Consider the following 59,441-nt stretch of genomic DNA (forward strand, 5'->3'; position numbering starts at 1 on the left):
AACCACAATCAAGTGTATTATGTTTTAGCCGTTGTATTATGTTTCTTTATCAATATTTTTCTGTACGCAAATAAATTGCTCATTTCATTATAAAATTGGTTAGATTTGTGCATGTATTCGCAAAAAAAAAAAAAAGCATAGAAAGAAAAAGAAAATACATGAAACAGGAAAATCATTTTAGTACAATACAATGGTATTAGTGCGAATTACATTGCTCCACACATGATAAAATCAATAAATTCGTAACTCTTAATTAAATCTAATGAGTTTAATATATATATATATATATAATATATATATATATATATATAAACTGCCTAGATGTATTTTAAGAAATTATGTGATGGAATTATATCCTTATTGAAAAAAAAAATATTGCTCCTAATGGTTGTTTGTATTTAAATTAATGTTGATTAAACGTGTTTATAGCACAATTTTAGATCGAATAACCCCATCAAGGGACAAGGCTCGTAGGACAAAGCTGCCTAAAGATAGCTCAAGCCTCTAGTCGACTCCGTTTTTAAGGGCACAGTCGTGAGACAGAGTTGAAATCACCCGAGGACTAAGTCTTCGAGACGCATTTCCAAGAGCTTAACAGCAGAGAAACAAAATTTATTTGGTAGACTTGGCTCTCGAAAATGACCGTCGGCTTAACCATAGACAATAAATCTTTAAGTACTAATTAGGGTCACCAGAGCTCATATTGTTCAAATAAAGTTGCTCATTCTTTTGTTGTCACTTTTCGACTACAAGAAGATGATTTATATGGTGATATATGTACTTTATTTAACTATTTATAATACTTATTTGTATGATATTGGAATTTTTGTAAGTAAATATATACATTCATGTCACAAGTGTCTAAAAATTGCAATTACTTTATTTAACAAAATAATTTTGAAAATGTCATGTAAGAATATGAGCTAAAAAAACAAGCATGCATTCAAAAAATTCAATTGAACTCTATTTGAATGTTATTTAATGGATACAAAATATCCACAAAACTGAGGGTTAATATTGCCAAACAGCCAATTAATATTTATCATTTAGTGGTACCCCAAAGAGCTTAGCTTAGCACCACATTCTTCCCATCAGATCTTCCTCTTTCTCTAATTGTGTGGAGACAAAAGTTCAGTTCCCACCAATTCAGAAAATCTCTTCAATATCGAGCTTAGATATCTATATAACTGATTACAAGGTATATATGTGAGGTAAGAATGGCATAAGTAAAATATAATCATCATAATAGACAAGAAACGAACCCCCTAATACGAGGAGAAATAATTTTATATAACATATATGCATAATTTCATTACGATCCAACCAAAACTAACTTGGATCTCATTATTAGAGCTGATACAAGTTTTTTAGTTAAAGATTAATTTTTTTTTCGGGAAAAATATATGCACCATTGACTATATATATATCTGCTTTTAAATAAAATGTTGATTGAACTCCACATAAATACACAGATGATCATTCATAGTATTTGTAAGAAGAAAATTACAACTCAATATATATAACATAGTCTATATACGTAATTTTTTTTCTTACAAATGATTTAAAATACAAACAGAAAAAAAGAAAAGGAGAGAGAGAGAGAGAGAGAGAGTACGTACAGAATCATATAATATATATACCTGGAAAATCCTTAGTAGTGATGAGATCACACTTAATATAACAGCAAATAAACCTCAGATCTTGTTTGTAACAATCATACAAATACAGAAAAAAAAAACACCATTCGGACCGAAACGCTTCATTCCCGGAGAGAGAGAGAGAGAGAGAGAGAGAGAGAACCCTAAATCAGAATATTCAAATCACACTAACCACCCTCATAGGGTTTCTTCCTCGATCTTGAGCATAATAAGTAAATCCATGCTCTAATTATATGCCTTCTCTTCTTCTTCATATCCTTCTCTTTCTATCTCCTCCAGATCCGTGGTGATAATTAAGTCTTTTGTTTTGGGGGTTATAGAGAATAAGGGACGTTTGTGATGATGAAAGGGCTTAATTATGATAAGATCGGGAATATGTAGCACAAGACATTATCATTGCTGAGAGAGAGATATAGAGAGAGAGAGAGAGATGGCTAGGGTATGTATGTATAACTTTTTGTTTCACATGGAGATGTAGTTATGATGAAGCAACAATGATATTGTCTCTCTCTCTCTCTCTCTCTCTATATATATATATATATCTATCTATCTCTCTCTCTAATATCTCTATTTCTATGCGAAAACCCAAAAATCTCCTAGCCCTTTCTTAGTATGTAGTTTCATGGGATGTGTTTTGACTCTCGAAAAAGATATTGGCATGAAACAATATTTAAGCAAAAGTCTTGATTAAGAATAAATAGCGTGCCATCAAAATATATATGCTTTTATTCTTCTTTTTTGAACTCATCTTTTTTCTTTCAAAATATATAAAAGTTTTCGGATCAATCTATTAACTCTTACGGGTGTAACTTTCTGTTTATAATAATACTCGCTACAAGAAAAAGGGCTTCCGACGATCGCATAAAGCGTCGCTGGAAGTCATAAAAGTCATTACTGAAGACCTACACCGACGATTTGGGTGACGACTTTTGGCATTGCTAACTGTCCGAATTTGCTGTTGTTAACAGTTACAGTTATTTTATAACAATTTACCAAATATTTATCCGCTTTTGAAAACAACCGCATTTACTTAAAGCATAATTTAAAAACACCTTTTTATAAAGTACAACAATGTCAAACGGAACCAATACCAGCGTAAAATAAAAATAACATTAAGTTTACCAAATAGGAAACAGCATTCAAAGAATGATAGAACGATATATACAACCAAAATAGAATGATATACAACCAAGATTAAGATTAAAAAAAAAAAAAAAAAAAAAAAAAAAAAAAAAAGGGTCACCACACAGCTTGCCCAAATCATTCAAATTAATTATGATCACTCATAGAATGATAGAATATTCTAACCAAAATATATTCCAAACAAAAGGTACTCATATTCACATGAAACAATAATCAGCCAAAAAGAAACAAGTAGATTAAAGGTAATGGCAGAGAATCAGAGCATGATAATGGCTGAGATTCAATTAGAAAAATAACAGAATTTATTAAAAAATAACGAGAATAATTCATCACCAGAATAATTAAATCTTGCTCAGTGATCTTCAATTCCTTTACCCTTATGAGTAGTGACCTGAAAAAAAAAATTGAATCAGTGAGAGAAATGAACAAAAGTAACATAAATCAATCGCACATAAGAAGAAAATGAGAGAGAGAAAGAGACAATAAGCTTAACTTTATATAAAAACAATTTCATTCACTGGTATATGAACAAACATTGCATACTACCAATATGCGACAACAAGAAACTTCTTTATAAGGCCATTAACAATAATAACAATGTAAACTGCATATAAAAAAGAATTAACAAAATCAATTTTTTTTTAAATAGAAAAACGAGTAATTAACTCACTTGTTATCCATACCATCACAAACCGCCACAAGCAATCCAGCCTCTAATTAAGAACACAAAAAGAGAAGATATTAGAGATCAAATATGTTTGTAGTGTCGTTTATGTCTATTAAACGATAAGTACGACAAGTTGTATTTTCCATATTTGTTTCATTGTATTTTCCTTTATTTCTTTTATGTTTCATGGCTATATAAAGCCCTTTACTTGTACATTTCTTATTAGATCGAATACAATTTCTTCTCTGGTTCGTTGATGAACAGAGCTTGTTATCTCAAGTTTCGATTCTCATATGTAATAGAAGAAGAAATGTATCAAAATTGTGTATGACTCAGAAGAAGAAACGTATTAAAATTGTATCAGATTTACAATGGCATCAAAGTAATTTCATTGGGAACGAATTTAAAGAGACACCGAGAGAGAGATACTAGTGTGATGGCAAAAGGAAATTTGTGGTTGACCAGATTTCATACACGCTTCGTTGAATTTAGTAATCTTTTGATCTACAACAAAATTTCAAATTGCAAATGAATATACACAACGGTCATATCCCGGACTTGACCGAGCACACATCTCTTTTATAAGACGAGATGGCAAGAATGAAGGATCGTCGTTCACCTATAAATAAAGCATATTTTTAAGAAAATTGCGCATTAGCGAATCTTATTATTAGCTTGAGTTTAACCGAGCACAACATTTCTAGCATTCGATTAATAAAGCTAATATATTATTGCCCATCTCTTTTATATTTGCGCGTTATTATTATTTATTTTGGTTCATTTCATTTCTAAATAAAAGCGTTGATTCAATTCTTATACGGCGAAACTCCGAAATTCGCATTGAATACAAATAAAAACGACATCCCATCTTCTAAATTGTTTGAGATTGTTGAACAGCCAAACTCGGCATTAACATTATGTATATATTTATGCCTAGTGGTTTTCTAATTTATAAAGTTTATAAGGTTTTTTGGTTACTATTTAAAATATATATATATATATATGCATAAAAATAAATAAACAATAAAATAATAGAATTATATATATTGTATACCTGATTAATTTATGAATAATTTACTCAAGTATTTGTTGAAAAAAGAAAGTTACCATCCACTCCAATTATTTTATCCATTATTCATCATTTGTGTTTGACCCTAATAAAAGCACCAACTTTAACGTACGGCGCTAAAAATTTCCCCAATATATAATGTACAAGTACAACAAGAACAATTGAACATACATAATAAGTCTATCCTCTCAAATCGTAGAAAGTGTTTTTTTTTCAACGTTTAGAAAGCCGTCTAGGATTTTCTGAACCTCAATGATGAACTCAGTCAGAGAAGAGTCTCTCGTCTTGAGAGTACAGTTCAGTATATATGTCTGTGCTTAAAATAGAGTTTTGCAAGTTATAAGAGTTCATACATTTTAGTAAACTCATAAACATACTCTAGTCTGTCAAAGCTGATTATGCATTGTTGCCTTCCATTTACTTACAAGAAACTCAACACAATTAATTTTCATTCAATCGTAGTGATAAACACACAAGAATCTTGTATAAAGTTCATGAATTATTCTTCACATTGTCAATTGATTTTGAGAAGAAAATCTATAATATTTTCACAAATACACGCTTCTCTTCATAATGTTATGGATTTATTCGAATCCTATCACAATGTTATCTCCGATTTGCCTATCTTTGACTAAGGCGTTTAATGGTAAACCTATCTAAATCTTGATAGTTGAAACTTGAAACTTGATAAAGAGACACGGGCTAATTAATATTAGGCTTGGAACTTGGGCCATCAGGACACCACTTCAAAAGCATCTCATTAAAATCCTCTTTAACAATACATTAAACAGTATTTATTTTGATAATGAAAAAGGAAGAATAGGCCTTCATTCCATCATCACGTCACTCACATAAAAGTTACAACTAAACCCTCTCTTTTTTTATATATTTTATAAAGAGAACAAACCTTCTTTGTAAGTATTTAAAACTGTCTTGATTTTTAATTCAAATTTATAAGTAACTAAATCATCAAAATTTAAAGAGTTGATAAATAATTAATCTTTTATAAATTTTAAGTATATGATCATTATAGTGATGTGATATTGTTTGAACGTTTTTAGTATTTCATTTATGTCGTTGGAGCCTGATAGTTAATTTATAATTATTCACGATTATTTACAATTATTAATATCCTTTTACTTTTGTTAATAAAATTTTTGTCGTTATTTACTTAAAATTTACTCGGTAAAACTTGAGTTTTCATATGATTATACATATATAAAGTTCTTTTTAATTTGGCGGTCTAATGATAATTTCATGTTAGTTCAAAGTCATCCTCAGATATCCCTAGAAAAAAGTTACAAGATTTTCACTTAATTAAAATCAAATACTTTTTATAACACCAAAGCTTCCAAATATGCTTACATCACTACGTGCGTTACATTGATTTTGAAAGTTAGGACACTAGCTAGGCAAGTAATTTAACTCAAACGTCATTACATATTTGGGCATCATAAATCGACGTCAAATATTTCAAATTCTCATAATAATAATTAAGTTATTAAATTATAACTTCATATATAACATACTAATGTAATAAAATAAAATAACATACGAGATTGGAAAAATTCATATTTAATAATTTGTTAGATGACAGAAAAATACAAATAATCATTAAGAACTGATAATTAAAGATAGAAACTTTTTAATTATTCTTATTGTAAAAAAAAAAAAAGCTAATTTTTGTAGGTAAAATTATTGGCATTTCAATAAATCTGTAAATAAGTTGATTTGAAGGGGGGCATGAATTTATATTTGATTTATTTTTATTTGCGGTATTAAATTTGCTAATTTTACTCAAACCTTTACTATTTAGCAAACTTATTCATCATAATTGACTATTTAGGAAACCCTTATTTTAAATTTAAAATAATTAAATAAGATTAATAAAATTTAAAAATCATTAAAATTAGTGAGTTTGCTTAAACAAATATTAAATATGTTTATTAATTTAACGTTAATAAACAAAAGAGACATAAAAAAAATAAACTCCAAAATAAAAGTATACTTTTCTAACAGTTTTATTCAAAAAAGTGTACGTTACTTTCTCCATTAGAAAACTTTCGCAATTTGTTAATGCTCGTTTTCGGATCAACACTTAGAATCTAAATGGTTCGATCCAGGGCAAAACTGTATGACCGCGGTGTGGCAAAAAAGAGATCAAAACTCAAATCCTACATTTTGTGCTTAGGATATATGCTCTACCTCTCCGTGCGTTAGAAGAATAAATGAGATATTGGGGCGCAGATGCATTGTTTCTACACGCTCTACGATGCTCAACATTGATCTTATTGTGTTGAATGTTCGTGAATTCTCAAGAGAAAGAGATCTCAGCTAGTAAACGATTTTGAAAAGTTTTTTGTTCTGAAAATTTACTTAGATGTAAGAGAGGCTCAAAGAGCTTTCTGGTAGAACTAGCACGCACGGCCGGCGCGCCAGCATATCTTAATGTGGACCCAATTATATTTAACGTTTGTAGGCTCACTATTTTTGGGCCAAACGTTGCATTTGAGTCCCGTTTTTCTCTCGATAAGAAAACGACGCATAACACAATCATCTTACTATCAATATTTGTCTCACAACTACTTGATTGTTGGGTCGAGGTACATAAATATACTAAGGTCCCCATTATTGACTATTTAACATATTTTTCTCAGCCCCACTTACAATTAAGAGAGAAATCCATCAAAACAAATGTGTGTTTACCTTTTGTTTAAATGACATTGTTCAGCTTTTCCCGCCTGTTTTTCGATAAATTAGCCAGTGTTTATTTATTATCAATTATATTTACCTTAATACCATTCTTGATACATTTCATTGTTTTTTCTTTTACTTCTTTCTTTTCATCTTACAAGTATTATTCAACCAAGTAATTTTCCCCTTGTATAATATGCGTACACATGTATATAGAACACTGCGATTGAAATTAATACATTACTCATTTAAAAATTTGTTTGTTATTTTTCAATACCTTCCATGCATTGCTTAATATTCAAATCATGGTAACTTTATTTTGGATATGCGCAGAGAATATTAGTAAGCCAAGTATTTTGCGACTATTTCTACTATAATACTTTTAATTAGAATATGAGGAAACCCAAATATGTCGGACAAGACGTAACAATATGGTTCATGCATGCCAAGTTTTTTTTTTTTTTTTTTTTAATAAATGCATGCAAAGCGTTACTAACTGTATTCCCTTGTCATAAAATATCTACTCCTTGATCTTAAACATATCCGATAAAGCTGGGAAAACCGAGTAATGATTAAATATGAGAAAAGAAGCACTAAAACAGATCATAATGCGTTGCGCTTTATGAAAAATATCTTGCGTTAAAGTATTCCTCTTTCAAAACGACGAGCAAATACAGCTCATATACAATCATATATATAATAGCTTTTTTTTTTTTATCATAATCATTCCAAACTCTTCAAATTTATCCAAATAAAGAATCCGATGAATGTGTACCGTATATTACCAAAAGAGGACAAAACTAAAAATTAAAATTAAAATAAACGAGTCAGAACTCTATATTTGATTATGTGTATCATATATCCCATCCCATACATGATACATATATATTTAATTCGACCAATATATCTATGTATAATGTATGTATATCAAAACTCAAAACAAAAGAAATAATCAATACTACAACAACTAGGAATTTTCAACCCATAGCTTCCAAACCCTAATCTCACAATCCAAACCCCCGCTATAAACCAAGTAATTGTTATAACTATTATCATTATTAGAGTCATTAGAAGGATCAAGCAACAAAGTCAAACTTTTGACCGGTCTCTTATGGCCTTCCAAAACCGCTAAACAAGCATAGCTCTCATTGCCAAACCCACTTCTCTTCCAAACCCTAATGCTACAATCCGCGGAGCCACTACAAACCAAATCTCCGACCACTCCGAGGCAGAGAATCGCTCCGCTGTGTCCCCGAAGCGCTCCAACCACCACCATTTTCTCTCCTCCGTCGTCTCTTCGACGCTCCCACACCAAAACCGACCTATCACAAGCACCCGAATATATAAATTTTGTCACAAATAAAGATATAGAGAATAATAATTTTTAAATCTTTTTAAGTTCGATTCTTTGTCTCTCCGAAATTTGTATTCGATTCTTCTCTCCCTAAAAATTTATTTTTGACACTAAGTCCCTCTAAATTGAGCTTCCAACTCCTCATGCAATACTAGCCAAATTATAATTTTTTTTTAATTCTTTTTATGTTAATTTTTTAGTGTCTACTAAATTTCATATTTGATTTTTATCTTCCAAAATTTTATTTATGAAACATGGCCTTTGTCAATATTTAAAAAAAAAATGTTAACTCTACTTTACTTTTATATTTTTTTGTTTTTGTGAAACCTATATTTGACTTCAATTTGTATGTATCTTTATAAAACAATAAAAAAGTAAATTAGTTGAATAGTCAATTGAAATTAACGGATTTAGAAAGTACGTAGTCAAAATTTGTCTAAAATGAATTATATAATCAAATTGTGCAAATACAAAATTCCAAAAAGAAAATTAAAAGTGATAAATTATTTATATAAATCTCCAAAAATTTAAATTAAGTGTCAAAAAAACTGTTTGTCAAAGTAATTTGACTATTTTACTATAAACGCTGCTACAAAATTGGGATTTTACAACGGGACAATTGAACCGTTGTAAAAATGTCCAAATTCTGTACATTAGTACAACGGGACAATTATACCGTTGTAAAATGTCTGAGCTTCTACAACGATACAGTGTATTGTTGTAGAAGCTCCATTGTATAATCCATAATTTGTAATTTGTAGTAGTGAAACTAGAAACTTCGACTATTTTACTAAATTCAGGCTCCGCCTCTATATACCTGTCACAAGCGCCGGAGTACAAGACCTCGCCGTCGGGGCTGACGGCGAGGGCGTTGACCGCGGAGCGGTGCTCCTCGAGAGTCTCGTCGAGGGCGTAGAGCCCGGAGCTCCGGCGGGACCAGAGCCGGATCCGGCGGTCGGCGGAGCCGGTGTAGACGCGGCCGTCGGAGGCGGCGGCGATGGCGTTGACCGCGTCGGAGTGGGCGTCGGAGACGGACTGGAGGCACCGGAAGTCGCCGTCGGAGCTCCAGATCTTGAACGTCCGGTCCCACGAGGCCGAGAATATGGCGGCGCCGTCGGGGGACACGGCCAGAGCCGATACGGCGTCGTTGTGGTGGACCCACGTGCGCTTCTTGTTCTTCCGTACGGTCACGTAGTTCTTTGACGAGAATATTCTCGATACCCTGTCGGTTAGAGTTGGCAAAGTCGCTTCGCATCTGTAAATTACATATTATGTATATATAAATATGGATTAGGTTTTTATGATAATGTTGAGAGCAAATGAACGTGTGTGTTTTATTGATTAAAAGTCTTTTTTTTTTTTTTTACTTATGATGAGGCTGAGAGAACTAGTATTTATGTATGAAATTATCTTTTAGCTAGGGTATAATAATCCATTTTTCATACATACATTTAAAAAAAAATGCATAATGTATGGTATGAAATTCAACATTCGAATTAATTAACAACTTATACATATTTATAAATTTAAACAACTTTCTAATATCATTTAAATCTTTCATATTCAAACAAAATCTTACCCTGAGATGAGAAATACGTTAATTTAATCTATATGATGTACCTAATATTTTTTTTTCTTAAGTTACTAAAAATCTGCAACGATGTTTCTAAATATGGCTAAGGTTATGAATTTCATAAAAATATATATATATATATATATATATATATATATATATATATATATATATTCCTGATTTTGCTCCCAAAAAATTAGTTTAAGGACCAATATGCACATCATTCGCCAACTAATAGTTCAATAAATATAGTGATATACACACGACTAACTAGCCGTGTCTTTGACGCAAAAAAAATAAAATCAAACTATTATTATTAAATGTTTGACTAAAGCTATATTTATATACCTGTACGAACCGTCTTTACCATGACCGTCCCGTTGCGTGATCTGCCAAACGCGGATCTTGTGATCGTGGTGGGCGGTGTAGAGTCGGTCGCCGGAGACGACGACGGACTTCACGGCGGAGCGCGAAGTGACGACGAGGCTGGCCTCTCCGCCGCCGCCGTCGCGGGACCAGACTCGCACGGTTCCGTCGGAGGAGGAGCTGAAGAGGAGCTTCCCGGCTTGGAGGAGCGACGAGACGTACGAGGTGTGGCCGGAGAGCACGGCCACGGCGGCGAACTGTGGAGCGGCGACGGAGATTTGGAGGGACGGGACTGAGGGGAGGCTCTGCTGCGAGTCCAGAGAGGACGATGACTGTGGCGGCGATGACGATGGATATGGAAGATCGATAGCCATTTTTTTTTTTTTTTTTTTTTTGTGTTTTGGGTTTGGTTTGAGAGGGAATTGTTGAAGAGGATTGTGATTTGGTGCTCTCTCTTTATATAGATATGTATATACTATATACTATATACATAGTGTGTGTATATAATATATATAATTCTATCTACATTTCGTGTGGGGTAGGAATGATAGTAAAAAGAAGAGTGCTTTTTTAGGAATTTTATTTTTGAAGCCAAGAGTCAAACACGCTGACCTGTCTATGTGTAGGATTATAATAATAATAATAATAATAATAATAATAAATAAATGTTATTTTTAGGAATTCTATCTATGATTCTAGTATATTTCATACTAATAACAATAACAATAACAATAATAGAAATATTAAAAAGAAGTTTTTTTTTTTTTTTTTTTGGAATTTTATGATTGAAGTCAAGAGCCAAACACACTTGTCCGCGATTTGAGTTTTAAGTGTTTGTCAAGGGTATATTTATTTTTCAACTTATTATTTTTAATGTTTGTTTGAAATTATATGGCTGAACTTAGATATTTTTTTTGGGTGTTAAGAGTTCTTAATGACTAATTGTTATAGGTGATGTGACATGAAATGTAAAAGCATTAATTGCACACATTTTAGACTATTGTGAATTGATGAAGTAATTCTTCTATCATATGTATAATAGCTATATGATATCCACATAAGAAATGGCTATCAAAGGAGCTATATCTAAGTTAAAATCATGCGACTCACTCTTTCGTTTTATCACCTTCCTCCTAGAGTGTGCTCGGATGGTGACTCTAGTTCAGCTGTAGGCAAAATTTAAGAATTATCTCTCTTTTACAAAAAATAATATTATAAAGAAATAGACTTTAATTATATTATGGGCCTTTCATGTTTTGAGTTGTGGCATTTTTTTAACCTTTATTGTTTTTTAAAATTTTAGGGTTTTAGGCGCGGGCCTAGCTCGCCTAAGGCAAGGGCCGGCCCTGCTCTAGTTTAGCCAGTAGCGTGCTTCGAGCCGGAGGGAAAGTCCTTACAACCTCTGATGCAGGGCAAATTGGGCTACAGTTTCAAGAATGTTGAGATCACCGAAACGGACAAAAAAGTAGTGTTTTCTGAGTGGAATCGACCTAGTAAACAAGACCCACAATGTGGGGTCTCGGGATTTAAGCCGAATTCTGACGTTTAGGCTTTCAAAATGACGTTTTGTGTTCTTCTCGATTAATTTAATTATAGCTTTTATTATTGTATTAAGTAGATTTAATTTATGCATTAATATTCAGTTTTGGATTATGAAAAGTCTCTTGATGCATTTATAAATCATGAGCACCTATTTTGTAATGGATAGATTTTTGATGAAATGAAAAATTGAAACTTGAGTGTTTCTCCCAAATCCGAGCGTCGTGAGCGAGCTCCGAGTTGATGCCCGAAAACCGGTATTCGTGCGCGAATCAACAGTGATTGGATGGCCAAAGTCTAGCATTCACGAGCGAATCAATAGGCGAAGGAAGGTTCTTCGATCGGTTATTCGTGCGCGAATCAACGATCAAGTTCGACTATCCGGTTACGTTACTTTTTATTTTGGTTTTTATAAATCAATCTCCTATCTTTGAAATCTCCGCTGCATCAACCTCTTTATTGTTTTGGTTCGATGGGTAATTCTTCATTGTTGGTTTGGCAGGTGCGTGGGTGCAGGACTATGGGTGGGTGATTTAGGTTAAATTCATGCTTATGTAGCTTCATCTCTGTCTCTACGGGTGTGAGCCAAGGGCCGCTTAGTTATCGGTTTTGGGTGATTTAGCGAAAAAAGAGATGTGTGGGTCCGAAATGGTGCGTCGCATTCAATTAAATTGGTTGTGGTGCTTCTTAGATGAGGGAGTTTTTTGGAGGGCATTATAATATATGTTTGATTTATAATGCACTTATGGGTGATATTCTACCTGGCTTGTTGGAGAAGGAAATGCGGAAGCCGTCCTTCCTTCCGCGCGTGGCTCGGCTTAACGGCTTAGCGGCTTCCGTCTATACGGAAAGAAGGCTTCCGCGGAACCGTTTACACGGAAATTCGGCTTCCGCGGTTTCCATTATTTTACTGTTTATACACGGATTTATCAATTTTTTTACACTTTCATCATTTTCTCTATAAATATAACTCATTTCAATCCAATTTTTCACAACATCATCCATCAAATTCTCTCTACAATCTCATCAAGCTCTATGTAATTTATATAATATAGTTTCTAAATTAAATTTTCTATATAGTTTAATATAAATAGTTTCTAAAATATAGTTTATGTACCACGGTTTATTTTTGTAATCCTTTCGTTTTATGATATTTATTGTAACCACGGTTTTCCTCCGCCACAAGTGAGGGTTCATTAATAAAATTTTCGTGGTTCCGTCCACGTTTCTTACTTAAAATAAAAACGTCTCGAAAATATTTTCATTATATAGTTTGTATGTAAAGATAAAATTGAGTTTGCATATTAACCCTTTTTATTAAAAACGTAACATTTTAGTCCTTTTGATTTTACATTTTAATTGAAATCAAAACGGCTTATTGGCTTAACGGAATAATGGCTTCCAATAAGAAACGGAAACGGCTTAATGGCTTAACGGAAGGAAAATTTCCATTAAGCCATTAAGCCGTCCTTATCGGCTTATTGGAAGGCCGAAATTTCCAATAAGCCAGGTTGAGGTGATATACATGTTATCTAATAGAAAACATGAGCTATTGTTATATATATATATATATATATATATATATATATAGATTAAATCTATAGGGTTTAAACAAGCTCAATTGGAGTGTACATGTATAAAAAAAAAATATGTATGTATGAAATCGATACAGATGGAATCCGTGTGTTCAAGATTCCGAAATAGAGCCGATCCATATGCTCCATTCATTCTATTTTTTTAGTCTTGGTTTCTAGATCATCTAATTTTTTAGATCCAATGAGTAAAAAAAAAAAGTTATGAACTTTTTATTTTAATTATGGTTGTTTCTTACATTTAATTATTTTTTTTAACGAAATTTGTATCCGTAAAATCTAGATGAGAGAATTCCGCATTCCGCTCCAAATGGAATGGAATAGTCCATCACGTCCAAATGAGATTGATTGATAGGGTGATATCAATGAAGTAGATCACAATGTATTTAATATTATGTAGACGTCTAAACCACCATTCATTATTTATTCAAAATTGAATGATATTGATTTGTGACAATGCATTCAAGATTGTCACACTAACAATGTATATATGATGCCACGAAATAGAAACATGACACGTGGTGCAAATATAATATGATGTTATTGAAGCTTTATGGTAAAACTGAATTTACAAATTAATCTTGACCTAAATCATATCGCTCTATATTTGTTAATATAATATACATATCATATATGTGGATATTTTATAAACATTTCAATTTGCTTGCAAAGAAAGAGCGTGGAAAGAAAGGGCAAATTAGGATAGAGAGAAGGACCACGCGGTTGAGTTGAATGGAAAAAAGGACACCGATCACATTCAAGTTGGAGATTGGACACATCAAATACTAGACATGTTTAGTCCAACATAATGACATATTACAATTCAACGACAGCTTCAAAACACACATTTAATTCACATACAAAAAAAAAAATACACTAACAAGTTGCTTGTGCCACTACTAAAAAAATTACAAAAAAATAAAAATAAAAATAATCGGTGCTGGAATTCGTCACTAGAAACCATTTTGATCGTCATGTATTCTTTCATGCAAGATATTTTATTTATTATTTAAATTTATTTCATTTAATTATGAAAAAAAAAAGCAATTTACAAGCTTGAAATGTATTCGTCAAACTAATGAGTACAAAAATTAGAAAAGAAAAAGTGACATAATCAAATGCAAAATTCGGGAACCTATTAACCTGAGTCCTCGAACCCACAACTCTGGCCATGAAAATAAAAATTAGTCGCACCACAAGGTTCTCTAAACTCGACAAAACTCAATATAAAGCGATCGAGCTCTTTACTTGAAGCACAAAAAAAAGATTGTGTAGCGATTTTTTTTTTGTCACTGACAAAATAGGCCTGGTACATTTGTCACTCCGTGAATAAGAAATATGTTGGTTTTTAATAAAAATGCATGATTTCCTATAGAAGAAAAACTAGCGCAATGTTTTTTAAGTTTCAAGATCGAAATAAGATTTGTTGAATCTTGCGGTGATTTTTGCGACCAATGCGAGAATAAACATTGTCCTCCATAATCAAACCAATTTCGGTCAACAAAAGCGTTCAATTCCTCTAAAATTTCAAACAAAAACTTAGTGATATCACATTGGAGTACTATTGGTAACTAATTGTAGCTGTTTATATGAAGTTATGGTGACTTTTCAAGTAGGGGAATGATAGAATATATGATCTATAAAAGTTTCCTTGTCCTTGAATTTTGCTAGTGGGTCGATGATGATAATTTTTATCCTTCCCACTTGCCATATTTCTTCTTCTTTTAATTAGCTTTCGTTGGTCATTTTCACAGCTGTTTCGTCGTAAATCGAAATTGGACAAAAAAACTTTTCCTCAAATTGGTTGCTTCTTATCTTGTGTTCACTCTTTGTCTTCACATTCTCAACAAGTAAAAACTAATATTGTTGGCCCACAGATCCACCACCTATCGAAACACATCCTCTTTTCGAAAAAAAAAATTAAAAAAAATTTATTTTTCTGAGTGAAATCCCACCTAATTAATCGACATGAAATACATCAATGGTTGAATCAAATTGGTATATATAAATTGTTTTAAACTTGTGAAAAAAAAAATTATAATTGTAGAAGTGATTTGTTTCAAAATAAAACAATATAGATCTTATTACGTTTATAAGGTGAAAATTTTATTTTTGACATATAGTTTGAGGAGATGATAAATATATAATTTGTCTTTAGATAATTTTTGGACATGTACTTGAACAATTGACGGAAATGTATTCGTAGAAATAAATTGACTTTTGGCACTGTTTTTTTGTCTGCTTGCATGCTCTTCAAGAGTAGCTTCTTTCTATGAAAGTGAGATTGACTGACTATAGATACATAATGTGACATCATTTCCAGCTTCATATGAAAATATTAGTTGTTATTTGAGCTTCTTTTTTATCTCGACTTATTACATCTATAATCTTCATTATCATGCCAATACTCATTAATGATTTCGGAAAAGAATTTTCTCATGATTTTGTGGAAAATTCCCATTCCGTGGGGACCTCTACTCCTTGGAATTAAGTATATGGTCCTCTAGTGAAGTTAGAAGATGCTCACGCATACATTGAGATTAGGTCAAATTGGGAGGGGAAATATTATACATATATATATATATATATATATATATATATATATATGATAGAATCTATTATGGATTATACATATATATATATATATATATAAAAAATTATATATCATATATTTAGGGCAAATATCAATTATATCCCCTGAGTTTTAGTCTAATGTTGTATCTATATACATAGAGTTTTCAAATCTATTACAATCAGCCTATCAGTTTAAATTAACCACTCAAATTTATAAATCACTTAAATGTATCTCTTACTATAATTTTTTGTTGATTTTTCCGGTGAAAGGGAAATTATCAACAGTATCCCTCTGTTTAATCGAAATGCGCAATTTATGCATTTAGTTTTCATAAATATGACATATATATATGTCTTATCAGTTTAATATAAATGACATATATCTCACATAAAAATATTTTATATTGCAAATACTACCATTTTCGTTTATTTTTAACAAAAAATTAATTTGAATTTTCCAAAATACCCTTAATAAAATAAATATTTTTTTTACTATTTATATAAAAAAATACTATGTTTTACGATAAGTGCGCAGATATACTATCTTCTATCAAACAACGTGGTTTTTTATTTTTTCTATTTTTGTAGTGTTTTCTGACACATGCAAATGCAAAGAGTTGTCCCAGTTTTTATAAAATTAGCTTTTTGCCCTTTATATATGCCTCTTAAATCGTTTTTAAATTTTTAATATGATTTTGTTCATTCCACTTGAGCATAAAACGTTCAAATTTTTATTCTCTAGCTTTTGGATTTTTTTTCATAATTTTTTCATAAAATGTTTTTTTTATATACTCTAAGGCTAAGGGTATGTCCAATTTTTGTTTCTATAATTTTTTCAGCAACCTTTTATGGTTCTAAAAGTATCAGAGGTAGTTAGTGATAAGCTTTTATTTAAATTTTCCGTTTAGATTCCGAATCGGTTGGAGCTTATGATACTTCTCACAGTCAACGATCATATTACTCGACTCTAAAAGGTGAGAATAATCTCACTATAACATAGATTTGTTCGAAAATAAAATATGATGAGTGTGTAATTTGAATTGACGGTTATATGAATTAGATGTTCTTCTTATGTGTCTAATTATGTGGTATGTTGATTGTGATTGGAAATGTCATGTGAGATTTGTGGTGAATATGTGCCACGTTATGTTGAGTTAAGTTAATTTTATTATAACATGTTTTATGCTTCTTAGTCATGTTATCGTGTTTAGTTATGTTATAGGTCATCTATGTATGCAACGCAATTAATCAAGTGATAATATAAGAGCTAAAGAGGTCTTAAGATAAATTTATCGAGCCGACCTACGGGCTCAATCAGAGAATTTATCATATGATATGTTTATAAGATGGTGCGAACTATAGGAGGTCGCAGTCCCGTAATTCGTTTTCAAAGTGTACAATGAAATCGGTACGACTATTCTAAAGGCACCCCGATCTAAAGTATGATAAAAATAAATTAGGAAATTATATGCCACCGTTTAGTTATAAAGACCAATAACTGATTCATGCATTCCATTACTCATTTTTTTTTAACTTTATGCTATTCTCCCTAATCATTGGCTCACTGCTATGAAAATATTCATATGTGTTGTAGGTTAACAACCTATGACCAAATGAGGAGTGTGGGACAGCGACGTCGATAGTTAAGGAATTGGGTTGTGATTTTTGCTCGTTTATTTTAAAAGACTTTCGTTAAGCTATTTTCTAAATACTCGGTTTGAGATTTTCTTGGTTAAGATATTTTTACGCTTATATAATTTTGCTTAATTAAAGTTAAACTTCATCATTTTATTTTCTGTTAAGTCTTTTTAACTATCACGCTTTGACTTTAAATTCATATATAAGAATTTTCCATGTATCAAAATTTAGTTTATGTTTGAAAGCTATTTTGTTTTTATAAAAATCTCCACATTTTTTCTTCTTCTAAAGTTATAGAATTAAGTTAAGAATGGCGGTTTGGGAAATTGGATCGTCGTACGTCCGACCCACCTTTTTTGGTAAAATAGTGTACCATTTTTAAAAGTAGTGTTTTATCAAACTGTAAATAGTTATTTAGAATTATTTTTTTTCTAAATAAAACGTTAAAATAAACATAATTAATTATACTTTTAAATAATAATTAAACTTAAATTAATGTATAAATATATAAAAATAATTATTTACAACTTGAAAAATATTTTTTTTCATGATACAATTTAAAAACAAGTGCAATTTTCACTCTTTTGAATATGTGTTAAAGATGTAAAACGAGGCCCATTGGAAACTTAAACCGAGCCCATGTTAATGTCTGGATATGTAACTCACGCAGGCTAATTGTGCAACTGGCTTTAATGCCTGTATGTATAACACGTATTTTTGTTGAAAAAATAACATCACTAACTTGAAAAATATGCGTCACTTTTCATGTCTAACTTGTATTTTCAAAATATTTCAGCAATAATTTTTTTTTTTTCGGAAAAAACACTCCCATGTTTCAGAAATCTAGTCAACAATTATTAAAATATGATCAATAAATATTGAAATCTGGTTTAACAATTATTGATATTTGGACAACAATTATTGAAATCTTGTTCAAAGTATCAGTATATTAAAATTTGGTTAACAGTTATTGAAATCTTGTTCAAAGTATTAGTATATTAAAATTTGGTTAACAGTTATTGAAATCCGATTAAAGATTATTGAAAATCAGGTTAACATTTATTAATGGTAAAATAGACACTTCAAAAATTAAAACAATTGTTTATGAAAATTAAAAAGTTCAACGACTAATGTTAATTTTTTTTTTACGAAAAGCAACTACTTTCGGCTATTTTCACTTAATAGTTGCATTCACAATTTATTATACTAATCAAAATCTAAGTAACTTAATATCTTTGAAATCAAGTTATCTAAGGAATACCTTTACCCGACTCTTCAAATTTGATTATCCAGTTCTCCATTTTTTTTAAAGGAGTATTAGTTTTTTTTTTTTTAATATATATATATATATATATATATATATATATATATATATATATATGATGAAATTTAGTAAGTAGTTGAAATATTATGTGGTAGTTATAATGTTGTTTACAACTAATGTGTTTCTTTCGATATATTTTATATTTGAACTTCTATGCTAAAATTATAGCATAATCATCCAGTAACCAAGAAAATAACCTAAGATTTAAAAGAGAGATTTGCATCAAAGTCACAAACTCGGCTCCAAATTGCAAATGAGTCACGACGAAAAAAGGTGTTGCATAGATGTCACTTTGATAAAAAAAATATGACAAAAATACCCTTACGCAGATTTCAAAGTAGACTCGCAGTCAAATATTTCGAAAAAAAAAATAGACTCACAGAAGAAATTACAAAGAGTACACTCGCGGTCAAATATTTCGAAAAAAATAGACTCACAGAACAAATTACAAAAAGTAGACTCGCAGTCAAATATTTTAAAAAAAAAGTAGACTCCTTCACAAATACAAATACATCAACACAGATTCCTTCGTCCTCTTCTTCCCCGATTCCTTCACGATCTGGCTCCCGAGCCTCGCCGTCGACCACAGCCTTGACGGCCTCGCGTTCTCGTCGCCATCGCCGATGGTCTCCGCCGAAACCAGGCTCTTCCACGCCGACGACGCCGATCGGAGAATCCTCTTCTCTAAACTCTCGATTCATTCTCGATCTGCCTCCCGAGCCTCGCCGTCGACCACAGTCCCGACGGCCTCGCGTTCTCGTCGCCGTCACTGGTGGTCTCCGCCGGAACCAACCTCTTCCTCGCCGACGACGACGATCGGAGAATCCTCTTCTCCAAACTCCTGATTCCTTCTCGATCTGCCTCCCGAACCTCGCCGTCGATCACAGCCCCGACAGCCTCGCGTTCTCGTCGCTGTTGCCGGTGGGCGGCCGCGTTCTCGTCGCTGTCGCCGGTGGTCTCCGCCGGAACCAACCTCTTCTTTGCGGCGGCGGAGGAAGATGAGGAAGGGGAGAGAGAGTTGGCGAGCTTCTTCTTATGTAGGCCGGCAATGCTTATTTTTATTTTTTATTTTTTTAAAAAAGGTAATTACATATGAAATGATGATTCCATTTGTCACACGCACCAACATTTAAAAATCTCTTTTCTTTTTACCCTTTTTTGAAAACAAAGATGATTTATTATCTTTCTTTTTTCTTTTTTCTTTATTTAGTGTTGCTTTTGTTTTTTCAGGGTAATAAAAAGACGATATGGAGTGGAAGACTTAATTTGAGGGGTCTAAAGTTTGCATGATTCTCTTTTGGAACTTCAATTGCATATAAATCTTTGATCGGATCTGATCCATTGAGAGTTAGTTCAGTTGGTCGGCCATAAGTGACCAACAAATACTATGCATACATGTTGTGATCGGATTTTAACATAACATCGAATAAAATATATAGCACCGAACAAAAATAATTCGAAGTGTGAATGTGAAAAACGATCAGTAACATAAGTTACATTTCGAATATGCGTCATATGATGAGAGAGCTAGACTTTAGCTGTGCTACATTTTTTTATACGTAAATAGTTAGATTTTATTTTCAAGTATGGATGCCATTAAAAAATTTCAAATATTTCTTCTATAACTAATCACGTTAATTTTTTTTTTTTTTTTCATGATCACTAGTAATTGGTTTTCTATTACGTATGTTTCATGATTTTTACTATTATTACACACACTCTCTTAATGACCATTTATGTCAGTACAATAGAAATTTCACTTTATGCGTGTGATAAGAGCTCAAATTTCATGTCAATATCATTAGTGGCCTTTTTTCAAAAAACTATATGTGCAGTTTGATAAATTAATAAATAAAAAAATGTCATAAAAACTTGTAAGCCATTAAAAAAAATCTTGCTCCAAAAACACCAGACTTTGTCTAATCTTTGTTTCTCATCATACAAGAACATCTAAGTAAATTTAAATCTAACTTTTTTTCAAATTCTTCGACAAAAGGTCTCTTAGAAGATTATTGTGGATTCAGATTTCGACTCTCCTCAATAAAATGTTATTAGACCGTTAATATACAAAGTCCATTAAGCATAAAAGACTTAAAAAGCAACCAAACGAAAAAAATTTCTTTATTATTTGCTATTTGTTGTCGTAAATGTTTAAAGAATCGTTTGGGCTTGATGTCCATATCTTGTCACGAATTAAGTCTATCTTCTTCGAGGATCATGATGAAGCCGAAATCAGCGTGAAGATACGATGTCACCCCAAAATCCGGAGAGTTGATGACTTCTACCGAGTCAAGCGACGTGGCAAAGCGAAAGGGAATGAAGGACGAAATCGTCATCACGTGTCTCCAGAGATATCACAACTCGTCGTATTAATTCATTTATTTCGTGGATAAATACACGTTCTTTTCCCTATTATCGCTTATTTCTTTTCTCTCTCTCAATTGTATCTCTGAGTTCGTCATTCGTATTCGAATCGTTGAGCTCGACATTTGTAGCTGTGAACAAATTATTACTACAATTATTCTAATTCTTATTTAATTTCAATTTATTTTATTATTTATATATAAATGTTTGTTTTTATACGGCGATTTTCTGAGATACAAATCGATATAAATATCTTTACTCTATTATTTTTTTTGTGATTGTTGATGCTCGGAAACGACATCAACAATGTGAATTTTTTCTAATGGGTACCTATAATGAAATTAATTTATGTCACTATTGACATAAAAACTTAATTTGAGCTCTAATGAAATTGAGTGTTTATTTGCCTCTCTTTTTTCCACAACGTCTTTTTGGGTTTATTGCATTGTTTGAGAACGTTTCAATTTAATGTAACTCTCAAAAGTCAAAATACCTTAATTTGGAGAGAGAAAAAAAAAAGAGCCCCACCAACTTGAAAAAATGACGTATACATATTGAATAATAAACAAAGTTACGAAGAATCTGTTTAATAATAAGAAAATAAACAAAGTTCAACTCAACGTAATGGCACAATAAATCAAAGTGTCCCTCTATTAAATGCAACAAAAAAATAAAACGACAATAATGGTGTATCATCTACGTTACTACTTAGTACTTACTACGTATCTCTCTATCTATTTTTTTATAATTATTTATTATTCCGGTAAATCCATATTACAAAAAATAATCGTGTCATCCATGTTGCCCCAACATCCACCAACTCCGACGAACAAAGACGTAAAAAAAAAAAAAAAAAACTAAATGATAATAAATGATAAATCATATTTAAAATAAAGAAAGTGATATGTACATCAATTAAAATCTATTAGAAGAGTAGCCCGAATCCAACGGCCAGGATCGTCCACCACCGCAAAAGCGTCACTCGGTGGTCCCCACCGTCTGACATGTCACTCTGGTGATTACTCTGCGTCGGAACATTAGTGGCGGTCGTGGACGAAGGGGTATTTACGTAATTCGGATTCGCTCCGTACAGTGTCTGAATCCCCAAAACGTCGTCAACGGCGAGATCGACCTTCCTCGTCCGAGAAGTGATCGTCGGAAACATGATCGCATCTTCGACGGAGCTGTGGCCGAGACCGAGGAGGTGACCGATCTCGTGGACCGCGACGGACTCGAGGTCAACCGCCGTCGAGATCGTCGTCGTCCTTATATCGCCTCCGACCACCCAATTCTCCGATCCGTCGAGGTGAAAATGACCGCTCGTCGGAGAAAAGGCGTGAGCGAGAGTTCCGAGGACTCCGTCGAACGGCTCTCCGTCGCCGTGATCGCCGACGAAGAATCCGATCTGGAGATCCGCCGCGCCGAAGCTCGCCGTCTCCGTGAAAGTTAACGGCGTCGCGTTGGACCACCGCCTGAAAGCGCGCGCGAACACGGCTCTGACCTCCGCCGAGAGTCCGTTCTCCGGATGGAACGCGTAGGTCAGATCTCGCCGCGACGGAGGCCAGACCGGCGTTCCGGGGAAGAACGAGTAGTGTCCGACGGTGTGGAGCTTCTTCGTCGCGTTGTACGGCTTATTACCGGAGTTCATCGTCGTCGTGCCGTTGACGATGTCGGCGTTTCCGCAGCGCGGGAGAGTCAGGCGCTCGAGCGTCGGCGCGTCGAGATCGCCGGTGACCGGAAGGTTGAAGTTCTTCTGGAACGTTTTAATGGCGGATTCGAGCTCGTCGTCGAAGTCGTCGGTGAAATTCAACGGCGAGGACGGAATGTAACCGAACTTGTTGAAGTAGGTCTTGAGCTTCGCGAGGCCTTTGGTTCGCTCGCCGAATCGGCAACCGCCGAGTTGCCGGAACGCGTCCCACGCGCCACGCACCGTCGTCTCGTTCGGAACCAGCCACGGCGGAATCGAAGAAATGTTCGGGAAGATTCTTGCGGAGCACGGCATCGGAGACCAAAACGACGACGTAACGATCAGAGCCAACGCGAGGACTCGGAATCTGAGTCCAAATCCGAGCCCGATTCCGAGTTTCATCTTTGTTCGTTTACAGGTAGTTTTAGTTTCGAAGCTGTGTTTGGATAAAACTCAAAAACGAAACAAAAATCTTGTTTATAACAACAGAAACCAGATAGGCAATCAGAGAGACTGAGTTCGGTAAACCAAAAATTGAATTAAATTGAATTATTCTCATATTTTTTTAATATAAAGTTTGGGTTTAGCATTATTATTGATAAGTCAGTCCACGAAATGTTCATTGTTTTTCAAAGTACGCGTTGAAATCTTCGTCTCGTTTTGAATGGTTCTTCGTCTGCTGGTAACTGTTAAACGACGGCGTTTTTTAAATTCTTCAGAAATTTCAGAAATAAGCTCAAGTGTTTTGACTTTTTTACGAGCAATTTAAAGCCTCCGTCAAACAAGAAAGTTGAACTACCTTTTCATCCCTCCACGTGGAGGGACACCATTGGTTAATGACCTCGTCATCATCAAGTTTGTTGAATCAATAAACGAACTAAGTTGATTAAAAAAATAAATAAAGAAGATTGAAGCTTCAACAAGAAACCAGACTTCCACACGTATTTCGCAACTAAAACATTCTATATAGCAAACAACAGTTTTTTTTCTTTTCTTATTTGTATGAATATTTTACGCACTATATTATATTTCTTATATTGCAAGCAATTACATCACGTATTACGTTATGACTCAGTTAGGCACGGCATTGTTGGCCTACAAAATGTCTCAGATTTCAATAAAGTAAAAAATAATAATAATAATAATAAGAAGCTTCGTTTGACAGTTTTGTTAGTTTCGTTGTATTTGTCATAAAGCACCAATAAATCACTAAGCGCGTATTTGATTATTACGGAATTAATTACACACACGACGACATGTCACCAAATCCGCGGCGTTGAGAGAGTTCTATATATGACCCCAAATCCTCTTAGAAGAACATCACAAATATCTTTTTAGGATACAATTCGCTTTCAAAAGCTCTCAATCATCAAATTTTTGTTATTACATTTTTCTTCCTCTCCTTCTTCTTCTTTGGTTTCGTGGATCGAAATGGCTTCTTCTTCTTCGACGTGGGCCGATCAATGGGACAACAACAACAACACCGGTGAGGCAAATCAGGTGAATGTAGGCGAGAAAAAGACGGCGAGGCTTGGTGGCGGAGATCGTAAATACTCGGAAAAGATGGGACACGGAATAGACAAGACCAAAGCCGTGGCTTCGCGGGGATTCACGAAGGTCAAGGTCGGAGCTTCGGTCAGCGTTCAATGGATCAAGGAAAAGTACCACAAGACCACAAGAAAGCATTGATAATTCTTTCTTGTTTATTTTTTTGAATTACAATAATGATGGAGCTTCTTTTTTTTTTTCTTTTTTTTTATTATTTTTTTTTATCATGTCTTTTTGTAGTATAGACTGTTGTTTTAGTCTATGGTTCATTTCTTCTTTGATGTATATGCAATAATAAAAATATTTTATTTTTTGTTACTATTATTTATTGTCCTTCAATCCAATTAGTTTGATTTAATATGAGAAATTTGAGTAATTTTGACACCACAGATTGGTATTCAAAACTTTTGAAATGACATATCTTTTTAATTAATTCAGTGTAAAATGGGTCTAACTACTCAGAATTCTCTTTGATAATGCTGTATTTTAATCTTCTAATCAAATCTGGTGTCTGAGACTTAGGAATAGTTTTTATTAATATTACAGATAACAGAGACTAATAATTTTGCAATTACATGACGATGTCTAATTGAATATATAAAAAAAAAAAAAGAAAAAAAAAAAGCAAGCAACTTGGATAATAATCCTCACACTACAGAGTATCAAACAACGTTTTTATTATTTATAATAACTTATATTATTTATTTTAACTTGTTCAAGCAAAAAAAAAACATGAACTACATTTCCACTAGTTTCTTTTTATATATATATATATATATATATATATATATATATATATATGTACACATACTAGGCTCCTATATCTAAATCACAGAAACATATTTTGTTCTCTTATGGCTCAAACTCAACGTGTGGGAGATTTAGTTTTTCTAACACTTGTGAGGCCTGCTATAAGTGGGAGGCAAAGAAGGGCAATTCTCGTTCATGTTTGAGTACGGCTCGATTGTGTTGTACTCTGGAAATTCCATCCGATACTCTCCGAGGATCTGGCAAAACGGAACCCGGCCATTGTTCTCTGTGTCGCACCAGCTCGGCAATCTCGTGTGGTTGTTCTCGAAGATCTTGAGCATATACGCGTCTCGAATCTGCAGAATCAAGAACGAAAAAGCGACCCCGTTTTATAGGAGGTTTAGTTGAAGGCAGTTATATATATTATTTTGAAAAGAAAAAAAAAATTATATAAAAAAGCCATCTTTAAACTAAGGATTTGATTAGCAAATATCCAAAATTACGTTGTCAATATATCGAACCCTTGATATAAGGGATTCACAACTGTCAAAACCCTCGGCTATTTTGCAATTTCAGTTGGTTATATTTAGCTGTAAAACCCTAAATTTTTAGATGATGACTCACGGTGAATTCGGTGACTTGAATAGAGTCGGCTATTGGGCCGAAGATCCCGGCCTCTTTGTACATGGAGAGTATAAAGGCGACGCATGTGGTCGACTTTCCGTCACTGTACACCCATTCGTCTCGCTCTGGGATAGCTAATAATTGGTCGAACGAGATGCCTCGCTTCTCGCTCTCGTCTAGAATCTCGTACAAGTCCAATCCCTGAGTCAATGGTCAACGTTACTGACAAAACAATACCAACTGCAATATAATCGGGTACTTGATGGAGCATTGAGATCTTAAGATGGGAGTGCGTATAATAATTAGTAATTAGTTAATTGGGGTGAATTTAGAGCATATAGCAATCGTTTGAGCCTCAAAAGCTTGAGGTGGAAGGAAGACTAGGCTTTTCGGGAGAGTATCGGGTCCCTCGAATACCCTTTATCTTTATTTGATCAAAAGGCTAAAAGACTGGCACAAGGCTTATTCATTCCGTCCTAACCTCTTTTTTCTAGATCAACTCTTAGTAACACTATTTATTTACAAATGGTATGGTGGGAAAAGAAAACAAGAAATCGTTATAGTGTTATGGGTCTCTTAGACGCCATTTTGTGTTGTAACTCCCATCATTTTATCGAAAGAACATTGAAAGTGTTCTTATCACAAGGCTATGAGCCTCACACAAGCCTAAATCATTCCTTCACCCCCTAAGCAATCAATACAAATGCCGTGCGAATATTGGCGAATCGTAACACAACAGTTCAAGCCAGAATAGCAAGCCAGAAACTGTAAATAAGTTGAGGTGGCTATTTACAAAAAAATTACAAAAAGGTTGACTATCTAGCAATTCTTAGACTTTCGGTGGCTTATTTGGCTAATTTTTTGTATATATATTACCTCAGTTCCGAGTCGCTTGTTGAGGGCTTCGTTCCACATATTTGCAGCGTAATCCGGCTGCATTCTAGACCACATCGACATGACAGAGACAACCTGAATACGTAACAATAATAATATGACGAGTCGAATAGATAAATAACGCCGTTGATTCCGAAAAAGAAGTAACGGATTTTCAAACGCAGGCGAGAGAATCACCAAGTGAGCATCGAGAGGCGGGGGATAGTTGTCAGACACGGTGTCGATCCAACTGAAGATCATGTTGTGGTATCCGTACGGCTTTCCGGTCATGCTTCGAGCGTACTCCCACGCCGCTGTGGAGTTGAATTTCTCGCGCAAATCCGGACGTAACGGAAGCAACGCAATCTGAGGGTTTGAGCTGTCTTTGAGCGCCAATTCCCACCATTCATCCCATGGAATCACCACAATAATTTCTTCGCCCTGTATATATAAATAGATACTATTAGCGGGCCCAAAATTTTTTAACTTTCTGAATTGAAGGGTAGTTTCATAAGGAGTCTCGCTAGTAATAAGAACTTTCAAAGTACTGATTTTTGGAGCAACATGGTTTTCAGACTATTGATTTTGTAACATTTAGCCATTTTTCTAAGAACATAAACATTTTTATTTTATTTTATTTTATATTATGAAATTCAACACCAAAAAAAGTTTAAAGCACGTTAACAAAGTAACGTAATTTACAAGTTTTGTAAAACAAATAAATTAAACTATATTCTGACATTGAAAACAGTAAATGAAAGCTAAACAACTTTAGATCTTTAATTATGCCGACGTTGAATTTGTTCCTAAAAAAATAAAAAAATAAAAAAATTCATTATAAAGACTAAAATACCAGGTCGAAAACCCCACTCTCTCGTAATAGTTACGAAAATATTTGCGCTAACCTATTTCGATATACCTTTTCGTTCTCGTGACCCGATTCGCCGACCCAGAGATTTCCCTCGTCGTCCTTCAAGCACACAGCCGTGTGGCCCGCGAAAGCGCCGGTCACCCATTTCTCCAGCGTCTCGAACCCGCCCCACCGCCCGCGGATCTTCGAGACCGCCAAGAAATCGCCGGAGTGAACGTTTTTAGGGTCCACGATCGCGGCCCAAGGCTTTGGCCTCTTCACGAAGTTCGCTCCCATGTGGTTCTTGAGGAACGCCAGGTTCGCGTTCTGACCCCAACCCGTGTTCGAGAACAGAGGCAACACGTCGACCAGAGAGAGCAACGTCCCGAGCATCCCCGACGGCATCAGAAACACCGAAACTCCGTGCTGCTTTACCTATTTTCAAACAACATTGGTTAGCTTTATGTTCTACGCGAGAATGGTATATAAACGATTTGATCGATCGTACATATTCCATCTCGGCGTCCTCTTCCCAGGAATCGAACGTCAATGTGTGTTCTCGAGAAGTGAAGTAGTAATCCCACGTGATGCGGTACGGCGTTGCGAAGACATAGAGGTCCATACAGGTCCAACTGTGAGCCTCAGATGTCTGCAAAATTGAATTGTAAATTAGTTAATTAAAATAGCAAAATATCAAGCTCTCTTATGGTTTATGTGGCATTCAATTTTGAATTTGAAACATTAACAAACCATTCATATTTCAGTTACAGAATTGACTTTTTTTTTTTTTTTAGTTTATGTTGATCAGCAAGCAATAAAGGACTATGATTACCCAAATTCTGGATTTGAGGATAATCAATGATCAGAGAAAGAGAAGATGACCTTTAGGTAGAGAACACCACCGCCCACACTTGGCTCGTCGCGATCGCCGCCGGTGAGCTCTAGCCTCGCTTCGTTGCCGGAAAAGCAAGCTCCTTTCCACTCGATAGTCCCGTTTTCCGGCGAGACTGATCCGACGAAGTACGGCAACAAATCCACGGCGCTGTGGAGGTTGTTGAGCACCGGCCACGAGACTTCGCGCGGAAGAACCGGAAGAACGTCTTTCACCTTGAACGGAAGCGTCAGAGCTTGCCCTAACCCTAACCCTAGGACCAAACAGAACAGAACGAAGACCAACCGCGAAGCCATGGCCGGGACTGTTTTCTCCGAAATCAAGCCCGGTGATCAAGTCGGAGTTACTAAGAGAGAAGAAGCCCTAACCCTAGAGACAGTAATATGGCTCGAGAGGAGAGAATTTCGGGAATGACCGGTCAAACCGCCATGGGAGAGGGTTTCATCAGAGTCTAGAGTTTCTTTTCCAATTTCTTTTTTGTTTTTTTTTCTTTTAATTTGGTTTTGAAATATCATTAAATAAATAAATACTTATCCTGAATTGAAGAGTTCACGTGGACGAAAACGAAGAACGTGTCTTAATTCCCCAACCACCTCAGATTCCGTTTTTTCTTCAACAAAAATTAGAAACACAATTTGTGTGACCCTTTTTTTAAAGAGAAACAAGGCGTCAAGTTTCAAGCATATAATAGACACACAATTATTTATAAATTATACAGTTAAAGTTATAAAGTTTGCAGAAATCTAAGTCAGACAGCAATTGAATATTAGACTTAAAATACAAGTTATCTCATTCAAGAGAGAAATCCTATCATATCATTCATTCATTATAATTCATTGAAAAAGTATGGTGGTGATTTAATATATGCCCACTCTAGATTCCCTTGTCTCTTTTGACATAAATGTAACATTGGGGAATGGAAAACATAAAATAAAAATTATTACCCTTTTTAGTTTGGACTTGGAAAACATACTGTTTATTTTAATTTTAATTAAATTTGAGTTGTGTTTCCTGGTCATTGTATATAGTTCTTCTTTCTTTCTACTATCAATGTGCCATTTTTTATATATTAGTTATACTCAAGTCATAGTTACAATAAAATGTGATTCAACTTCTTGTCAATTACGTATTTTGTACTGAAAACATCTTTCTAGCAACAAACAAACAAAAATTGGCTTCTTAACTAACAAAGTTCATCTCCTATAGCTAGTCATTAACATTTACATTATATGAAGAAAAAAAAAACATTACATATTTTCATATTCCAAAGAGGAAACAATTTGAGTAGCACGGAAGAGAAATAGCACTGTCCGCCACGGCAATCGGCTGCCGAAATGGATTTAACTGAATCTACAAGAAAAGTAACACTTACGAGTTAGCCGTCGGTTTTTTTTTTTTCTTTCTAATATTACACGAAAACTTGTAAAAGAGTATGAGAACTCACGGGAATTATGAGAGGACCGCCCGTTACACTTGTTACACAAGAAGCTCCGAGATTACACGCTTCTTCGCAATAATCGGAAAAAACAGCCGGGACTTTTATTTCCTTTATAAGCTCCTTTAATTCCGTCCAAGGAAGTTTTAACGTTAGAGTGAGAAAATACAGCTTTATTAGCACAAATTGAACTGTTATGCAAGTAAGTATTACTTTAGTCCATATTTTTTTGCTGAAGCAAAGTGGTCTTCAAATAAACTATTGATTTTGTAGCAAATTTGTACTTACCTATAGATGTTTTAACTTTGTTTTGTGTTTATCAATAGAAATTCAAAAAATTATTTAATATTCACAAGTTATTTTATAATTGAAATTTCTGACCCTAAATCATTAAATAATTTTTTTTTTAACCTTGGATTTTTAGAGTTAATATACTGTTTTGATGATATTTTCTAAAAGTTATAAACAAGTCGTTTTAATGTTCAATATTTTGAGTTGTTTTAAGTGTCGATGACCATTTAAATGCAATTCAACAAACAGATGTACTTGAATCGACGCATTTCAGGAGAAAGAGAACGTACAATCGTCGGTGACCAACTTTGATAAGCAGCGATACCAGCATTTGGCGCGATGATCAGATCCGGGATCGAATCCTGAGAGAAAAATATTCATACAAATCTGTATATGACTATGGATTTTTTTTTTAAATCTATATCGAGGAAAAGTTTGTACCTTGCTTATATCTCGGTACCGATCATGATAAAAACCGTTCCGTAGAGTCAAAGTCAAAGCCGGAGTTCCGATACCAGTCTCCCTCGATTTGCAACCACAATCGGTGCTTACGCAACGAGTGTAGTTTCGTAAAGTAATCCTCTCGCCTTCCCTTCTCATTCCATTACGAGAAAAAGAAAAAGAAAAAGAAAAAGAAAAATATACGCTCGATTGATTAGTCTTATGATTCTTCTTCAAATAATCTACCATGAACAAAGCTCTCTGACCTACTTTCCGGAACCGCGGGTCCCACGAGCTCCATGTGAACCTCCGAGACGGGAAAAAGCGCAAGAAGCTCCGCGAACAGAGAAAGCTGTAGAAGCTCTTTTTCCGGGCCTGCCCGTGATTATCATTAATAAAATTATTATTATTATTATTATCGATTAAGTTGATCGCGATGCAAGAGATTCAACAAAACCATACCAAGATAGTGTATATTCAGTTTGCGGTTGATTTGCGAAACCCGGGCCCCGAGACAGATTCGAGCGGCATGGTAAATCGTGAGAGGCTGAAAATGAAAATCACCAAAACAAAATAATTTAAAAAAAAAATTATAAAAATTTCAGAATCTCGAGATTGAAATTTCGAAGCTCACCCAATGAAGAAGCAGAGCAATGGGCGAGTGTAGCGGAACGAGCCTCCACTCGTAATAGTCCTTCCAGCCACTCAAACTCGTCGGCATCGCAGATTCAGGCTCTGCGTTTTTTTTTTGTCAATATTACTTTTCGCGTCGTAATTTAATTACAATACATCACCGACTAAAATTAGGATCGTACCGTTGCACGGGCACAAGCCCTTTGGAAGATCCCAAGTATCAATTACCCTGCCCAAAAATCGAGCACATAGATTATAAAAAGGAATGATAAAAAAAGTTATATAAACAATTTTATAATGTGAAAACCTCGGGGATTTGAACGAAGTAGTGATCGAAGGCTCGCAATGGCATTCGCAAGACCACATTCCCAATCGATGAACGCTTCTCTTGCTCAAGAACGAGCACAGCGTTTCGCGTCTTTCACACACCTAATCACCATAGAATTTGGGGCTTAATTTTCTGGCCTAAATTCAACTCAAACAAAGACACCAAAAACCGAAAGGGAAAAGAAAAAAAAAATCTTATGGACTAAATGGATACCGGAGCTATTATTGTTATTGGTGTCTTTGAATGATGATCTCAATTTTCTGGCCTAAAATTAAAACTAAAAAAAAGTCTCAGTAACTAATTATTGATCTCCTACACTGACCTGAACCGTGGATTCGAATGTGAAACTGAACGGAAAATCATTCAAGATATCAATTCGCTTCATTTGCTCTGCTAATCTTTCGCATTCTTCTTTGTGCTCACTCCAATGCGAAATCTACCAACAAATTGTCTCTCTCTCGTTAATGACTCACAATCAGCAATTCATTTGACTTCACATATCGAAATGTATATGCGAAATTGGAATAAATCAGCGAAGGCTTTTTTTTTTCAGATCAAAATATGGATTGGATGAACCTGATGAGAGGCAGAGCAGTAACGCACGGCGTCGCAGCGAGTGCATCGTCTCTTCGGTGGACCTAGGCACCGAGCCGCGCGTCCCTTCCACGCGCACTCCATTTTTCTCTTCAAGCTTTCGTACTTCTCTTAAAACCTCCCACCCAGTACTGAGGTTTTGGTAATTACATTTAGAAACAACTCTTGTTGTAAATAAAGTGTGACCAATTAAAAAAAAAACTAAAGTGAAACTATAAACATATAGAAAAAGAAAATTAAAAAGCTGAAACATTTTTGAAAAAAAAAAAACTTTGTGTTTTATACCCCAGCTTTATATTTTTTAAACATTTAAAAAAAAATTCTTTTATGACTATAAAATATAAATTAGTAATCAATAATTATTTAATTTAGGGTTTTAAAATTTTATCAATCATTTATTTGAATGAATTTTGAAGTTTGTCAGATTCTGCAAATGTTCTCATCAGATCTATCCTTCAAAAAATAAAAATAAAAAATTGATTTTTACTTGTTTACAGAGCGAAGTCATAAAATATTGTTTCGAATGGTATATTAATACTCTTTTTATATAGCTATTATAATACTGTGTATTGTGTTATTTGTAAGTCTAGTTGTTGAAATGTAGTTAGCTTGAAACGAAATTATAAGCTTTTGCAAATATATTGTAATTAAATATACAGATGTATCCGTGTTAGTGACTCGACTCCATCTAATTACGTGTACAACTTTTTTTTTTTTTTTTTTTTTTTTTTTTTTTTTTTTTTTTACGAATACTATGTGTACAACTTAATTACTTAGTTTTTGCCTCTTTTTATGTTATTGTGGATTATGGTTTTTAAACTAGATTTGTTGACATGTACGTCATCAAAACTATGTGCACGTCTCTCAAACATTATAGTTTCAATTTATTGCATACGAACCTCTTTACTTACCGCGTTCCCTACAAGGAATTGTTGAAAGGTGAGAGAGATTAGAGGCATAAGTCTCGCCACCGCCGAGGCTTTCTTTGGCGCCCACTTCAAGAGCGAGATGTTCAACGAGTGAAGAGTTTCGCATCGTACTGAGCCACCATGACGGTGATCCCATCAAAGGTCTTCTTCTTTCTCGAGGTTGACTTGGAAGGAGAGTGTGGCTTGAGAAGCAAGGATCAAGGTCACTATGAAAAAATTGAGGTTCGAATTTGTAGTTTATCCTATGATGCACTAGTTTATACACCGTCAAACACGCTCCAACGAGGGCTTATTAACATCGCTTTTTCGCAACAAATGAGATTGAGAATCGAGGTCGTTGTTTTATTGTTCCTGTCCATATTGGAAATCTTCTTCCACAATAAAGTTTGACCTTCCTCGCCCTTGTTTATTCTTGTATTTTTATAAACAAAATAACTCGGATCAAAGAAAGGGAAAGAAGATAGAGAAACGAGAGAAAGAGAGCGAAGAATAAAAAAAAAGAGTAAAATGTATATTTCACATTGCACATACTTATATTTTTTTCTTGATTTGATTATGTTAATTATTGATTTAAAAAAAAAATCTTCTAAGCTACTAATGTTCGTGTCCAAATTCCAATAATTTTTTTTTAATTATGAGATTATTTCAAAACGATGATCATGTAAAATATTTTTTTACCGAAATCCAATATGATCATTTATTATCGACAAAATTATTAATAAATTTACGTGTTTATTGACAAACTTGGTCAAAGTTTTGAAATAAAAAGTCATTGGTATATTTTGGTATAAACTTTCTAAATAGTTTTGGAATAACGCCTTTAACATTATTCACCAATAATCGGGCCCAACTCTCGTGGGAAACGACGCTTCATTATCTGTCATTCGAAAGAAACGACGATCGTTGACACAAAACGCAACATAATTTCAACCGTCAGATCGATCAACAATTTATTTTCTGATTTTTATGGTAACTTAGTCGTGGTTTTAGGGATTGGGCCGACAAGGTTTAGGGTTTAGGGATTACGACTCGAATTTTCTCGGTTTTCCATTTTGGTGAAATTTCCAAATCGTAACATGAACAATTTCAGGCTCTGAAAAGAATTGCCTCGAGACAAGGTTCAATCAGCGACGAAATTCGGTTTAGTCGCTTTCGTAGTTAACGGAGTTCCGAGCTTGTTGCGAGGCCATCCTGAAAAGACTGTGAGTCTCTCCGATAAAAAAAATTCAATCTTAACTATTGCGAAATCTGAGATGTCCGATAATTTGTCTCCTCATTCGTGTATTTATGCTATTATGAAACCTGGAAAGTTTGTTTCATGTTTCCGATTATCTTCGTAGTCTTCTGTTTCTAAAATGTCCAATTTTTCTCTAATTTTTCAGTGCCTTTATCAAATACCCTCTCTGTTGCTCTGATTGATAATCTTGGACAAGGCTGCTGTGATATCTGGTTTTCAACAAAAGAAGAAAAGAAAAGAGTTGAGCTTTAATCAGAGGTACGTTATTTTTGCTTAATCGTGTATAAGAATGTTGAATATTTAACTGATATCATTTTTTGTTGTTGTTGTTGTAGATGAGACACAAGAAACAAAAGCGTCACCGCAAGATAGTGAGATACTTCACAACTTGTTTCGGGTTCAGAAAGCCATACAAAGTGCTCTGCGACGGAACTTTTGTGCATCACTTGCTCGTGAATCGCATTTTGCCCGCCGACCAGACTGTCTCCAATAATCTCGGAGGACCCGTTAAGCTCTTCACCACTCGGTATATACCTTTTTGTTTTTTTGCCCCTTGTCTAGTCTTGAAATGAATAAATAAATATCTTCGAGCTGTACTTTTGTACAGATGTGTTCTAGCAGAATTGAGAAGGCTCGGCCAATCGCATTCGCAAACTCACGATGCGGCGCGTAACCTCATGATCGCTTGGTAAAGCTCGGGACTTTTTTTTTTTTTTTTTAGTGCATTGTCATTTTTCTTTTGTTCGAAGAATGTGTGTGAACTTTGCGTCACTGGGATTTCGAAACTTTTTTAATGGCAGCTGTGGACACGAGAAGGCTGTGGCTGCCGATGCTTGCTTTGCTGAGGTCATCGGTCAAACTAATCCGGACCATTTTTTCGTCGCAACTCAGGACAGTGATCTGCGGAAAGATTTGCAGAAGGTTGGATTGGTGTTTTTTTTTTATATATATTATTCTGTTTTTGTTTCGTGTCTTGGTTTCTCTCTGATTGTATTTCGTTTCAGTATATCAGTTCGTATAATAACTTTTTGGAAATAGATTCGTGTGCAATGCTAAGTCTGGTTTCAAATTCGAAAGCAGATTTGAGACAATAGATAACAGTACATTCAGTACAACTTTTATACATGAAAAAAAATTAGTGCAATTAGCTGTCCTTGTTGCCTTGTGATGGTGTGCGATACCGATGCATTACGAGTTGAGACGAACTGATTTTCAATTTAGGTTAGGACCTTAGATTTTGGGATATTATAATAATGATGACTAAATAGTCAGAAGGGATTATTTTAATCTATAAATTAGAAGTAAGAAATTTCTTTGTGGGAGAGAGAGTACGGTTCTTTCGAAAGTCGGAAGGATCCATTAATGTAATTTCTCCTTTTGTACTTCCTATTAACACAATATCAAGGTTCGTATCAAATTGTTAATAATAATTGCAGATACCTGGTGTTCCTACTCTGTATGGTTTGAGGACCGCTCTTCATGTTGACCCCATATCTGCATCTCAACGCGAATTCATTAAAAAAATGGAGGAACAACGATCTCATTTGACCGAGTTGGAGCGCCGTTTGTTGAGGAAGAAGAAGAAGAAGTCGGAAGATGATAACCAAGACGATGAGAATGAAGATCTCGGAGAGCAAGGCTTGCCCTTGTTGGGCGTTGAAAAGATCCGTGATCATAGAAATAGACTGGCGGGGATGGATAGAGTACAATTTAAGAGAAAGAAAGCCAAGGTCAGATACAAGTTTTACGTATACATAGCATTGTCCTCTATATGAGAGAGTGTGATTGCTTATATAATTTGTTATTCTACGTATACGTGTACAGGCTCCGAATCCTCTTTCGTGCAAGAAAAAGAAGACCCCAACCCAGAACTTATCTGCTTCTTCTGATAAGGTGAGCCTCGTTATAGAATTTTATTCTCTATTCCTTTGACAATTCTGAATCTTCAAAAAGATACGCCTCGCCGTTCTGTTTCTGTAGACGGGACTTAGACGTAACTATTCTGGTTCTTTGGGGAATTATTTAAAAGTTGGAAACTCGATCATATGCAGAAAAGTGAGGGTGATTCCGAAAAAAGCGGTAGAAAACGGAAGAGGCTGCGGAATAAAAAGCAAACCGTGCAATCGGAGAGTTAAAATGTCAAGCAACTGAAGAAGTTAATCGGTGTCTTGGGAGAGAGAGTATGAAAAGAACTACACTGTACTTTACTTTGAAACCTCACCATCTTAAAGCTTATTTACTTTCTGTGATGAAATTTTTTATTTTGCCTACATATCCTTTAGTTATTTTATCTTCTTTTTTCCAACATTAGAAGTCGGTAGTTATATGATTTTGTTTTTTTTTTTAAGAGGACCAAATATAAAATAATAAAATAGCTTATAGTGCATCATCTCAGTACCTTAAATCCCAGAAAAAGTAAACCAAGATTAGCTTAATTATTTTTTAAGCCATTTTGATGTCCAACCATGTATCCCAACCCCCCAAATTTGAGGCCATATTTTCCAAAAACATGCAAGGATAGCTCAGCTTGCAGCGACAAATCAGCGAGAGTTCTGATCGTCGAAAGCGAGCAAGTTCGCATTAAAGACGGCTTGGCCAACAAAACCTCTCAAATGCTTCTTGGGATGTTACAATGCAAGAAGATATATGGTCCAATGATTAACTCTCCCTTATGCTAAGGAAACATTAGGTTACCCGAAGTCATTGAAATTGCGAAAAAGAGCGAAACTTTAGTTGAATCCCCCAAATGACATCGGCATGTAATTAGGGTGCCTGAGCAACTCGTTAAACGGAAACCAGTTTGCGATGGTCCAGCTAAGTACGCAATCACTTGTGCTTTGATTGATGTGAATGGTGTTTAAGAAGGTCTAATAAGCTAAGAAAGTCTGCACTTTCTTAGTTCCTTAAGTTGACCCCTTGAATATATTTCATTTTTTTTTTCTTTCAAAAAGATAGCATGAAGAGTGAAGGATACAACATTGCTAGAGGGAGGTCATTGCACCAAACATCCCATGTGTAAAGTCTTTTTTATTATCTCTCTTCTTTTTATTATGGCGATAGTCTATTTTGTTAATACAAGTACGTGAATTAAAACTGTAGAAGTTGAGAGAGAGAGAATCGCAAAAGACAGAGAGAGTTCCGAAATCTGAGAATATATTTTACTTACTATGATGAATTGTGAATTTACAAGTATATATAGAGTTACAGAAAAAAGAGGAAATAAATGAGAATATTTCCAATTACTTACATCGGAAAAGACAAAATAATGATCACATACAACTTCCGATATTAAAGTCTCAACGTCGGTGATGATTCCGAGGTCATGACAGCGTGGTCAATCTGGCTGGGAAGACGAGCTGAATTTCAACATTCCCCCTCAAGCTAGATGGTAAATATTGAGAAGATCAAGCTTCTTACACAGCTCGGAAAAACTAGCTCGATGGAGAGGCTTGGTGAGGATGTCAGCCACTTGATGACGAGTCGAAATATACTCCATTTCAATAATCTTTGAATCTATATATTCACTGATGGCGATTGATATCGATATGCTTAGTTCGGCCATGATGGATTAGATTCTTTGCAATGCTTAGGGCGACTTGTTTATCACACGGGTCCTTAATATGACCCTCGAGCTTGATCTTGAGGTGGTCCAGTATCCGCTTCAACCATAAACTTTCGCAAACTCCATTAGCTAGCGACATGAGCTCGAATCTCATAGACTATGTCCCCTTAGTGCCCATCATTGACGTTTGAGCTCGGCGAGTATCTCGGCTCTCTTAGCCAGCGAAGTGTCAACTTTGTCCACTTTCGCTGAACGGTGTTATTTGTAATTTTGTAGTTGGGACATTTCCTTAACTAGGACTAAATTTTTTTTAAAAAAGTAGGAAAATGGAAATTGGCCTTAATTTAGTCATACTTTTGGCAATTTTTCCTGATTCTTCCTTGCAGTCGTCCCGTACTTGTCAATATTGGGCCTATTTTTCGTTTTAAGCCCAAATTCACCATAAAGATGACGGACTGTACCAACAATAATATTTTAAAAAAAATAATGGAAATTATGTATGTATCACTTTTCTTAAACTAATCGAATAATCATATTTTTAAGGTAAACTATAAATATAAAAATAAAAATTGTGCTTACAAAATTAAATATATATTGTATTTTTTTTTCTGCTTACAATTTTATTAATAAAAAATAACTGTTTACTGCTATTTATGTTTTAAAAAAATACTTCGTACTTGCAATTTTTCTAATTTACGATTAATATATGGTTGAATCCAAACCATACTAACTGAAACTGACTGGAATTGGGCATACATGATGCAAGTTGCAACTAAGCAAGTGTAATAATAATATATTGCTTATAAATCAAATGAATCTTCCTCAATTTCAGAATTAAAAGATTTGCAAACGTAAATCAAGATAAAGTAAATGAGAAACGAAATATGGAAAGAAAGATTTGGAAGGTAAGGTTCATGGGGTGGGTGGATCATGGATGGTGAGTCAGAAGGGAAAAAAAAAAAAAAAAAAAAAAATATATATATATATATATATATATATATACACACATATATAAGATACGTATATTTACTGATTTCTATGTTGGGAAGAGATTGACATGACATGCAAGTATGTAACCAAATATTAAAGTGAATTGAATAAATATGAGATCGGTCATGCTATAGGCTTAGCTTCAGTTCCAAAGATTCGTTTCGTTTTTTTTTTTTTTTTTTTTTTCCCATCACTTTCTCAACTGTATACCAAAATTCAAAACCCTACACGTTTAAGTAATTCGTTTATATATTTGCTTGCGCATGCAATAACCCAATGACGTAAACATATCAAATTTTCTTCATCTGATTTTTATTTGTTTGTTTGTTTTACTGTCTAACCTTTCATCTTTGGCTGAAGAACAATATAATATATGCGTCAGAAATGCATGTCTGACTTTGTCTAGAAATCTATTTTACTTTTATAAAATTATATATATTTATATATTCTTCTTTCTAGCAAAAAAATATTATTATATATTCATTTATTATACACCCAAAAATACTATACCGTATCTTTATTCAACAAAACAAATATATATTTTGCTGCGCGTTAAATGGATATATATTGCAGATCAGTAACATGCTCAGGATGATATATAATAAGCAAAATTCGATTTTGTGTATATATTCATTTTTACATGTGAATAAGTGTGAAAATCTTCCATATCCTCAATATCATATTCCTTCAAAGACCTTTTGCTTTAAGATTTTGTTTTATTTGACGATGAAATTAATCTTATCGCAATCTCAATCACTGATCTGATCTGATTCCTTTTCTGTATCCTTAATCAACACGTTAATATTCCTAAAATAATTATAGGTATATACCTAAGTTGTCTTATCTCACATATATATCATATAGATGTATGTTTTTATTACATGTTTGGTAAAGAGAGATCCAAAGCATCCTTATATATATATCTTATAGTACCGGAAATATGTAAAAGATGCCTTCAAAGTTCAAAAAGTCACAACCTCTCTTTAAATATAATGATGGAAAATCATCTAAAGGGAGAAAATAATATTGATTTAGTATCATTTATAGTGATTTTAGGTATCGCACGCTCTATCAAAGTGATTTCTACTTATAAATTTGTAGTACATTATTTATCCTTTTATAGACATATTCTGAGTTGAAGAAATTTTGCTTTAATTTTTGTACTGATCATTTATTCTTATTACCCTTATTTTTTAGGGAATTTTTTTTTTTTTTTTGTGTATAGGATTAGACGGCTTAAGTGTTATTATTATGCAAGTGGGGCTATGGTTTTGTTGATTATGATGATGATTATTATTATTAGATTAGTACATATTGAATATGTATATATGTGCTGTTAAAGGTTAGACTTGTACATGTACAATCAATGGAAACCATAAATATATGGTGATCAATTAACCTCTTAAAAATATCGTGTATAATTTCAAATCTTAAATGCTAATGTGGTGGGTGTCTTATTTATTTTCCATTATATTTTGAATCTGACATACTTTAAAGAACTTTTTTTTATAAATGTTGTTGGCGAAATTTTACTCGTGTTAATCAGTACTAAAAAGTCTATATTAATTGGAGATAACACGTTATTGTGAAATATATATATATATATATATATATATATATATATATATATATAATTAGACCAGTAGTCCAATAACTCACTTTCATTTTAAAAAATATCTCAAATTTTATTTTATTAAAAAAAATAACTCACCAAGTCGAAGTTAATTAAATTAATTACTCAATTAATTAAATTAACAATTAATTTAGATAACTAAACAGTTAACTTAATTAAGTTCGCGGTGTGATTGTCTATTTTCTTGATAAAATGAAACTTGGACTATTTCCGTAAAGATTGGCTAGTAGCAACAAAAATTTGTGTATATATATATATATATCTTGGACTATTTCCGTAAAGATTGGCTAGTAGCAACAAAAATTTGTGTATATATATATATATATATATATATATATATATATATATATATATACACAAATTTTTGTTGCTACTAGCCAATCTTTACGGAAATAGTCCAAGTTTCATTTTATATATATATATATATATATATATATATATATATATATATATGTTGGGTTTCATCTCAAATCACGTCGTGAAAAGGATATAATGATGTTTTATAATCGGATATTATTTATATTTAGTCGTATATACTAAAACATTTCCTTTGCAAAATAACCACAATTTCCATCTTCGTTGTTTTACTTACATGGCTTTGTTTATAATTTTTTAATGCGACGCTGTTAACTAATAAAATTTGGAGTATATATATATATATATATGAGGAATTTACTACAGAAAATATGATAAAGTATATAACTTATTTATTTTTCAAATTTTTGCCTTAATTTTGAGCAAAATTTTTCTTTAAATATATATAAGACAATTAAATCAGTTTTACTAGTTTTCTAGTTTTTGCTATAGTTTGAAGTCTAGAATTTTATAAACAATATGCAAACCCCATAACTCATTACCCTGTGTTTCAAAGCCACAAAAATGAACTAATTAAAAAGAGATTAACCTTTTCGAAACTTCAAACCCCAAAATTTAATGATAAATATTGGTTAATATATTATATAATGGTTAAGATCAATCGCAAAAATAAAAATAAAAAATATAATCGGATGTGACTTTTAGATTAATTATCATGTCATCAAAATGTTTTTCTATTTAAAATCTTGAAACGTTGATTATTTATCCAGTTCAACGTTTTCAAGTGGTTTAGTGTAATTTTTTTTCATATTAAAAGGGTAATTATATTCCAAAAATTAGTTCTCTATTAAATGAATATTACAAATAAACTTTAAAGTTTCATCTCCTTATTTTATTTCCACCATATTTTTCTTCCTCTTTGTTAACTAATAAAGGGTGAAGAAACTAAATTATTATTTTAGCGTACATTGTTTATTTACTTAATATGGCGTGAGAAGTAGAAGAATAAAAAAGAGAGATTGTGGTAGCGCATAGTTTCAAATGTACACTTTCGGTTAATTCCATATATCCGTAGCCATAATTTAATCAATACTATATTGCTAAATGTCTTGTCACTTGTCCTAATAAAACTTGACGAATAATTACGCGACTAAATATTACCACTTTATGTAGGCCGGCAATGCTTATTTTAATATAAAAAAAAAAAAAGAAAAAAAAGGTAATTACATATGAAATGATGATTCCATTTGTCACACGCACCAACATTTAAAAATCTCTTTTCTTTTTACCCTTTTTTGAAAACAAAGATGATTTATTATCTTTTTTTTTTCTTTTTCTTTATTTAGTGTTGCTTTTGTTTTTTCAGGGTAATAAAAAGACGATATGGAGTGGAAGACTTTGAGGGGTCTAAAGTTTGCATGATTCTCTTTTGGAACTTCAATTGCATATAAATCTTTGATCGGATCTGATCCATTGAGAGTTAGTTCAGTTGGTCGGCCATAAGTGACCAACAAATACTATACATACATGTTATGATCGGATTTTAACATAACATCGAATAAAATATATAGCACCGATCGAACAAAAATAATTCGAAGTGTGAATGTGAAAAACGATCAGTAACATAAGTTACATTTCGAATATTAATTAGCAGAATCTAGATTATAGGAGAAGCACTCGATATATATAAGAATAGTAAAATAATAAACTTACAATTGTCACGTAAACACCAATAATTGCCCGAGTAATCTCCAATAAAAAGATATCGATTGTCCAAAGTATATGATATGATCACTTAACTGCCGAAAAAGACGTGATCAACCTCGTATACCCGGTCTCTGATGGAGAATGAAGATAATATGGAGAACAAAAAATTACATATTAGATACTTTAAATAACCATAAAATGTGCGCAAGTACGGAACAGACAAAGCACCCACCACAAGTGGAATAAGAGCAAGGTATCGAGTATCGACTTTTAGGCAGATCAGAATGACGAATAAATAAGAACTTGTCTTTTCAATCTTTGTTACTGGTCGGCAAATCCAAGATCAAATTGAATTTATCCACGGCATCAGGTTATACCACCCGTTACACCCGGGATTCAATTTAAATTTATAAAAATGAAAAATGACTGCTAGTGACAGATCTTGATCATAAAGTTTCCTCCACATCACGATCATAACACTTTGGCGGGCTTTCCTTTCACCCACTTATTGAGAAAGTGTTTAGTGGTTCAAGCCTCGCTCCTACCCAACTAAATCCCAATGTATATTGCATTTTAAATGTATGATCGGTCTTGATAGAGGACAACGCGTAAATTGAGAAGAAGAATGAGCAACCAACTCAATGCTTAAATCAATCTCCACCGTTCTTCGAAACTCTCTGAGATACTTATCGATGACCATAGAAGACACGAGCTTAACCGAAAAATCGGTTGGTTTTCTCTCTTCGAGACATTCACGAGAGGCTGATTCAACTTGACAGGTTACTTCGGCATCCTCCCGACTAGAATGAACATTATCTTCACCATAATCCCAGTGAGGACATGAGGCTTTAGTTGGCTCCACGCAATCACCTCCGGTCTTGGATACACCCGCGCTTGAGCTCACCTCTTCATCCGATATTGAATATGATGTTGAGACTGCAGAGGCCTAGTTTTCTCTTGAAAAATAAATCGGCCTCACTAGAGATTTTCCTACAACTCGCAAAGAAATGACTAAAACATAGGGTTCCCACCCTAATTCCCTCATTCGAACAAAAAATTTCGAATGAATAAAACCAACTTTTTAACCGGTGTCCGGATGAATACGGAACTTCGGATCTGGCACGTCGTGAATCTGAAAGCCACTACTTAAAAACGTTACGGGCATAATTTCCTAGAAAATAAGGATTCAAGTAAGATCTGTGGATTATTCGAGAACTAAATTCCTAACGCCAATAAAGATACGCTCGTAGTGTTCGGCAAAAGAGATTGAAAAGGTATGCAAGAAAATACCTGAGTGTTACAAGTTAATGGTAGCCGAACGAAAGCAACAATTCTAGAGCGCAACACCGATGAAAGAAATTGAGAAAATAAACAAGAATTCTCAAATGAAAGGGAACTCCTATATTTATAGACGAAGAAGCCAAAACGACGCGACAAATCTTCCAAAGGAAGCCATTAGAACAAACGATTAGAATTAAACATTGATCAAGATCCAAGTCACACATAATTTAGAGGTGTGAATGTGAGAAACGATAAAAAAAACATAAGTTAAGTTTCGAATACCAACTAGCAGAACCTAAATTATAGGAGAAGCACTCGGTATATATAAGACTAACTATAGTCAAATAAAAATCCTACAATGGTCACGTAAGCACCAATAACTGCCTGAGTAACTTACATATGGTAATCTAACAGTTACTTTCAGAGCGGTTATCAAATAACCGTGAACTGATCAACCAACATCCATGCCTACCCCCTACCTATAAAAAGCAGAAGACCCCCACGAGAAAAGGCTAAACACTCATGTTTCACAACACACCTACATTGTACTTCGTCATCACTTTTATTTTCACTTGTACTCTGTATCCCCATTGTAATTTGTACTTCTTATATTGAGATTCGTCTTATATAAGAGCAATCTGACCTTTGCATTCTAAATATTACCTAGTATGTTCGGCATTTTCGTGTATTCGTCAAAACAATTGTTGTATCTATTTTCAGACATCAACAATACATATATGATATAATTATATAATAAAGTTTGTATCTTTCAATATGAATCGGTATCAAATTAAGAATTACTTCCCGGTAATAAAATAAATAATAAGAAGTTACGTTGCTACTTTAAAATTTATACAAAGTCATAAGTATTTTTCAAATTAACATTTTATTATTTTTAACATAAATAAAATATATCTATTGATAAATTCTTCACTAATTTAATTTGTATCTTGTTAAAAAAAATCACCAATGATAAATATGTATTATTTGAATATTTGTTTTAATTATATTATTTTAATAGAGCATGTCGATATACTCAGCGGCAGAGCTAGGATTTTTAAGGGCGTGTAAAAAAAATTATTCAAGAGAGAAATATATGAAAAAATAAATTATATTTTATACTTCAAATGTAAAAATTTAGAGGTAAAATATTTAATTTTCAAAAGTTGCCCATTTGTCTTAAGCTACCTGTTACGTCAATTCCCGGATTTGAGCTCTCGAAACTGAGATACCGCAAACACCGAAAAAATCAGGAAACTGCTCGTCGACATCGTAGAAGAAATAAGAGAAGAAGACACGAAGTTTTTACCCTGGTTCGTATTAAAACTGAGAAATTGAAAAACGAGCAAAGAAGCCCTAGAATTATCCCCAAATCGAGTTTCTGAGATCAACTCGATTTACACACTAATTCTCTATTTCTCTCTCTAATTCAGACTCAGTAGAAGATACTCTAACTGAAACCCAGACCATCCAAACGCTATAAATAGACGTTTGGAGAAAGCTTAGTAACCAAGTCACCGTTGGATATGATCCAACGGTCACCTGCAACAAAAACTGTTAAACCAGTTTTTAGCTGCTAAGCTTACACGTGTCCAATGCTGAGTTCAATTACAACAATTCTCCACCTTGAACACAGCATCTTCATATCATCTAATAGTGACCGGACTCAAACCCCTAAGGTTCTACTTCCTGGAACCCCTGGACGTGCAACAGCTTCAAACAATGCTCAAACTTGACTCCAGTTAAAGCCTTTGTAAGCATGTCAGCAGGGTTCTCTTCAGTCGAAACCTCGACCACCTTCACCTTCCCTGAGTTGACCACATCCCTGACGAAGTGAAGCTTGACGTCTATGTGCTTTGACCTCTCATGGAAGACTTGATGCTTGGCTAGGTGCAGGGCACTCTGACTATCACTGTGAATGACAACCTGGTCTTGTTTGAAGCCAAGCTCACTAACAAGACCTTTCATCCATAGTGCTTCCTTCACGGCTTCTGTGAGAGCCATGTACTCAGCCTCCGTGGTTGATAAGGCAACAACTGATTGCAGACAAGCTTTTCAGCTAACCACTCCACCACAGACCTTGAACACATAGCCTGTGATTGATTTTCTTGTATCAATACTACCTGCATAGTCAGAATCAACAAAACCTTTAACCTACACAGAGTTAGTATTACAAGAGCCATAAATGATGCCATAATCAATAGACCCCTTCATATATCTGAGAATCCATTTCACTGCATTCCAGTGTTCCTTTCCAGGATTAGCCATAAACCTTGAAACCAAACTGATAACATAAGCTAGATCAGGTCTTGAGCAGATCATGGAGAACATTAGACTTCCCACAACACTTGCATATGGCACCTTGGTCATGTAATTCTTATCCTCCATAGTAACTGGTTGCTGAGATGTTGAGAGTTTGTAATGTTGAGGAATGAGAATGGCAACTTGCTTTGAGTGTGTCATCTCAAATCTTTCAAGGACTTTGGACAGATAGCTTTTATGGAAAAGACACGGTTTCTTATCCTTTCTATTTCTGACAATCTCCATCCCTAAGATCCTTCTTGCAGGTCCTAGGTCTTTCATTTGAAACCGTTTGGTCAGCTGTTCCTTCAACCTGTTTACTTCATGTTTATCTTGGCTCACAATTAGCATGTCATCCACATATAAGAGCAAATAAATCATTATAGACTTGTTCAAACACTTGAAGTAAACACACCAATCATACTCACTCCTATTGAAGCTGTGATCAATCATAAATTTGTCAAATTTTAGATACACTGCCTAGGAGATTGCTTTAGTCCATACAAGGACTTATGAAGCAAGCAAACCTTGTTTTGTTTGTCACCAACTTCAAACCCCTCAGGTTGTTGCATGTGGATGACCTCATCATGATCTCCATAGAGGAAAGCTGTTTTTACATCCATCTGTTCTAGTTCAAGATCAAAGTTAGCAACCAAAGACAAGATAGTTCGAATGGACCTGTGTTTGACTACAGGAGAGTAAATCTCATTGTAGTCAATGCCTTCAATTTGTGAGAACCCTTTGGCAACCAGTCTGGCTTTGAATCTTGGAGCTTCAATTCCTGGAATGCCTTCCTTGACTTTGAAGATCCATCTCGAGCCTATAATCTTCTTGTCCTTTGGCTTGTCCACCACAGTTCATGTCTCATTTTCCTTTAAGGATTTCAGCTCTTCTAACATGGCATCCTTCCATGATTCCTTGTGCTTGCTGTTAACAGCTTCCTTGTAGTGCCTTGGCTCCTCCTCAAGAAGTTCTGAAGCTGTCATGAAAGCATAAGCAGTAAGATCATACCCAAACCTTTGTGTTGGCTTAGGCACCCTTCTTTCTCTATCTCTGACTAGGTTGTAGTCAGTGATATCCTGTGGCTCTTCTTCAAGGTTTTCTTCATCACTATGAGTTTCATGTTCAGGATTATCAGGAGTCTCAGGTTGTGCTGGGAGATGTTGTTGAAGCTCCACTTGTGGCTGAGGTTGTGCATATTCTTGAGTGTGATCCTCCACCTCAATCTCTGCAGCTTGCACTTCTTCTTGCTCCTCAAGAGGCTTGTCAGTCTCATCAGCTTTCCTACCCTGAAAGTCATGTTCATTGAAGATAACATCCCTGCTTATTATACATTTCTTGTGGCCATGTTCAAGGCACCACAGCTTGTATCCTTTCACTCCCTCAGGGTATCCAATGAAGATACACTTTAGAGCTCTAGCGTCAAGCTTTCCCTGCTTCACATGTGCATAGGCTGTACACCCAAACACCTTCAGATTTGAGTAGTCTGTCTTGTGATCAGACCACATTTCCATGGGAGTCTTGAGCTACAAGGCACTTGAAGGACACCTGTTTATCAGGTAACAGGCAGTTTTGACTGCCTCACCCCAGAAAGTGTGAGGGAGTCTTGCATGTTGTAATATGCATCTAACTCTCTCCATTATGGTAATGTTGAACCTTTCAGCAAGACCATTTTGCTGTGGTGTGTGAATCACAGTGTAGTGCATTTGAATTCTTTCATTCTTGCAAAACTCAGTGAAAACATCAGCACAGAATTCAAGTCCATTATCAGTTCTCAGGGTTTTAACCTTCTTCCCAGTTTGGTTTTCAGTGATAGCTTTCCAGTTTTTGAAACTATCAAAAGCTTTACTCTTGTGCTTGAGGATGTAGACCCAAGCCCTCCTGGAATAATCATCAATGATGGACATGTAATATATGTTCCCTCCATGGGAGTTAACCCTGGATGGACCCCACACATCTGAGTGTATATAGTCCAAGATTCCTTCAGTTCTGTGAACACCCTTTGAGAACTTGTTCCTGATGGATTTACCATAGACACAGTCCTCACAGAACACCAATTTTCCCAGCTTTGACTCTCCAAAACACCCTTTCTTGTTGAGTTCCATCAGACCTTTTTCACTGACATGACCAAGTCTCAAATGCCAAAGACTTGCCATTTTATCCCTGTCAATGACATTCACATCACCAACAAGAGTAGTGGCATTATTCAAGAAATACAAACCATTATGCCTATCACCCTCAAGAATCACCTTAGATCCCTTAGAAACAATTAAAACACCATTTTCAGATTTGAAAGTATAACCTTGAGACTCAAGGGTTCCAAGAGATATAAGATTTCTTTTTAGTTCAGGGATATATCTAACATTAGTGATGGTTCTAATTGAGCCATTCTGAAGTTTGATACGAATGTTACATATCCCTTTCACCTTGCAAGAATCATCATTGCCGAGAAGAACTGACCCCTCAACTTGAGTCTGAAGATTTTGAAACCATTCCTTGTTTGGTGACATGTGGTAGGTGCAGCCACTATCAAAGACCCAAACATCTTTATCTCCTTCTTCAGATATGGTGAGGGCTTCTGCACTGTCATATCTTTGCTCAGCAACTGTCACATTTCCTTGCTTGTTGAAGGTCTTGTCACGATCCGGGCAATCCTTCTTCATGTGTCCCTGCTTGTGGCAGTGGTAGCACTTGTATTGGAAAGGTTCTGTGGTATCTCCCTTTGGCTTTGCCTTGTCTTTGTTCTTAGACTTTGAGGACTTCTTGGATTTGCCTTGCACATTGAGACCTTCAGCGGTCTGTTTCCTGTCAGGCTTGGACTCCAATTCCTTGGCCTTCAAGGCAATCTGAACGTCTTCAAGAGAAAGAGTTTCTCTTCCATATTTCAGAGCATCAACCAAAGAGGAGTAAGATTTTGGAAGAGCATTCAGAATCATGACTGCCTGATCTTGATCCTTGATAACTTCTTCAAGATTTGCCAGATCAAGAATGATCTTGTTGAAGTCATCAAGACTATCGGAGATGGGCTTGTCTTCTTGAATCTTGAAGGAATGAAGCTTCCCCTTCGGGTAGATGAGATTGGAAAGAGACTTTGTCATGTACAAAGACTCGAGCTTTGACCAGATTCCTGATGCAGTCTTCTCCGACGAGACTTCTCGCAAGACTTTGTCTTCGAGATGGAGAATTAGCGTGCTGAACGCCATGTCGAGGATGTCTTGCTTCTCAGGAGCGGATAACGAGTCTGGTAGCCCCTTCTCTCCTTGCAGCGCCTTGACGATCTTCATCTGAACCATCAGTGCCTTCATTCGAGTACACCATAGCGAGAAATCACCTTTTCCGTCGAAACGATCCACTTCGATACGCCTTAGACTCATCTTCTTTGATGTCGATTGTTGAGATGGCTCTGATACCAATTGTTACGTCAATTCCCGGATTTGAGCTCTCGAAACTGAGTTACCGCAAACACCGAAAAAACCAGGAAACTGCTCATCGACGTCGTCAGAAGAAATAAGAGAAGAAGACACGAAGTTTTTACCCTGGTTCGGTCACTAACGACCTAGTCCAGCATCCGATCACTACTATCAATGGCAATACAGATTACAACTGAGAAATTGAAAAACGAGCAAAGAAACCCTAGAATTATCCCCAAATCGAGTTTCTGAGATCAACTCGATTTACACACTAATTCTCTCTTTCTCTCTCTAATTCAGACTCAGTAGAAGATAATCTAACTGAAACCCAGACCATCCAAACGCTATAAATAGACGTTTTGAGAAAGCTTAGTAACCAAGTCACCGTTGGATATGATCCAACGGTCACCTGCAACAAAAAATGTTAAACCAGTTTTTAGCCGCTAAGCTTACACGTGTCCAATGCTGAGTTCAATTACAACACTACCTCTGTCTCTGGGTATATTCATCGATAATCGGTAATTCTAAATATTGAAATAATGATCGGTGAAATCGATATCAATATTTCAAATAATCATGATAATGTATATATTGATACCGGTATTTTAATATTTGTTATTAGGCACTGCCAAACCTATATCCATTATAGTATAATTGTACATGTGTGAGTTTGACCTAACAAGGATGATACGGCCATGAGAGCCCACACGCTCTACAACGGTGTTTTTTTTAATATTAATCTTGTCTAAACAAAGATGTATCATGCAAAACATATATAATAAAAATCGAATAAAAATGTCTCAAATAAGAATATTTTACACCGTACGTTCACATTCTATCGCTCATTCTTTATCATTTTTCATTTTCCTTGATCAACCTTTGTGTGGTATTTTTATTTGGGGAATTGACACAAATAATACCATATGAATGTCCCTTACCAAATATAGCCCAAAACCAAAAAATTGACACATGTAATACCTAAGCCATTATGTAAAGACTATTATATCCTCAGAAATCTTTTAAACGTATGAAACCCATTCCTGGGTATTCTTCATCTTTTTCCCCAAAAAAAAAAACCCTCATCTTCTCTCTCTCTCTCTCGCACAATCCCCCATTTTTTTCTCGCTCAAAAAAATCGGCCGCACGTATCTCAGCGATTTTGAAAGCTAGAACTCCGATACCCAGCGATTCGTATCTCAGCGATTCTTATGTCCGACACGCACGATTGTTAACTTACACCGTGTCTTTTTGGCTTCTAATGCTATTGACCTGAGTAGCTAGCCTCGTTCTTTCTCCTCGGTTGGTCTTTTTCTCTATCTCTGCCTCTCTGTAAAATATTGTGTGTTCGCGTCGTTCGATTGATAGTTTACGTATTTAGATTTCGTGGCTAGGGTTCGTTCTTCGCGATTTGGCTTTAGGGTTTGGTTATGGAAGTTCGGAGAGGGGTTTAGCCGTTTGATTATTTATGTTTTTAGTCTTGAGTATGCTTGTTGATCTATTGTTTACTCTGCTTAATTTTGCTTGTGTGATATACTATCAGGGCATTGAGTGTATTGTCTATTGTGAATTGAATTTGCTGTTTTTATTGTCTGAGAATTGGATTGATGGCTGTTTAGAGTACAATGGTCATGCTTTTGTTTTGTTTTCTGTTTTCTGTTGAGACTAACTATTGATGCTTAGTTTGAGCATACTGAGGTTATTTAGTATTGATGTTGTTGTTATCATTCACAGCATTAGTATGAAGAATTATCATGTTAGACCAATATCTAGCAAGGTGTAGATAGGGGGAGTGTTTGATCTTCTGACTTTAAGTCTGGTAGTTTTGGATTAGTTTTTTTAGAACTTTCTTTGTGTCTCCCTGAATTCAGATTATAGTATTAGTGGCATTTCAGTTAATTTCGCTTCCATCCAAAGGAGAGAAAATTGTGGAGGAAGAAACCATAACGCCTTCTATTAATGTGTGAGTAATTTTTAAAATAACTCATGTTTTTAACTCAGTTCGTGATAGATGTGCCGGCAAATAATTCCGACGATAACGCGTTCATTGTCGCACTTAAGATTAAAAAGGTATGGAATACAAACTAAGATACCCCTTTGGATATTAGGTGTTTTTTTTTTTACGTTTTTTGTGACCTATGTGGCTTATTTATGATGATTGGGTTGTTTTTTGGTTAATACGGAGTAAAAACACGGTCGAGATTTCAGGCGTTGCGGCGACCTTGGAGAATCTGTCAACTCCGATTTCCTGAAAGGTAAGTGTCACAAAGTGAATTCAGTCTGTGACACATGTGTCACGGACTCGAGTCATTTCGTGACAGATTTGCCAAATTAAAAACACATAATAAACATAACATAATAACCAAAATTAATTAAAATGGTGTTTTTTGTTGAAATCCCGATTTTTCCAGGGTGTCACGAAGTGAATCCAGTTCGTGACACTAGTGTCACGAAGTGGATCCAGTTCGTGACACTTCCCGATTTTTCCAGGGTGTCACGAAGTGAATCCAGTTTGTGACACTTCCAGGTTTTTCCAGGGTGTCACGAACTGGATTCACTCCGTGACACTAGTGTCACGAACTGGATTCACTCCGTGACACTAGTGTCACGAACTGGATTCACTTCGTGACACTAGTGTCACGAACTGGATTCACTTCGTGACACTAGTGTCACGAACTGGATTCACTTCGTGACACTAGTGTCACGAACTGGATGTTTTTCCATGTTAATAACCGTTTTTTAATACTCATATCTAATACGAGTGAACGTATACATGTATGGCGGAAATATGTTTATATGCTAAGCATAGCGGGAAGTGGGTAATAATGAGTGAAATATGTGTTTATGATACCCATGAAAGATACGATCTTTGGCGCTAAGAAGAAAATGAGAAGAAGAAGATGAGGAAGAAGAAGAAAGAATTGTTCTTGAACGCCATTGTTGATGATGAAACTATTCTTTCTTGATTCTTTCTCTGTGAATGAAACGTAGTTTGTTGAATTGGGTGTGTGATTTGGTATGTAACTGTTAAGTCTAGAGTGTTGTTATATATGCGAGCTTCAATGCATTTGTTTTTTTTACTTGACGAGAATTATGTGAGAATAAAGTGGTTTTGTTGAATTGGGTATGTGATTTATTGATGATTTTTTGTTGTTGAATTCCACCATAAAAAGTTGAGTATTTTGTTGCATAGTATTCTTCGTCAATTGACAATGGTGTCTGTCAAGTTGGGCATTTGGGTATTTCTTGCATAATATGGACTTTAAAAGCTAAAATCACGTAAATCCTTTTTTTAAGTGATTACAGAAGGTCGGCCCTATAATATAATAAAAAAAACGTGTAAAAATAAAATTTGTCACTAATTGATTGTAATTCGTGGCAAACGTGTCACGAAATTCCTTGGTTCGTGACAGATATGTTACGAAATCTCCAGATTCGTTATAGATGTGTCACGAAATACATTGGTTCGTGTCACGAAATAAAAAACATGCCATATTTACTTGAATAACTCCTTGAATGATACAATTTATGTAGAAGACTAATACAAAAACATACCCTAATTTTATCTTACACTAAAAGCTAGTCTAAGATTGTCTTTGGTTTGACTCCAAATTTTTTTCCCCCAGAGCGGCGATTAAAGTGGGACCCCGCGTCGAAGTTGCATTAAGCTTAACGTAGCCCAAAACTCCTGGTTTGCATCAAGCTTTGGTAATTCAAGTTGATAGGCAGTAGAAGTGTAAGAGTACCACCCTCTTGGTACACGCCTGGTTGTACCCACTTCCCGCTATGCTTAGCATATAGACATATTTCCTCCATATCTGTATAAAATTGATCACATTAGATCATAGTCTTTAAACAAGGTTGCTAATATAAAAAAACACATTTAATTCGTGTCACAATTGTCACGAAAATGCATCCAGTTCGTGACACAATTGTCACGAAATGCATTGAAGCTCGCATACATATCAACAATAAAAAAAAACAAATGCATTGAAGCTCGCATATATATCAACACTCTAGACTTAACAGTTACATACCAAATCACACACCCAATTCAACAAACTACATTTCCTTCACAGAGAAAGAATCAAGAAAGAATAGTTTCATCATCAACAATGGCGTTCAAGAACCATTCTTTCTTCTTCTTCCTCATCTTCTTCTCATTTTCTTCTTAGCGCCAAAGATCGTATCTTTCATGGGTATCATAAACACATATTTCACTCATTATTACCCATTTTCCGCTATGCTTAGCATATAAACATATTTCCGCCATATATGTATACGTTCACTCGTATTAGATATGAGTATTAAAAAACGGTTATTAACATGGAAAAACATCCAGTTCGTGACACTAGTGTCACGAAGTGAATCCAGTTCGTGACACTAGTGTCACGAAGTGAATCCAGTTCGTGACACCCTGAAAAAACCTGGAAGTGTCACAAACTGAATTCACTTCGTGACACCCTGAAAAAATCGGGAAGTGTCACGGACTGGATCCACTTCGTGACACTAGTGTCACGGACTGGATCCACTTCGTGACACTAGTGTCACGGACTGGATCCACTTCGTGACACTAGTGTCACGGACTGGATCCACTTCGTGACACTAGTGTCACGGACTGGATCCACTTCGTGACACTAGTGTCACGGACTGGATCCACTTCGTGACACTAGTGTCACGATCTGGATTCACTTCGTGACACTAGTGTCACGAACTTGTCGTCTGGTTTCTTGCTCTTCTTGGCGTCATCGTCCTGCTTCTTCTTGTCGTCCTTGTCCTGCTTATTTTTCTTGTCGGCCTCGTCTTTTTTCTTGTCGTCGTCATCTTTTTTTTTTCTTGTCGGCCTCGTCCTTCTTATTGTCGTCCTAAAACAAATCAAGTCACCAATTTTCAACAACTTCAAGACCAAATACAATACAAGAACACAAAATACATCAATAATTCAATACCAAAAGACTTCAATAATTCAAGGAATAATTTATGCAATAACACACAAATACACAAACATTGGACGAGCTTGGTAACCTCTTCTTTCAAGAACAATAAACAAGGCATCAAACACGAACATAAATCAAAAACTCATTTATGTCATCATCGAAAACAAACTCTCAAATTCATACCCACCAAGTCGTTTATTTTAAATGTTCAACTATATCATAATAAGTTAATACTAAACACTAAACCGAGACTTTGCGAGTCTCCGAACAAAAACCGAAGGCCTTTCCTACTCGGCCCACCCTCGGCTTGGTCCGGCCCCGCCTCGTCAACACTCACCTCTCGGACAGCGTCCTCGCCGTCCCGAGCCCGATGCCCCGAGCCCTGTACAGTTACCTAAATCGAGCCTAAATTCTCGACCATCACAACTCACACGCACACCAACGAAAACAACCATTAACTCCTAGTAAACAAAATTCTCAGATTCTAACCATCATCACAAAACAGTTTCACATCATTTCAGTCCAAAGCACAATAAACGCTTAACAATTTCAGCCAATACACAGCACCAACAGTCTCGAATCATCAACAATTCAACATCACAATTAAATCTATCATCACACGGCCAAGACCCAAAAATCAAACCCAAACTCGTCCAAATAAATTTCCAGACTCAAACCTATCACGTGATTCTCAGACATCTTCCAAAGGAATTTCCTTAACCATGATAAACAACCAGAACATCAACAACGTCAAAATGCCAAAATTACACTCGGCCAGAAGAAACAATTTCAGAACCAAATAGAATCCGAGCCCAACCAATAAACAAGACATCAAATACGAACATAAATAAAAAAACTCATTTATGTCATCATCGAAATCAAACTCTCAAACTCATACCCACGAAATCAGAAAATCCCAATTCAAAACCCTAATTTCATTTTTTCCTCAAATCCGAACCATAGAGGAAGAGAAATTAAAAATCGAGATTACCTTCTCCGTCGCCGTCTCTCTCTCCTTCTTCTCCGGCGAGCTCTTCTCAGCCGGTGTCCTTGAAGACGCGCGGCGGCTCTTTTCCTCGGCGGAGCGCGCGCGAGTTTGAGTTGAGTTCGCCGGTGTCCTTGAAGACGCGCGATTTTTTTCTTTCCTTTTTTGTTTTCTTTTCTTCTTCTCCTGGGTTGAGTTCGCGTTGGTTGTGCCTTCACCGAGTGAGAAGAAGAAGAAGATGAAGAGGGTGAGCGATTGAAGAGTGAGCGTGAATGAGAGAGATGCTTGGAGGGAAATGAAGATCTGAGGGGTTTTTTTTTTTCCAGAAAAGAGAGTGAAGATGAGAGAGAGAGAGCAAGAACGAATTATTTTTTTTTTTTTTAGAAAATGAAAGAGAGTGAAGATGAGAGAGAGAGAGAGCAGTCAAATATGAGAGAGAGATAGAGAGAGCAGTCAAATATGGCTGCTTAGGGTAATTGAGGAAATTTTTATTTCTCTTTCCTAGTCAAAGTAACATATGTGTCAAAATATTGGTTTTGGGCTAAATATGGTAAGTGACAGCAAGATGATATTATTGCTGTCAAAACCCCTTTTTATTTCCCTGGTCAATTTTTTTTTTCCTTAACTAGCTTTTGTGTGTAAAATGATGGTTTCAATTTGAGGAGACGAAGAGTACTCATTCTACGTGATTTCCTATTAGTTTTCGCCGTTTGTAATCATTTTTGTATTGCATTAGCCTTGTAATATACACATATTTATGTAATATGAAGATTTTGGTTAGATAGTTACTTTTTTTTTTTAACCTTGTCAACTAGCTAAATTTCGTTATTATCGTTGATATTGTCAATTGCTAATATAGTATTATTCTCGTTTTAACACTCGCGAGAAATCAAATAAAAAATTTGAGTTCTATACAGTTCATGTGCGAAATCAAATTAACGAGTTCTTTTGTTGTATTTAGCATTTTGATTTTGCCGTTTCAATTTCAAAATCATCTATTGAATTTTGTATTTGTTCTTCAGTTTCACATATCTTATGATCTCTTAATTCTATCTTACTATATGATTGTTTCGCATAATTTCTCAAATCAATTTTTTCGTATTCACTGATTTCACTTTCATCTCATTCGTACTTTGCTAAAAAAATTATTGACATTTTATATAAATATACTGACATCTGTCTGAATAAAAATGATAATGAATTAAGGATTTCCCAAAACAATAATTATAAAAATGATAATTATAAATTAGTTAAATTTATTACGATGTTAACAAATTTATTAAGACATATTGTATTCACTTAAATTCAAACGAGTTTGAGATTAGGGTTCTAGTAATTATTCAAAGATTATATCTGTTTTTTCGCAAAGTTTGAGATACCCTTACCATGCCGGGTTTCAAAATTTATGGATATACCTCTTACCGCAAGTGTTTACCGTTAATTTTTCGAGAAAGAAACCGGTAGATTTTCCACAATAAATAAATATAAAATAAGTTTTCATAAATTTTATTTTTTATTTAGATTTATTTAATTATATTTTTTTTTATTTATAATTTCTATAAACCTCGATTTTTTCCCGGTAAACTCTGGTTTTTATGAAGTTTTTTATTGAGTCAGACCAATTTTTCGCACTACGGGATTTTCTACCGGTACCGGTGTGGTAAACTTTGATTTTACGGGTATTTCACGATTTTATACGTTTCGTTATCGGGATCTGGTGGTAAGCAGTATGCTGCGCGGTAATGCACCGATTATCCCGATAAGATAAATCTTGGTTTTTCAAGCAAAGAAAGAGCGAATATTAAGTTTAAATGTAATTGGAAAATTTTACCATTAAAAACAAACACAAGTTAGCTAACTTGAAAACGATTATCTCACCTGGAAATTGACATATACCTAGAAATAATTATTCTATTTCTATCGTTTGCATAAAAGATTATTGAGTTTGGCTTCAATAATCTACCAAAAAAAAAACATAAAACATAAAACTTATACGGTATTAAATTATCATCCAACACCAGTGGATTATTGATCAATTAGCATAGCATTTGACTAAATATTTCATCATTATTATGCTTACGTCTCATTTATAATTAAAATCAGGTCGCTTGGCCGCGTTTGAAAATAAATAATTGTGGGTGTGTAAACATAAAGAAGTAATTTATATTTGTTAAAAAAAAAAAAACAAATTTATACCTCTTCAAAGCAACAAACGATATTATTATTAACGACCATAACTCAAATTTATACACAAACCATGTGGTTGGAGTTGGAGATACTAAATAAAGAAACTAAAACTAGTGGAGTGTTTTAACAACCACTCAATGCAAGATGATCATAAATTTTTGTGGGACCAAAGTGATGCCTCAAATCAAATATTCTGTTTGACTAAAGCAAAAGGCTGATTATCTTTTTAAAATGACAAATCTAACAAATGGCCCCTCTAGAAATTTGTTTTGTTTACAAGTTAGCCTTAAATGCTTAAATATTTATTTGTCAAATGTTTGAACTTATTGTTTACCCCATTTAGTAAAGAGTGCGCTTTTTTAGAAAATAAGTCTAAATGAGTTTTGTTGTTGTAGGACTTAGTTCTCCGTTTTTCGAAATAGATAATTGGATTTCAAAATTTCAAAGTTTTTTGTTCGATCGTGAGAAACTCAGACCACGAGCCCTGTGAAAGCTCTACGGGCGCAATCCATTGTAAGGGTCGAGCTTGCTTGTGTATGCCAAACTCGAGAAATTATCAAATAAAGTGTGAATATCACAGAAGACAGAGCCGTTACAAGTAGAAAGACGAGATTCACTCAAACAGAGTCGTTACAAGTACCGATGGAGCCAAGATTTTATTTCAGGAATGGCATTAATGTTAAAAAGAATTAAAGGGGTCATTATTGAAAAAAAAATATAATTATGAGCTAAAAATAAGATTATGGGTAAAATTTACAATTTAAAAAATTTGAGGGGGACTAGGCACATTGTAGGCTCCACTTTGGACAAATTATGGGTATCGCTTCAGGCAATTTTGATCGAGCAATACATGTACCGAACACCGGTTGGAGAGAGAGATATTTAAAAAACGCGCAACGCAAGTAATTTATATATGAATTTACATGTAAGTTTAACCGATATCTTATGTGAATTCGAGAGGTTATATACTCGAGGGGCTGATTTCAAAATAGGTTTAGAATTTTATATACTTAATTAGAGAAACATTAGTAAAGGAACCCACCGGCCTCCACAGGATAACGTATTTTTTTTCTTTTCATCTGGTTTTGCTTTCATGATTACGAAGTCAACCAAATCTTAATTCGTCAAGCAAATAAAAAGTAAAATATTTCATGGACTTTTTCTCGTATTGTTTACAAATCTTAGAAGTGAGAACGATAAAAGGTCTATGAAAAAGAAACTTATATTATACATAAAAATGTTTTTTTAAAAATTAAACGCAAATGGGTTGGTTGCAACTTGCAAATCCAATGTACCTATTGAAGCTAGCAGTTATAATGTATCATTTTTTTTTTTACTATTTTTCAGTCTACAGTGTGCAATTTATTCCAGTTAACATCTTAAACACAATTACAAACAAGCAAAAAATATCTTAAACTAATAAGAATATTTTACTATTTATTGAGATTGAACTCACGCCATTACATAAG

General features: G+C 34.5%; 6 protein-coding genes across 6 annotated transcripts; 2 read left to right on the forward strand and 4 right to left on the reverse strand.

Moving 5' to 3' along the window:
- Nucleotides 1-8,038: 8,038 nt before the first annotated feature.
- On the reverse strand, nucleotides 8,039-11,076 carry LOC149403422 (Transducin/WD40 repeat-like superfamily protein). Its single transcript, XM_089610143.1, has 3 exons — nucleotides 10,507-11,076; nucleotides 9,403-9,840; nucleotides 8,039-8,553 (listed from the first exon to the last, which is right to left on the reverse strand). Exons 1-3 carry the CDS (start codon nucleotides 10,896-10,898, stop codon nucleotides 8,199-8,201), a joined length of 1,185 nt encoding a protein of 394 aa, XP_089466269.1. The 5' UTR covers nucleotides 10,899-11,076; the 3' UTR covers nucleotides 8,039-8,198.
- An 11,041-nt stretch (nucleotides 11,077-22,117) lies between these two features.
- Nucleotides 22,118-23,994, reverse strand: MMP (matrix metalloproteinase). Its single transcript, XM_089610226.1, has one exon. The coding sequence runs from the start codon at nucleotides 23,642-23,644 to the stop codon at nucleotides 22,481-22,483; it is 1,164 nt and encodes a 387-aa protein (XP_089466352.1). The 5' UTR covers nucleotides 23,645-23,994; the 3' UTR covers nucleotides 22,118-22,480.
- Nucleotides 23,995-24,544: 550 nt separating this feature from the next.
- LOC149403424 (uncharacterized) lies at nucleotides 24,545-25,114 on the forward strand. Its single transcript, XM_089609634.1, has one exon. It carries the CDS (start codon nucleotides 24,674-24,676, stop codon nucleotides 24,929-24,931), a length of 258 nt encoding a protein of 85 aa, XP_089465760.1. The 5' UTR covers nucleotides 24,545-24,673; the 3' UTR covers nucleotides 24,932-25,114.
- A 473-nt stretch (nucleotides 25,115-25,587) lies between these two features.
- Nucleotides 25,588-29,267, reverse strand: LOC149403425 (zinc finger MYND domain protein). Its single transcript, XM_089609004.1, has 7 exons — nucleotides 28,770-29,267; nucleotides 28,396-28,536; nucleotides 27,957-28,322; nucleotides 27,236-27,478; nucleotides 27,041-27,133; nucleotides 26,165-26,365; nucleotides 25,588-25,896 (listed from the first exon to the last, which is right to left on the reverse strand). The coding sequence occupies exons 1-7, from the start codon at nucleotides 29,073-29,075 to the stop codon at nucleotides 25,681-25,683; spliced, it is 1,566 nt and encodes a 521-aa protein (XP_089465130.1). The 5' UTR covers nucleotides 29,076-29,267; the 3' UTR covers nucleotides 25,588-25,680.
- On the reverse strand, nucleotides 29,249-32,682 carry LOC149403426 (zinc ion binding protein). Its single transcript, XM_089609005.1, has 11 exons — nucleotides 32,484-32,682; nucleotides 32,230-32,343; nucleotides 31,887-32,008; nucleotides 31,762-31,808; nucleotides 31,581-31,681; nucleotides 31,409-31,493; nucleotides 31,213-31,321; nucleotides 30,947-31,097; nucleotides 30,796-30,867; nucleotides 30,224-30,337; nucleotides 29,249-30,129 (listed from the first exon to the last, which is right to left on the reverse strand). Exons 1-11 carry the CDS (start codon nucleotides 32,583-32,585, stop codon nucleotides 30,037-30,039), a joined length of 1,110 nt encoding a protein of 369 aa, XP_089465131.1. The 5' UTR covers nucleotides 32,586-32,682; the 3' UTR covers nucleotides 29,249-30,036.
- A 1,736-nt stretch (nucleotides 32,683-34,418) lies between these two features.
- MEE21 (PIN domain-like family protein) lies at nucleotides 34,419-37,053 on the forward strand. The gene is made up of 8 exons (XM_089608164.1): nucleotides 34,419-34,632; nucleotides 34,813-34,925; nucleotides 35,003-35,193; nucleotides 35,275-35,355; nucleotides 35,468-35,588; nucleotides 36,104-36,397; nucleotides 36,492-36,560; nucleotides 36,719-37,053. Exons 3-8 carry the CDS (start codon nucleotides 35,003-35,005, stop codon nucleotides 36,800-36,802), a joined length of 840 nt encoding a protein of 279 aa, XP_089464290.1. The 5' UTR covers nucleotides 34,419-34,632; nucleotides 34,813-34,925; the 3' UTR covers nucleotides 36,803-37,053.
- The last annotated feature ends 22,388 nt before the right edge of the window (nucleotides 37,054-59,441 follow it).

The sequence above is a fragment of the Urtica dioica genome, chromosome 3, assembly GCF_054948205.1.
Source record: "Urtica dioica subsp. dioica isolate 48M chromosome 3, U.dioica_male_clone48M_v1_H2, whole genome shotgun sequence".
Classification (NCBI taxonomy): Eukaryota; Viridiplantae; Streptophyta; class Magnoliopsida; order Rosales; family Urticaceae; genus Urtica; species Urtica dioica.

Excerpts from the sequence above, each read along its gene's own strand:
- LOC149403422 (XM_089610143.1), bottom strand. The coding sequence starts at position 10,898 with ATGGCTATCGATCTTCCATATCCATCGTCATCGCCGCCACAGTCATCG. Across the intron at positions 9,841-10,506 it reads GGTAAAGACGGTTCGTACAG|ATGCGAAGCGACTTTGCCAA; the intron begins GTATATAAATAT and ends TGTAATTTACAG. Across the intron at positions 8,554-9,402 it reads TACTCCGGCGCTTGTGACAG|GTCGGTTTTGGTGTGGGAGC; the intron begins GTATATAGAGGC and ends TGCTTGTGATAG.
- MMP (XM_089610226.1), bottom strand. The coding sequence starts at position 23,644 with ATGAAACTCGGAATCGGGCTCGGATTTGGACTCAGATTCCGAGTCCTC.
- LOC149403424 (XM_089609634.1), top strand. The coding sequence starts at position 24,674 with ATGGCTTCTTCTTCTTCGACGTGGGCCGATCAATGGGACAACAACAAC.
- LOC149403425 (XM_089609004.1), bottom strand. The coding sequence starts at position 29,075 with ATGGCTTCGCGGTTGGTCTTCGTTCTGTTCTGTTTGGTCCTAGGGTTA. Across the intron at positions 28,537-28,769 it reads GTGGTGTTCTCTACCTAAAG|ACATCTGAGGCTCACAGTTG; the intron begins GTCATCTTCTCT and ends TCAATTTTGCAG. Across the intron at positions 27,134-27,235 it reads CGCCTCTCGATGCTCACTTG|GTTGTCTCTGTCATGTCGAT; the intron begins GTGATTCTCTCG and ends TTACGTATTCAG.
- LOC149403426 (XM_089609005.1), bottom strand. The coding sequence starts at position 32,585 with ATGGAGTGCGCGTGGAAGGGACGCGCGGCTCGGTGCCTAGGTCCACCG. Across the intron at positions 31,682-31,761 it reads GGGCTTGTGCCCGTGCAACG|AGCCTGAATCTGCGATGCCG; the intron begins GTACGATCCTAA and ends AAAAAAACGCAG. Across the intron at positions 31,322-31,408 it reads ACTGAATATACACTATCTTG|GCCCGGAAAAAGAGCTTCTA; the intron begins GTATGGTTTTGT and ends AATCACGGGCAG.
- MEE21 (XM_089608164.1), top strand. The coding sequence starts at position 35,003 with ATGAGACACAAGAAACAAAAGCGTCACCGCAAGATAGTGAGATACTTC. Across the intron at positions 36,398-36,491 it reads TTAAGAGAAAGAAAGCCAAG|GCTCCGAATCCTCTTTCGTG; the intron begins GTCAGATACAAG and ends ATACGTGTACAG. Across the intron at positions 36,561-36,718 it reads TATCTGCTTCTTCTGATAAG|AAAAGTGAGGGTGATTCCGA; the intron begins GTGAGCCTCGTT and ends GATCATATGCAG.